This window comes from Canis lupus, chromosome 36 (genome assembly GCF_003254725.2).
Source record: "Canis lupus dingo isolate Sandy chromosome 36, ASM325472v2, whole genome shotgun sequence".
Classification (NCBI taxonomy): Eukaryota; Metazoa; Chordata; class Mammalia; order Carnivora; family Canidae; genus Canis; species Canis lupus.
Genome location: NC_064278.1, coordinates 20528394 through 20583839, shown reverse-complemented (window position 1 = coordinate 20583839; position 55446 = coordinate 20528394). Strand labels below are relative to the sequence as shown.

Sequence of the window (55446 nt, the reverse complement as noted above, 5' to 3'; positions counted from 1 at the left end):
GCATATAGCACTGCTTCTCAAATGATTGTGAAAGATCTAATTTTATAAAATTTCCAAGAGATTGGTAACTTTTGTAAAACCAGCAAAAATAAATTGTTAGTAAAAAAGAGATAAGAAACAAAGATATACAAAATACATACTCCCTTTTTAATATTTGGTTCAATAGACATTAAATTATATTTCAATAAATATCAAAACAAATACAAGATAGGAAAAATAGATTGAATTTTTAAAAGCTATACACATTGTTCACTGAAAACATCTATAGAGGTAAATAATGGAGAAAACTGCTGTTCTCATAATTTTTATAATTTTTCCATCACAACACAAAATTACTAGTGAAATACACTCCCATATTAAACACCTATATTCATGCTTTTACTGAACAATTTTTATATCAATATTTAATGTTAATGTAATGGGTGAATTTTGCCTCTTACTTGTTAACATACCTAATCTAAGTAAGATTGATGACAATGTTATTCACAGGAGAAAGTGTATATCAAAACTGTTTCTGTGTTTTCATAATACTTAAAATAGAGAAACCGGTCTTACAGAGATATATTCATGAGAACAAGGAAAAAATAGGATATTCATTTTTAACTTTCTCCAAAGTAAATTAGTGATACTCTATTTGCAAAATTTTTAAATTCTTTGTCAGTAACCATTTCCAACTATTCTATAAAGTTATCGTTGAATTTAAATTAACTTTTGATGAAAGATAGGGATTCTATCGCCACATAATTTTGGGTTATAATTGACAAATTAACCTTAAAATATCACGTCTTACACAGTCCTACTTCTTACTATATGTGATTTAACTCAAAAATTCAGCACTTTCTGATCTGGCCTGTGTGCTGATCAATGAAATGAGTCCATTGATCATGCATTTGAATGTCAAGCCAATGTCAAATTGCTCTCCAGGTGCTATACAGATTTGCTCTCCAGGTGCTGTACAAATTTGTACCCACTTATTCTCAATCTCTGGACATCTCTCATTGTGGACCCGTAACAGTTGATGGACCAGCACTGGCTCTTGGACCACACTTTGAGTAATACTACTTTGCAGATATAGTATTCCTTAATTTGTCAAGCAATTGGGGTCGTCTCTTGAGATGAACTCTAGCATAAGATGGGTGGTTGGGCTCTAAAAACAGATTTTAGAAAGGAGCTAGGATGGCAGGATAGTAGGAGGAGCCTAGATTTTCCTCATTTCTCAAACACAGCTAGATAAGTATCAAATTATTCTGAATACCCAGGAAATCGATCTGAGACTAACAACAAGCTGCACGACTAGAGGGAGAGAAGAGGCCACATTATGGAAGGTAAGAGGTGTGGAGAGGTGGTTTGGGGGAGAAATAGATTGTGGGTGCTGAAGAGGATAGGGAGCCTAGTCATGGAGATAGACGAGAGAGAAGGTGAGAGAGAAGTACATAAGGCATGGCACAAAGAAAACACTTCCCCAAAGCCTTTGACTATGAAAATGAGAGGGGTTGATTTACATGAGTTTTTAAAACCAATGGGGCTCAAAGACAGAGTTTTAGAGGTTTATAGAGTGGCCAGTGTGGAGCCCTGAGGGGGCTCAGTGTGCCTGTGGAGGAGGGCAGAGGCCTGGAGTAAATAGTGGGATGTGAGGATTCCCTGGGATGCACTGGGAGAGACAGTTCCCCCTTCTTGGAGTGCATCTGGGAGAGGTGACATTGCCTCCCTGGGGATGAGAGAGCTGATGGGTGCCATTGTGCTCCCTTACCCCTCAGCATAGGAACAGAGACACATGCTAAGGGAGCTAACCTGGACACTGATCTTTGCTGCACTTTACTCCAAACTCCATGCCCCTGCACTTTGGTAAGACTGTCCTCTGGGACAAACTGGCACAGTTTCAAACTGTGGTGAAATCCTCCCCTGGAGGACCAGTGTGGGTCCCTGCCATACCAGGTCCCTAAAGTTTGGAGTTTTATTTTTAAAAATACTTTATTTATTTATTTGACACACACACACAGAAAGAGAGAGAGAGAGTGAGAGAGAGAGAGAGAAAGAGAGAGAGAGACAAGCAGGGGAGCAAGAGAGGGAGAATCAGGTGCCTTGCTGAGTAGGGAGCCTGACTCGGGGCTCGATCCCAGCACCTTGGGATCATTACCTGAGCCAAAGGCAGATATTTAACCTACTGAACCACATAAGTGCCCAAGTTTGGAATTTTAAATCTCAGTCAGCCTTCCTGGTATAGAACATAGGTGCACTGTGCTGCCAGGCAGGCAAACAGCTTGGACACTGGCAGGGTGAAGGTAGCGATCTGAGGGATGCCTGGACACATGAGGGAAGACTGTTTGCTCTTCTGGGAGGACTTCCTGGACAGCCATGGGTATGAACTTCCTTTTGTGGGGATGAGGGAGAGGGATGGCACTATTTTTCTCCCCTACCCATCAGCACAGATGGACTTCAGTGAGCAGAACAGTGCTCACAGTGAAGGCTTAAACCACTTAGATGAAGCCCCATCCTCTTGTGCTCTCCAGGTGCTTTTCTCAGGCAAGTATGCCTGGGAGACAGAGCAGTGGGCCCCTCTCCCAGAAGACACCACAACCCCTCCTCATGCAGCTATTGACCATAAGACAAAAAAGACAAAAGACACCTATTGACCATAGACTGGTGCTGCAAAGCTTCAGCTCTAGTGGAAATAGCAGCAGGTCTCTTAATAAGCAGACCAGAGCACACTCAGTTAAATTCACCACACTCTGGCCAAGATCCAAACACTCTCCCTGCAGGCAAGGAGAAACTCTGCAGAGGACTGACCCGAGGGAAAGAGCAGCCAAAACACAGCAGCAGAGTGCGCACAGCATAGGCCAGAAACACTTCCTGATGCCCCAGGCCCTGGACAGTATATGACCTCTTCTTCATAAAACCAGGACTCTCAGGAGCAGGAAACATAACAGGCTTTCCTAACAGAGAGAAGAAGACAGGGACCTAGACAAAATTGCCAAAGCATAGGAATTCATCCCAAAAGGAAGGACGAGAATAGGTCACAGCCAGGATCTAATCAAAACAGATATAAGTAATATGCCTGATCCAGAATTTAAAGCAACAATTATAGGGATACTAGTTGGGCTTGAGAAAAGCATAGAGGATGCCAGGGAGTCTCTTACTGCATAGATAAAAGACCTAAAAACTAGTCAGGCCAAAATGAAAAATGCAATAACTAAGATTTGAAACTGAATGTAATGACCACAAGAATGGAAGAAGCAGAGAAATTAATAAAGATAAAGATAGATAAAGAAGATAAAATTATGGGAAATAATGAAGCTGAAAAGAAGAAAAGAAAAAAAAATAGATCTTGAATATAGGCTTAGGGAACTCAGTGACCCATAAAGTATAATAACACTTGTATCATAGGAGTCCCAGAATAGGAGGGGGGAAAGGGGCAGAGGGTTTATTTGAGGAAATTATAACTGAAAGCTTCCCTAATCTGGGGAAGGAAACAGACATCCAAACCCAGGAAGCACTGAGAGCTCCCATCAAAATCAACAAAAGCAGGCCAACACCAAGACATTGTACTTAAATTTGCAAAATTTAATTTAATTTAATTTGCAAGACAAAAGAAATCCTAATGTAACAGAAGACAAATAAGTTTAGCACCAGATCTCTCCGCAGAAACTTGGCAGGTAAGAAGAAAGTGGCATGATATATTCAATGTGTTGAATGGGGAAGATATGTAGCCAAGAATACTCTATCCAGCAAAGGTGTCATTCAGAATAGATGGAGAGAAAAAGAGTTACCCAGACAAACAAAAAATAAAGGAGTTCATGACCGCTAAACCACCTCTGCAAGAAATATTAAAGAGTGGGGAGGGTGCCTGCATGGCTCAGTCAGTTAAGCATCCAAATCTTGATTTTGGCTCAGGTCATGATCTCAGGGTCATGAGATTGAGCCCCATATGGGGCTCTGTGCTTAATGGGGAGTCTGCTTGAGATTCTCTCTCCCTCTCTCCCCCAAATTGTGCTGTCTCTCAAAAAAATATTAAAGGGGACTCTTTGAGTGGGAAAGAAACATGAAAAGCAATAAAGACCAGAAAGGAACAGAGAAAATCTCGAGACAATGACAATATGAGTAATAAAATGGCACTAGATTCATATCTATCAATAATTACTCTGAACATAAGTGGATTAAATGCTCCAATCAAAAGATATAGGGTATCATAATGTATAAAAAAAAACAAGACCCATCTATATGCTGCCCACAAGAGACACATTTTAGACCTAAAGATACCTGCAGATTTCAGGTGATGGGATGGAGAACCATTTAACATGTCAATGGACAGCAAAAGAAAGCCAGAGTAATCATACTTATATTGGACAAACTAGATTTTAAATCGAAGACTGTAATAAGAGATGAAGAAGGGCATATATCATAATAAAGGGGTCTATAGAACAAGAAGATCTAACAATTGTAAATATTTATGTCCCCAATCTGGGAGCACCTCAAAATATGAATCAATTTTTTAAATCAATTAATAAACATAAAGAAACTCATTGAAAATAATACGATAATAATAGGGGACTTTAACACCCTTCTTACATCAATGGACAGATCATCTAAGCAGAAGATATCATCCCCACTTTCTAGACTTAAGTAACTTCTCTGAGGAAGTTACTACTTAGTGATGGAGTTGGGATTTGAGTTCAAGCCAGCTGACTCCACTTCCAAACCTCTCAAGCTGGCTGTGATTAGCACAACTGTAAGTAAAAGAAGCAGAATATTTAAAATATTCTCTAGGCAAAATTGCTAGGAAAAAATCAATACTATGAAATTTAAGAGGAATGAATGTCAATTTGTCTATTAGATTAACATGAGTCAATTATACAAAGGCTGGTTGAGGAAGGCCTGGCATGTCAGAGTCCCTTGGGATCACCTCAGATCCTGCTGGCCTCACCTCTGATATCTGCTCCTGGAACAGCACATATCCCTAGGGGCATTATAGGCCACTTTGGGTAACAGCACCTAACTTAGAGAGCTCACCTTTCTGCCCTGAGATGCCTAAGAATCACACTGGGAAAGAGACTGCTCAGGTTACCTGCAGTAGCAGCTGTCAGTAGTTTCATTGTGAGCAATTCTGATGAACATTCTATAGCCTCAGATGGTTTGGTAAGATGCAGTCCCTGATGTCCACAGCATGAACCATTCCAAAGGGCACCTTTGATTGGCTTTTCCTTTCTCTCCATTTCATGCTCCTAGGTTCTCACCCTTGGTCCCTGGAATTATCTCCAGAGACACCCTCTGCACACAAGTTCTTGTCTCAGACTCTACTTTTAGAGAAACCCAAGTGTTTTGTTTTGAACTGCTATAACAAGAATACCGTAGACTAGGTGACTTAAACAACACTTATCTCTCACAGTCCTGGAAGCTCAGAAGCCCAAGATTGAGCCATCGCAGATTCAGTGTCTGGTGAGAACCCCCCTACTGGTTCACAGAGAACTGTCTTCTCACTGTATCCTCACATGGTGGAAGGGATGAGGGAGTTCTCTGAAGTCTTTTTCAATAAGGGCTCCAATCCCATTTATGAGGATGCTACCTTTATGGCCTAATCACATCCCAAAGATCCCATCTCCAAATACCATCACACTGGGCACGAGGTTTCAACATAGTAGTTTCAGGGAGGCCCTGACCCTCAGTCTATTGTACCAGGCGAAGACACTGGCCTGGCAGTAAATCATGTAAAAATTCTATTTTAATAGATGATAAATTCCACGGAAGAAAGGAATGGGATATGGTAGAAATAAATAAGGAGAGAGGAAAAGAAGGGAGAGGAAAAGAGAGAAGAAAAGAGGGTGGGAGTGAGGAAGGAAAGAAGGGAGGCAGGAATGGGCATAAAGCATTACCATCCGAAGCCCTGGAACAGATCAGTTGGCAGTGCCACCTACAATTCTCATCATCCACAGAGGCTCAGTCTTCCTTATGTTAGGGCTCTTTGAATCATTCTGTGGGTACTGGCAGGGTTTGATTGACACCCCCCTCCTGGAAACACACACACATAACTTCCCGGACCCAGTGATTTGGTACCCTGACAATGCCACTCTTCAGCTCTGTGCCCAGCCCTGTGCAGCATTCACAGGCCAGAACTCCCACCCCTATCAAAGGATGCTTGGCTGGGCACTCCTGGATTGACTCAAGATATTTTCCATTTACTTTGTTTGCTTGTTTTGGTTTATTTATTTTTACTTCTGGGGTGTTTTACAAAAGGATCCTATGTTGCATCCATTTGGATGGATCCTTTATGAGATCCTTTATGGATAGAATAATCTATGGGAATAAAGCTAAGCATATCTTGGGTATATATGGCACCTCTCTTTCTAAATGCTTGATGTGCCTTCACTCTGTGATCTGTTTTACCCTCATGACAACCCTGTGGAGTGAGCCAAAGCAGACAGCACACACATCAGAATCTAGCCCATCCGGTTTCCAATGCTTCTAGTAGAAAGCTTAAGAGACATTTCAACTGCATCATAGGCACTTTCCAAGTCTTGCAACTTCTAGACTAACAGATCATTTGTCTGATTGTTTTCTTTGCTTTTGGGTTCTTTCCAAAGTTAATTACCAACCTTAATTAGTTCTAGTTATGAGATCTCCAAGACTACGTTCTTTGCAAATATACACTGCTTTATTAAGTAAGTCTAAATATTTACAAAATCTTCCAATCTATTACTTTGGCTTCTTTGATAATGGCTATTTTTATCTCTTTATAAAAGGAAACATTGACGGAGAGACATCCAGCCTTATTGCCCAAAGCTTGTAGGGAACAGAAGAACCTCTTACCTGCCCTTATTTTGTCTTCTGTGATTTATTTTTCATTGGAGCCTGTGTGGGCAGGAGAGGTTGGAGCAGAGTGAGACAGGCAAATTGCCATGGTGATAGAGGTGGTGGGTGTATCAAAGATAAGGAATGGGCTGAATTTGTAAGTATAAGTGAAGACCACATGACATTTTCCAACCCTGATGGCTTTGTAGTACCCAAAAATGAGAAAATGTTTTTAAGGTACCCCAAAATGACCTGTTCCTGCCCAGGTCTCTCAAGGGTGCCTTGACTGTGCCTACACACTACACCACTCAACCAAGACTCTGAGCCATTTGTCTGAATCTGAAATTATTTCCCCATAGATGTTTAGAGATGACTCATGGGTATGCTCACTTCAGTAAGAAAATTGGTCCATAGCTTAACTGCTGTGTTTCTTAGCTAAGGTCTTTGGATGAACTCCAAAGCAATAAATCATCACATGTGCCAGGAGAGAATTTTTTGTGATAGTTTGATCTGTCTATTTGACCCTTATATATGCTGGCACATAATAACAATAATAGTAATGGATACCTTGCATTTGTATACCATTGTACGGGTTACAAAGTACTTTGTACCTTGGACTGACCTATTAATGTAGAATGGTATAGGAAGCTTCTTTCTCAGGACTGGAAATGGAGATAAATAGGTCAAATGAGGGTTATCAGTAAATGCTAAAAAAATTGCAGAGCATATTATTTGGATGGAGGTCGAGAGCATGAAGAGTCATAGAGAACCAAGTGAAAGTTAAAAGATAGGAAAAAATTATGAATAAGCAGAAGGAAGTACAGACAATATATACAGGGTACAGTGGTCGCAAACTCAAATACCTTCATCTGAATGAAGTGAATGGGTGAATTTGCAACTATATGACAATCACACAGGCTTTGCCAAAAAATATTCATATTCAAAATTTGGTCTAAATGCCGAGCTAGCCAAATAAAGCACTTCTCCAGGCCACTTCTTGGCCTCCATCTTCTAAATCCTGGAGGATATGGAGGGAAGAAGCCAGTCAGCATGGAGAGAGCAGTGGGGGGTGCCAAGAGAAGAGCAAGGTCACAGAGAACAGGTACCATGACGTCAAGATCATGTCACTTGTGTGTGAGAGAAGAGCAATGAAGAAATGGCCAGAAGGGATTCTACAGTGCCCACTGTCCTTTGGGACTCTGCTTTCCCCCAGTCAGCCCACACATGACCCCTCAATAAATGCCTTTTCTGCCAAAGAGTGAGAGTTTCTCCTTTATAGTCTGAACAGCCTTACAGAGATGGCCCACGTGCCTTTTTGATTTTCACAAAACCCTCATAGTGGAGGATGGGAAATCGGGGCTCCTGAGTCTCGTCTAATGCTGCTTTCTTTTCTTTTTTTTTTTTTTTTAATGCTGCTTTCAATATCCCACACCACCTTTACCTTTGGCATGAGATGACTGAGAAGCAAGCGTAAATGTGTCCTCCTAGTGTGGGATTACATTCTAAACCTACTTGATTCACAGTGGCCCTGAGATCATCCCTTTTCAACCCCTCAGAAAAAATGTGCTCCATAAAGAGGAATTGGCGGTGGTCCTCCCCTTGCTGAGAGTTCCAGTCTGTCTCAAACTCACCCAGTTCAGTCTTCAAAAAGCCACAGAGAGAGGATCTGAACACCCAAATATGTCATCATGCGAAGAATATAAAGTAAATACGTGAAATAATACAGCCATACATTCACTTAAATAGTGCTAATAAATTGTTAGGCTTGGCAGGAAATGGGAAACAGCTAATAGAATAATGAAGAGTTTGTTTACTCCTGGAGCAGACTGAAGTGATGTGCCACGTAACCGCCCCCCCCCCCCGCCCCCGCCAGCCAAGAACCCCGGCTAACAGGCTTGCTTGGGGGTGAGGTGAGCCCCGGAAACTCCTGCTTTCTACATTTTAAAGCAAGTGCTGTTGAACGAGGCCACGTGATGTGATGAGCACTGGGTGTTACACACAACTGATAAATTATTGAACACTACCTCTGAAACTAACGATGTACTATATGTTGGCTAGTTGAATTTGAATGAAAAAAAAAAGCAAGAGCAAGAGCAATTGTTATGCTAGGACTGAGGGGAGCAACAGGGCGAATAATCCACACAATCAGAGGACCAGGGAGGGGAAGGGGATGTGACCTCTGGAGGTGGTCAGGTCTGGATTCAGGAACAGATCGGTGGAGCAGGAGTGGGCATCAGACCCAAAGGAAATTAGTCGAGAAGTTACCAACCAACCTATTGGGTGTGCAGCCTTGCAAGTCAACTCAGCCCTTCTAAGTCCCAATTTTTCTTTAGTAAAATGAGAAACAGCAATACCTAACTCAAAGGCCTAGCGCAAGCACCGTATGCGGTGTGAGAGCCCGCAGGTGAAGCATGGTGCCCGGGGCTCGGAACATTCCACGGCTGTCAGTTATTGCAAACAGGGTGCCAAAGGCACAGCTACGTAGCCCAGAGGCCAAGGATCCATGTTCTTTTTTTTTTTTTTAATTTTTTTTTTAATTTATTTATGATAGTCACACACAGAGAGAGAGAGAGAGAGGCAGAGACATAGGCAGAGGGAGAAGCAGGCTCCACGCACTGGGAGCCCGACGTGGGATTCGATCCTGGATCTCCAGGATCACGCCCTGGGCCAAAGGCAGGCGCCAAGCCGCTGTGCCACCCAGGGATCCCGGATCCATGTTCTTAAGGCCAAACTAGGAGGGCATATTTTTCCAAGCTCTAGTCACCATCGGAGTGAAAGAGAAGCCCACTAAGTCTATGTGGGCAGATCCCAGGACCAGCCACAATTCGCTTCTTCAGTCATTCGGGAAACAAAATTCACTCCTGCATTAAAGTAGAGAAAGAAACCTAATTACTGTGAAAAATGATAAAAACTTACATCCGTAGGATAATGTTTTATTTTGTAATGAAAATTAGAACAAGTAAATCATCTTTCTATTTGGTTAGGAAAAAAAAAAATCACAACCACATGTTGAGGATATAGGGCAAGATGCACAGTACACACCAACACCCCTGCACTGACCTGTAGGTCGTTAGAAGTTCATGCTGACGACGTGGCCGGTGCATCAGTGTGCCCCGGGAGAGACCTACCGGGCCCGCTGTGAGTGACATGCACCTGTTCCCCATGTTCCCCTCGCCTTGCGGCAGTATGACATAGGGGAGATTAGAGGCCGAGAGATTACTTACTTAGAGGGCTATGTTTTTTTGTTAGGATTTTCAATTTTAAGGTTCTCAAAGGCAGGAATCGTATCTTGTTCATGTTCTCTAGGGTATATTTATGGATATCAATTGCCAAATTAAAGAAATCTTGGAAATAAAAGATGTACAGTTATTCGTTGTAATAACCTTAGTTTTCAGGAGACATTTTCTTTCTTCGAAGTGCTATATGATCTTGAGCCAGGTGTTCATATAGCCCAAGGTCAATTTGAGGGCTAGGTTTTTTCAGCTTGCTTCTGGTGGTTCCAAGTAAGGCAAAGAAACTGGACTAGGAATGGGGGATTTGGCCACCTTGGCCCCCACGCTCTCTCTGCTCTGGCACAAGGCTAACCCGTCACTCCATGTGGTAATGGAGGCAGGCAAGCCTGGGAGGCTGGGCGAGGGGAGAGGCTGGGCATCTTCAGACCTCCCTGGAGGCCACTTTCTTTTCAGCCTATTTGTGTTCTTCAGATTCTTTAGAGCTGTGGCTCCAGACCCCCCAAGAAATAGCCTCATAAAGTGCTGGTTAGCACTGGGTATAAGGAGGACTGACGATATTTTCTCCCTTCTCCCTGACACAAACAGTAAATGGCTCTGTCAGGAGATAATATCTAATGCCACATTATTGTATCTTGGAACTCAGATACTATGATCGTTCTTATGTCTAACACACAGCAAGAACACATGGAAACGAAAATAAATGCTTCTAATTAGCAAACGAAAATACATCTGAGCCAAGTGAGTGCTGTCAGCTGTTTAAGAGGCCTCCTTGGCCTCTGGGGCTGCCCAGTGACAGATCAAACCACCTAAACACATTCTAACCACAAAAGGGATGAGATTTTTCAGACTCTTAGCCACAGAATGGCTTTTTAGTTCACTCTGCAGAAGATTTTTTTCCCTACTTGTAATAAATGAGTTTAAGACGAAATCAAATTTCGATACTTATAAAAAAAATCAGCCAGTACAATTGATAGCACAGTTTAAGGAATGAAACACTTTTGCATGGAAACAATGATTCATGAACTGCTCTTCCCTACAGGAGATGAAGCCATTTGGGCTTTCCTCAGAGATGCTTATATTACTGGCAATGTTTAAAAAAACTTCATTATATAGAGAAAATTCCAGCCTTCAATTTTTCTTCTTGAGAGGGTTCAGTGGTTGCTTTGGTGTATGTGTGTCTCTTGGTGAGTGTGTGTGTGTGTGTGCATGCACGCACACACACACACGCGAGTGTTTCATAAAATTAGATTCTAGCAAAGGGAAAGTGCATTTATGCAAAAGCAATTCATCAACCACTTCTGTGCTCAGAATTCACCGAGGTAATTTAGATACTTTAATGGCAAGGTAGTTTAGGTAGGTAGGAGGCGATGTCCCCTCCCCCATCTGACTGCTATGGTAATAGAAAACGTGTGCTCTAAATGAATCTTTTCAGAAAAGTAATTCTAGTTTTAATTATTTATCCACTACCAAATATAAAATATAATTACATAGCCAATGTCCATGGGAGCAAAATCCACAGCCCAGTATAGAATAGGAGAGCTTTCTGCTTTTAGAAATTTTCCATTTAAAAAAGAAGATATTACAAAAATAAGATTAGCCAAATGCAGCTTTTAGTGCTAATCTGATTTTCATGATGTTAGTGTTTAGCAAGAGTCCACTGCTTGCTCAAACACAATGGCTCCAGAATTTGCAGTGTTTTTACCATGGCCTTGACCTTTATGATGTCAGACATATATTACTTCTCTGCTATAATTTACTATTGACATCATGGATTAAATTTGTTGTTTCAGCTAATGTAACTGAGCAAGCAAGGTAGATTGTGAAACCAAAGCCAGCTACTGAAATACGAGGGTTGTCAAGTATAAATTTACAAAAGATATTCAGACTGGGTGTGGAAGACAAAAATAAATGGACAAAGAAGCTGTTTTTGACAGACTGCAAGGGGCTAGAGACTTCAACTTGAACATTGTAAATCCAAATGTCACGAAACACTGCTGCAGAGTGAGAGACACGTCTATTCCTCAGGAATATAAATGGTGATGGGAAACCAAACTTTCAAGACACTGTGCATTTGTGAAAAGTATATCCCTGCTGCCTGGTAACAAACTCACTGATCTCTTCTTCCTCCGCTCCTACCCAGCTTGGAAATCGTTGCAAGTCCCTACCCTAGAACTGGCAATGACCACAAAGCCAGCATTCCTTAGGACACCACTTGGATGAGAAACCCAGGCTATATTCCCTAACGTAAGCTATGACTGGTCTTCCCGTCTCTGACAAATAATGTTTTAACACCAAAATTTGAGTGGCTTGAGAGTGGATAGTGTAACCACTGAAACATTGTGAAGGTGCTCCATCATCAGCACTGCGACTCCAAGGGAAAATAACTGAGCCTCCTCCACGCCTGGTCTCAGAACAATGCCTGGCCTGCCAGGCTGTGTCTGTAGGAGACTGCTCTCGTAGTCAGGCTTTCCTTGTAACCTTCCTACTGTTGTATTTTCCCAGATACCCTGCAAGCTAACAGCATTTCAGAATAACTGAAATCAGAACACAAAAAATGTGGGCTACCAGGATAGATTGATGAGTAGAGAGCAAAAGAACAGAAGACTAGGAAGTAAAATGTTTTCCATATCACAGCTTGTTATTATGGAAAATGCCCATTTGGATTTCTTAATCTAGTCCAGAGTTAGACTAGATCTTATGGATGGTATTCAGTGGTCATGCATTTGGGGCATTTTTAAGAGGATAGAGAGCTTGGGGTTCCTTTTGTTCCTATAAAGTCACTTAATAACGTGTTATCCAGACTTTTCTATGGAACGTTGGAGAATACCATTCATGTCCATGAGTCGAAAATACAATGAGTATTTACTAAATAACACATAGTACTTATGCTGTACTGGGCCTTAAAATTACATAGTCACCATTACAAATAGATTTTGCCCTCAAGTTTCTAGTCCAATATCCATGTGTGTCTATGTGTAAGAGGGAAAAATGCAGATTCTAAGAGCAATTTCAATGTGGGAAAATGAGGACATGAATATATTCTTTGCTTCTGGTCCAAATTATGCCTTTAAATACGCTATTAAAAGCCTCAAATGGGGCCAGACAGTATTTTCAGGTAGATATGAAAAGAAATGACACAGAAAGCTCCTATCTACATCTATTTTGGTTAGCCATGGAGATGCCACGATTGAGAATGGGGTGAACTTCAGAGACCCATCACCATTTTGGGTGTGAGAATCCTGGAAGGAAGATGTGCTACAAACCTGATGCAAAAAAAAGGAACCAAGAGCCCCTTGATCTGACTCCAGATGCAACCTTAGAGACATTGACAACCCCCAAAGGAAGCTCTAACTTGCCTAGACCTCTCGACACCTCTTTACATTAATTTGCAGGTGACTGACCACAGGTTAAAGGGACACCCTCCAGAGCTCCTTCTCTTGGTGTAATTCAGAAGCCCATGGTCCCTTATCTCCTTGATTTTCAGGGCTACGTGGGTGGGAAATTTTATTGTAAAAAGTTGTTGGCTTAATTATTCTTGAAGAAAGTACTCTATTTCTTCATTTAGAAAAATACTTCCTTTGTTTAGGAAAATCAACTTTTACTTTGCCTGACCCTAGCACTTAGTTAACATCCCATGTCCTATTTTCATGAGCTATTTATGTTGGCTTCTAGCCATGTGTATTAATTTATCTCTGTTTTCCCCCAGGCCAGTGAATTTGTTGGGATGTGTTCAGCTACATTAAAAAAAATCAAATACAGTTTAGCCAATATTTTCTCATTTGTCTTAAAGTTCACAAGTAATAATGTTAACAGTTGGTGTGGTCACTTTAAATCATCAAGGGCCAGCCTCCTTCCAGCTCCTTGCTCTGCCGCCTTAACACATGGCTTTCACCCTCCTGGTTTCACAAAGGAAGGAGAAAAAGACAGAGAAGTAGGAAGAAGTGGGGTCTTTTTCAGAAAAGGAAGACTTTCCCAGGAATCCTCTGCAAAACTCTACTTGGTCAAAATTAGGTTACTCTTAACTGCAAACAGGAGTAGAAAACACAGGTGTTGTCTGGGTATGATGCCACCATGAACAAAGAGTAAGAGTCTGTGAGCAAGGAGAAAGGAAAGGATCGGAGATTAAGTACACAGCAGATTGTATGTATATGGAAGCTGCAGCAACACACCTAGTGACTCTGCTACATGTGTTTGTTGAAATGAATTCTAGATGATGCAAAGACTTTGAGATTGCTCTCAATTTTTCTAACACACACACACACACATAGGCATACACAGAAAAGCCCTCCATATGTGTTTTTCTGAAGACTGGGAAGATGATAGACTTTCCAGATGCTCCTGTATAAATAGTAAAGTCCTTTGGACATTTTCTTATTTGCAATATGACAAACACACTGGACCTTGAGGAGAAAACTTGGTTTTGGAACTGATTTTGCCATTTTTCCTCCCTGGGCTTCAGTTTTCCAAATGGTTTCCCTGCCATCTTCTACAGCTACAAGTCCATTCTCTACCCAGTAGATACACATATCTCCACTGCTCAAAATCCCTGGATTGAAATCCAAAGTTCTCAGGATCTATCCTCATCTATGTCTCCTACTTCATGGGGTACTACTCTCCCCTTTGCTCATTTCACTTGGTCGCACTGGCCTCCTTTGTTTCATTAACTATGTCAGGTTCTCTGTTGGCCTGTGCTCTTGCTGTTTCTCTGGAATGCTCTTCCCCAAGGTCTTCAGTGACTAACTCCCTCTTATTGTTCAAATCTCAGTTCAGATGTTGCCTCCTAGCAGTGATATCTAAACTACAATTTTCTACCTGAACCCTATTACATCATTTATTATAGAACTTTGTTTTCTCTTTAGAGAATGTACCTTGGCTCTTAACTTGATCATTTATCTGTTTATTGTTTGCCTCTCACTGAGCATGTAAATTTCTTGTGAATAGAGATCTCCTCTATCTTAACCATCATGGGTAATTATGGCATAGTTTCTGTCAAGTACACTTCCAACAAATAGTGTTCAGTGAATGAATGAAGCAAGAGAGTCTCAGACTTGATCTCACAGTTCCCTTCCAACTCTAAAACCCTATGACTTCCATCACCCAGGGCAACTACATGCATGAAATGAGCTTATGTTATGTGAGTGTTGAAGTCAGGAAGCAGTACACTAATGTTAAGGCTATTTTAAAAATAGTGTAATTTAGGGCGATTTGTAAACTGTTAAACAAAAATTGGCTCTTTGAACAGTGTTTACAAAACAAAGCTGGAAATGATAAAAATTAGATCCAGAGCAAATGAACCATTTTGAAAAAAAGTGTTTTCTGAAAAGGTGATATTCTGGAAAATAATACCAACTGAGCAATTTTTTTCCACAGTCACCTCTGTAGAAAGTAATATTCTTCCCCTATCCTATAATATTTGAGGAAGTTCTATTTGCAAGTCATTTCTAAAGGGCAGCAATTTATTTGGTATTAGTGACTCTATGACCTGCAGACCCCACTCGGTGAGATCATATATTTCTGTAATATCTGCCAGATATGATATTGCATTGATGTGAGTTCAAGATTACAGAAGACATACCCATTTGAAAACTTTCATTGGCCCAGTTGTGTTTCCAGATGGAGTAGAGCAAGAAATGGAACCCAAGAGTCTGCCTAGATGTTCTTTAGTTGTGTGCCAGAATCAGCTGGATCCAGCCAATACTTAGTTTTAATGATAGAACAAGCATGTATTCCCAAGCACTGATTTGAAGCAGTCACCTCACTTCACGTGGGCATTCGTGTCACCTTAGTTTAGGGAACTTTGTTAGGAATACCAGGACTCATGTCATGTCACTCTTCTATATCTAAATAGTCAATGGCTCCTCTATCCCCTATCTCCCTCACTCAGGGCCCCACAACATGGCCCAGTCTAATTCCTAAGCATGTAATCTCTCTGCTCCTATTTGCAACCACTATATTTCATCCAAACTGAATTGAATTTTTCAGAAAACGTCTGATACTTTCTTACCTGTCTGGCTTTGCCCCGCATACCCAATTCTTGAGGTTCCCCTTCCTCAACTCCCATCATCCCCACTATAAAAAAAAATTACCTGTTTCTTAAATCCTACAATCCCCTGCCTGGAAGTCATCTCGCCATCCTCTTTGTATTTAATTATAATAATTATGGTTTACATTTATTGATATCATGCACCAGACACTGTTCTAAATGTTTTTTTGTTTTTTTGTTTGTTTTTTGTTCTAAATGTTTTGTATAGTTTATCCTATAGCCCTCAGATATGAGATAAGTATACGAGATAAGTACTATTGTAATCCCACTTTCCAGATGAGGATGCTCCACCCAGGGGCACGTGGGTGGCTCAGTGGTTGACTGTCTGCCTTTGGCTCAGGTCGTGATCACGGGGTCCTGGGATCAAGTCCCAAGTTGGGCTCCCTATATGGAGCCTGCTTCTCCCTCTGCCTGTGTCTCTGCCTTTATCTCTGTGTCTCTCTGAATGAATGAATGAATGAATGAATAAATAAATAAATAAATAATAAATAAATAACATCTTTTTTTGAAAAAAAAGAAGATGCTGGACTAAAAAGGAGTTATGAACTATGAATACAATGAGTACATGTGTTGACTCAAGAATAGGCATATGATCTCTAGAGCCAGTGGTATGCATGTGCCAGTTCAAACCAGCTTGAGAGAACCCACGCTAATATCTCCTTCCAACTCTGCATTCAGTGATGTCATATTGGTGGCTTAAAATAGGCTGTAGCAAGAGTATCTACACCATGGAAACAGGCATGAGCTACAAAGCAGTACAGCCATCATTTTATTCCAGATCAATTGTTAGACATTTACCAGTATAGCACTGTCTGGAGCTCACCTTCTCAACCATTACATCAACCTACCTCACCTATTTGTGTGTTTAAGTATTATTCTTACTAGATTGTGAGTTCCTCCAGGCAAGGGACTATGTCATACTTATTTATATCTCATGCTTTCTGGGCACGCTGCCATCCTTCTCCTCAATAAGTATGTGATACAGTTATTGGAAGGATTCGTAATTCATTGCCAAAGTAGCTAATACCAGTATTTTATTTTGAGATGAAAAAAGTAGTAGTGGCTGTTCTTCTAGTTAAACCAAAAGTGTCCTCACTTTTAAAAATATTATATATTTTACATATTTACGTATTTATTATAAGGGACTGACTCGTGTGATTGAGAAGGCTGAGAAGTCCCAGGATCTTCTGCAGGCTGGAGATCCAGGAAAGTCAGTGGTGGAGTTCCAGCCAAGTCTAAAGGCCTGAGAACCAGGAGAACCTGCAGCATAAGTTCTAATCCAAATCTAAAGGCCTGAGAATGGAAAACTTATCAATAGTGTTTAAGTCCCAGTCTGAAAGCAGAAGATTGATAACTCCACTCAAACAGTCAAGCAGAGAGAGGAAAATGTCTCCTTTTCTCTCTTTTTGTTCTATTCAGCAGAGGCCTGGCCACATTCAGGCAGTCAATCTGCTTTACTCAGTTTAAGGATTCAAATACTAATCTCTTCTCTAAACACACACACACACACACACACACACACACACACACACACACACAGAAAGAGAGAGAGAAATAATCTTTAGCTGGATTACTGGACATGCTGTGGCCCATTCAAGTTGGCAAATAAAATTAACCATTACACTGACCAATAAATAAGAGGGATGCTGGGTAATGACTTGCTTTTCTCTGACCTCCTCGGACCTCTGGGATGGACCCTAAAGCATCTCATCTGATCCCAAGAACTGCACCCTTCAAGAGTCCTCACTGCCAAGCCCTGCTCCGCCCCCCGCAACACCCCTTAGCTCAAACCCCTTAGATAGTGACCCCACCTAGGTCATGTCTGAGATTACTGTGCCTCTAACATTGGGTAGATTAAACTACTGACTTCTCCCAGGAAGGGGCCTGTCTGTAGGCTTCCCATGGTCACTTAGTATCTGTCTACCCCACATGCCCAAACTTGCTCTCCTGCCCCTACTGGGGGCTCGCAGCACACTGCATGACAGGGACAGTGCTTTCTATTGTTTTGTTTTGCTTTCTGACCAATCTTAAGCTCCTTAAAGGCAAATATTGCATTTTTCAAATACTGTCCTGTTGCACTTAGCACAGTGCCCGCCCCAAAGCAAGGATTGTCTGAGAATAAAAGAAATGGCACCATATCAGAAGATAGCCGGTGTTCTGAAAGCCTCGAGAGGCACTTAAAACAATGGAGGAATTTGTGGCAGGAAAACGTCTACCTACAGCAGGAAATGGCATGATCCAGAGGGTTTTACCTTGTTTAATTAACACTCATAATATTTACTGCGTACCAGGCAAGATTCTTTGCACTTTTTAGGATAATAACTCATTTTTAATCTTGAGGAGACAAATAGGTTAAACTACTTGCCTGCAGTCAAACAGCTGAGTTGCACAATCAAGCTGTGTAGCAAAAGAGTCCTACTCTAGACAGGACCTGATGCTGCTTTTGTGAACCAGGCAGTTATGAGGGAAGCCAGCAGTCAGGCCAATGAGCCAGAATCAAGTTTGGGGAACAACTTCAAGACCAGGAGCCAGAGAGGCAGAGTGCTAGGGAGGCTTGGGAGACAGAGCTCTGATTGAGGCAAAGATGCCAGACTGTTCTCACCAAACACATCTTGATGCCAATCTCATTCTCCCTGGAGAATAGAAAGGCAACTGATCCATCCTTGGTATACTGCTTGGTGGCTAGGAACAGGCTCTGGGGGCGGATAGCCCTAGCTCTGGATCCCATTTCCACTGCTCAACAGCTGCTAGGCTTGGACAAATTATTTAGCCTCACTGAGCCTCAGTTTCTACCCTGAGGGATTGTTATAAAGACTGAACTTGGGAAGGACTTACTAAATGTTGGTTAATATTGTTATCACTGTTGTCACTCATCTCAAATCCTCTTTGACTTTATCTGAGCTGATGCAGCAAATATAAAATTTGTAATTGGCTCCTATATTATGTCCGGCCCTGGTTTTGGGCCAAGTATATCTTCATATAAGGAATTTATTAATTCTCAATTTTTGTGCGTGTGCTTACTGTGTGTATGCACCAAGAACTATCTTAGATGCTTAAGAGACAAAGATGAATAAAGCACTTTGTGCATTATGGTAAATAAAAATGTAAAAAGAAAAAAAAGACTTAGAGATCGCTGTAATAAATGGTATCCCAGTGATATAAATAAGAATAATGGGGAACAGAGTGCCAGCTGCTTGGGAGGGGCCTAGAATCTTCGTAGTTGAGCTGAGTCTCGAGGAGTGAGAAAGACCTTCTAGATGGTAGGGAAAGGGGGTGGCTAACATTCCCAAGGAACGTGCAGAGTGAACAAAAACATAGAGGGACAAATTATTTGGCTTGGTTGTGTGTAGGGTTGTAGCAGGAAATGAGTTTGGAAAAGGAGGCAGGCATCAGATCCTGTGGACAGTAGAACAGTGCTGAGGGATTTTAGGTAGAGGAAATGATGGGATTTAATTTGTATTTTAGAAAGATTATTCTGGCAATAGTTTTAAAAATTGATTAATAACATAATCTCACCTTCAGTAAAAGCTTTAGTGATTTGCATATGCCAATCACAACATTTTGCCCCAACCATGAATCTCCTGTACTCTAAATTCCTTAATATTTTTATGTTAGCTGCCTTTTTTTCCTCAAAATTATTATCACAAGCTTAAGTGGAAAGTCAGTGTTATTTGTCTTAAAAGTGAATAAAATGGAAGGAATATTAACAAAACAGTATTACAAAATTCAATCTAGGTATTTTCCAAAAGTATTGAGTTCTAAAGGCTTCTAATTTTGCTTTTAATGCTTTCAAAGTAGCTTTGCTAGGATGCTCCCCCAGAAAAGTTGTAGTGGGCAGAGAGATGGGTAAAGTAGAGTCAAGGGAGTTAAATAAGCTGCAAGTATAAAGTGGGAAAAGTAGAAATAAAGAAGGCAGAGGTAAAAAGACAGTTCAAGGCATGGGGGGTAAGGGATAGGAGATTTTCACATGGACTATATTTTCACACACCTCTGAACCTTTGCTTATGTTGAAATATCCATCCCAAACCCTCCAGTGCCCTCTTTCTCTCACCCAAATTACTGTTCTCTCCCACTTGTTTCCACAAAATTGTTTTTGTAGTTGGTACATCTCTGTAGTCCTTGACAGTGACGTTGTGTGCTGCAAAGCTTTGTATTTTGAAGGCTTTGGCAGTTGCCTACAGTGAGTGTGGAAAATGTTAAGTTGGAAAAAAAATAACAACAACAACAACAAAAAAGAAAAAAATAACAAGTGTCAGATGGATGTTAAGGATATACTAGCACCAACATAAGACTTTTTCTTGATCCAATTAGATAAACTGGGCAAAGAACAGAAAAGACAGTAACTGTCTAATCACATGATCCATGTTATGAGCCCAAATTGCTTGGAAGCATCTTACACTTTGGGAAAACATGAATTAGAGTAGAGGATTTATAACTTTTTTCATCAGGACCTATAGAAGAAATACATTTTATGTCTAGAACCAATAAGAATAGGAGCATGGGTGCTCACGCACATTCACACACACACACACACACCACTGGAGGAAAGAGCATCAGTAGTCACCCCTACTCTGTGCAGTGTGCTGCAGTATGCTTTATCCCATCCTGTTGTCTTTCCTTTTCTTCTTCTTTTTAAATGGTGATGGGGAGATGCTAAATTGATGTCACCATCCACTAGTGGCTTGTGAAAAATCTCATACTTTGAATATCTCTGAATTAAGGGAAGATGGGCTGGAGTTAAGAAAACCACAGATAAGGGACGCCTGGATGGCTCAGTGGTTAAGCGCCTGCCTTTGGCTCAGGGCATGATCCTGGAGTCCTGGGATCGAGGCCCACATCGGGCTCCCTGCATGGAGCCTGCTTCTCCCTCTGCCTATGTCTCTCCCTCTCTCTCTCTCTGTGACTATCATAAATAAATAAAAAAAAAAATAAAAAAAATAAATAAAATCTTAAAAAGAAAACACAGATAAGGCTATTGTAACCATTTATGCGAGAAATGGTGGGTCCTACTGGATGCTAGTGGCAATAGAAATGTATTAGAAGTGAAATTGATGGTGTGATTATACTCACCTTTAAAAAGCTGTAACAGGGCAGCCTGGGTGGCTCAGCGGTTTAGCGCCTGCCCCTGGCCCAGGGCCTGATCCTGGAGTCCCAGGATCAAGTCCCACATCGGGCTCCCTGCATGGAGCCTGCTTCTCCCTCTGCCTGCGTCTCTGCCTCTCTCTCTCTCTCTCCCTGTGTCTCTCATGAATAAATAAATAAATTTTAAATAAATAAATAAATAAAATAAAAAGCTGTAACATTTAACATAGAGGGTGGAATTTATAAGTCCATTTATTATGTGTTAGTTTAATGTGAATCACATTCCCTAGCAATTGGACAACTTTGGGTGACTTTTGAGGGGAAAGTAGAACTTCTGGAAAATGGCTAGTGGCATCAACCTTCCAAAGCAACTCATTTAATATGCAGCAAATCTGACCATGTTGGGCTTTTCTTTCTCTTTTTCTTTTCTTATGTTGGAAAGCATTCTATTTGCAAATTCCATTCACATCATGCTCTTCAAGAAATCTTCAACCGTGGATGCACTTGGGTCTTTAAGTCAATGCAGCGATTGTTGTCTTGGATGATAGCTTATTTTGTAACCCTCTCTCTGGTAGCCAAATGAGTGTGACAGTGATGAAATTAAAATTGTAATTACATTGTGCTCATAGTGTTTGTTCGAGTGAGACTTAATGACTGGGTTCCCTTGAGCAAATTGCAAAATATGAAAACGTTTCAAGGTTTAAAACAAGGAAAAATACATTTTCTTGAATGGCTCCGGAACGGCCACCTCTATTTTTACAAGTGTGGCTATAAAATAAACAATCTTCATCTTTAATTTACGTTGGCTACCACACCAAGATGCTTAGGTGTTAAGAAAGGACTGTACGACGATGCATTTGCCAGACAAAAAGCTTTCCCTGTTATTAATGACTGGTGGTGCCCCAGTGTAATCAAAGGCCACAGCTGCGGTGATATACAGCAGTGACAAACCTCAGGATCTTTCCTTCTCAATGCTAACCTAACAGCCAGCAGCCGAGAACTTCCAGTGCTGTATATCTACAAGATAAATAGCACAAGATATGAATATACGTATTGCTTACAGTCTTGAAAAGTATTGTTATATCCCCCTCCGCAATCATTCTAAATATGACGCAAGTGCATTTTTCACCATTTCAGTACAATGCTTGTTGTTTGTAAATGGCAATAGTTTTCCAGTGGAGATTTAAAACCCTCCAACTCTACCAGTTACTGCAGTCTGATTTGAAAACCGGTGCCTATGCTGCTGATGGTGTCAGTAGAACAGGTTTCCAGAGATTCATTACCCCTTTTACGTTGACAGGCAGCATCAAAAAAGGAATCACTTCAAGAATATACTAGAAATCATTTTTATTTTTACTCCTCGATCATGCCAAGATGATCTAAAGGGAAAACTGAGAGTCACTCATGATATGAATTTGACATGAAGGAATCTGTAAGAAGAATTCACTGGTGTTTTTATTTCCAGCTATTAAGCCATTTTTCCCCTCTCTCTCTCCTGCTTTGAACCTGTGACCAGTAAGTGCCATATTTTGCTTGTTAGGAGTTCAAGAAATACATTTAATTGGGAGTTATGGCCAAGGTAAAACACAGACTAAATAACCAGCTTGAAAAGAGGTTAGCTTTCTGCACTTACTCAGGTGTGAATTCCTGTGGAAAAATTCTATAATCACTAATCAGGTTTCCATTAAAAATAAAGTGAACAAAACCACTGAATGGACAAAGCAAGGTCTTTTCCCAGATCAATAGCAAAGACACGTCCATGCACACACAGAGGAAGTCGGTGCAGCTCCATGACCTTTTCATGAACTTTCTGGGAGACGGAAAGATCATTCAAAGGGCAGAGGTCAGCATTCATGCTGGTCACAAACAAAAATCAGATTTAACTTCATATGAAGGATTCAGTGCTCTCACCTACTGATGCAAATTAAATACTATTATTGTACATTTTCTTACATTACCTATTGCAGAAGAAACTGCTTTTGTATTTGAAGCACGGATTAACATTTACTTACTAACTCCTATTATTTTGCTATTATTATCAAGCATCACCACATTAAAGTGGAGGTTTAAAAACTGGAAGACCTCAGTTAAGATGGGAATCTTCAGCTCATCAAGAAGAACAGATGCTCAAGATGCCCTCTCTGGGTGCTCCCCACACCAGCCTCAGGACACACAGCACAGAGAGAAGAGCAGGATTCCAGAACCACACTATGACATGAGTTAAGAAGAGAGCTTTAGTTAGAAATAGACTGCAGGGGCGTCTGGGTGGCTCAGACAGTTAAGTGTCTGCCTTTGGCTCAGGTCATGATCTTAGGATCCTGGGATGGAGCCCTGCATCAGGCTCCTTGCTTCCCCCTTCCTCCTGCCCCCCTACCTCTCCTCTTCACTCATGCATTCTCTCTCTCTCTCTCACAAATAAATAAATAAAATCTTTTTTTTTTTTTTTAAGAAAGAGATTGCATAGGCCAAGAGGGGAAACCTGAGTACTGCTTTTCTGTGGACACAGACTCACCACACAGAGAAAGAGACCAGCTCTTAATTTTTGCTCCAAATAGTTCTGTGCAGAAGATGTAACAGTGGGAATAATCAGGAATCAAGAGCATTTTACAAAAGAGTCATGTTTCAAGTAGCCGAGACTCAGATCAGCATCATTGTGAAACCCCAAAACTACACGGATTCCTGGGTGGAAGTTGTCCACACAGAAGTGCCAACTGGTAACATTTCTTGCCAGTGTTCTTCAACAAAGGGGAACCCAAATAGACCAAACTCCTTTAGAATCAGTTAGTGTTAAGGCCCTTTGGGGGGGCTTTGAGAAATCAAGCAAGTATCAGAATATAGGAATTCTACTATTCAGAAAAATTCAGTATCTTAGCTATCAATTAAGAAGGAAAGGCATTTTCAGGGGATCCCTGGGTGTCTCAGTGGTTTAGTGCCTGCCTTTGGCCCAGGGCATGATCCTGGAGTCCCGGGATCGAGTCCCACGTTGGGCTTCCTACATGGAGCCTGCTTCTCCCTCTGCCTGTGTCTCTGCTTCTCTTGCTCTCTGTATCTCTCATGAATAAATAAAAAAAATCTTTAAAAAAAAAAAAAGAAGGAAAGGCATTTTCAGAGAAACTGATGCAACCACTAAAAGTCACAAATGGCTTTGTATCCCGCTATGGATGGTACATGGTAGTTCAAGGTTAGACAGTTCTGGAGCTTTTAATAAATGCACCTGTAACATATAAAGAAATCTGGATACTAATTCTCTTGTGCTCCAACATGTGTCCTAAAGACACTCATTATTCCTACCTGTCTGTGTTCTATTTTCCTGGGTACAGCATTTAATTTTCTTAGTTGACCTATGACGGAAGCAAATTTCAATACATCTTAAATCCATTTCTACCAGTAGTTATGATCTGTGAAACTTTAAATCTCAATATTTTGTGTTAAATTGGAAATTAGCTCTTGGGGAAAAAAGTTTATCTATGTGGGCATGTGGGAAGTAAGCTGGGCCTGGGAGGGTGGATGCATCCTAAAACCTGTAGAACTTGACATTTAGGGAAAAAAATTGGTAGAGGATTCCAGCTTATGCTCTTTGTTTTCCAGAAAAGAGATCAATGCTTGGTGATACAGTTTGTGACGGGGTAGGGGAGACCAATGAGAACAGAGGCAGTCCCTGACCATCAGAAGGGACTGTGGGTCTAGTGCTGGGGCAGGAGCCTAAAACTCCTCTGGAGATACAAGCTAAACTCTGGCTGCTGAACTGTGGGAAGGTAGAAGATAGACTGGGGCGGGCCCGTTAGCTCAGGTATAGATAACACAGTATCAGACATGGAGTAGCCACTTAGGCCTGGGAGAAAGAAGGTGTTTGGTTAAATACCCAGCTGCCTGGATTAGAATCCTGACTCTAACACCTGCAATATAAATATCCTTGGACAAACTAATTAACTTCTGTAGGGATTTGTTTATTCATCCATATAATGGGCATAATAATAGTAACTTCATAGGACCATATAATCATATGTAATATTACACTGAATGCTTTAAGCGCACTCTTCATCTACCCTCCATGACCCTCTGAGGTAGACACCTTTTATTTTGCATTTTAAAGCTGAAGAAATGAAAAAAAAAATAAAGTTGAGGAAATGGAGGCTCCGGTAGGGTGACAAACTTGCCACCATCTCACATTTGATAAGAGGCAGAGAAGGGACTCGATCCAGGAGGTCCTGCATGGAACCCTGTGGCAACCTCACAGTCTGACCCCAGGAACTATTCTATATTGGTCTTAATGGCTCTGCTTAAATGGCCTCCCACTGAGAGCCATAGTATTTATTTAAAATAAATAAGCTGCTTATAAAAGGACTTAACATAATGGATTTCTGCCTAGCTTTTTTCCAGAAAGGCTGACTTGTCCAAGCTTATGCAACTAATTAGTGGCAAAATTGCATTAAAGGTTCATCTCCTGGCCCTTAGTGCGCATGCTTTCCACCGCACACACGGCCACGATTACAGCTTTCAAGATGGATTGTAAGACTGCTCTGTGAAGCATGGCATAGTGGATAAAAATGTGGACTCTTGAATTAGAGTGCCTCAACTAGCACCCTGATGCTACTGATGTGTCCTGCGACCTTATAAAAGTTCAATGACTTCTCTGTGCTCATCTGGAAAATGGGGCTGATAATAATAATATGACCTATTTCCTCCAGGCCATGGTGAAGACTAAGGGAGGAATACATGTAGAACAGTTAAAACAATGCCTGGGACACTAAAACCACTCAGTAAATGGTAGCTGCTACTATTTTTCATTCAAGCACGTAGCCCCCGTGTAATCAGATCAAGAACTGAATTTCACAAATTTTGCCTTGTACTTTCCAGAAAAATGCTGGGTCAAGAGGACTACAGTTGGTACATGGTGGACTGAAGTACTAAATTAGAAGGATAGAGGGTTATATAAAGTCTCCTGAAGAGGAATGGTTAAGCCTTAGTTCTGAAATCAGATAATACTTCAAAGAATCTTGGTAACTTTATAGAGAAGGAGGTCTGAGAAAGCATTATAGTTGAAAAAGGAAAAAAATTAGAGGGGAGCCTTGAAAGCATACCATACCCCGGTGATAGTAAATTTTACTGAGGGAAGGTTTGGGATTGCAAGAATCATGATATTATTCAGATCAGAAATAGAGAGCAAACTCAGCTAAATATAATTTGTGTGAAACATTTTAAATGTCAATTTTTAAGAGGAAATATAATATGGAACATAATATAAATGTGTATTGGAATGAATGGAGAATTATAATTAACCTGAAATAAATATTAAGCCCAATTCTGGGGGAAGAAGGCATAAAGATTTAAAAAATCTATTTCCCTTTCATCGACTTCCATAAAATTTTTTTTTTAATTCTTCACAGAGCACAGCGAGTACATTTCTGCCTCTTCTCCCTTTTAATGTGTTCAACTTGGTTTTAAGCACGCATCAGAAAGCAGCTTACAATGAAAGCCTTTTGTCGTCTGTAGACAGAAATGTCAGAAGCTGAGCCCTGGCCAATACAAGGTATAAAAGAATTCCCCTTGATGCCATCTGTCCTTCAAGGTCAAGCCCTGCACAGCTGCATGCTCAGGATGGCCTAGGATCACCTGGGCAACCTCTGGGTGATGCTCATATTTGAGATGTGACCTAACATGGGGAAGAAAGTGGAGAAACGGCAACATGATATTTAACAGATTCTGGTCTGAGTGATCACACATTTGGCTTCCTGCAAGGCATAAATCCATTATCTTCAAAACTGGCCTACTTACATTGCTGGCATTCCTCCTAAACAGCTGCGAATGATAAGCCTTACTCTACATAATTTTCTTTAAAGTACCTTAGAGATATGATTAACCATATATATATATGATGGACCCTTATTTTCCTTGTTTCCATGTGAAAGCTCCAGAGATTTCAGTGACCTCCTCCATTTTTTTAACTGACTCTGAGTCCTTCAAAGCTGCCTCATTCTACAGAGATTCAGATTCCAATAATGAGACCATATCTTAAAGAATAAACTTTTTAAAAAATTACAGGACTAGATCACACATTATAATCCACCATTCTATTGTAACTCACGTAGAGAATTTTTCCCCCCTACAACATTCTATTAAACAAAGTGACATTAACCAAGAGCTTCTAGAATAAGAAATGCATTGGCACTGGTTTCTTGCAGTGCTTGAATAAGGTCAGCAAATATTGAGACCTTGGACCTTAGATAAAATTGTTTTCAGAGCTTTTGGGTAAAAAAAAAATCCATCCATCCATCCATCCATCCATCCATCCATCCATCAAATGGAGCTCTCCTTTTCCAATCTACTAAATAATCCTAGAGTCATAATCATGCAATTTGGAGGGGTCTATGGTAGTGTGCTGAAGCCAAGTTATGACTGGTTGGCAGAGTCAACTGTGTATATCTCTTCCCACCTCGGGTTTGGTAGCTTCAGATTAGGGATGGTGGAAGTATTTACACTTTGGACAGTGGCAAAATCTTCTCTCTTCTACCATTCCAGGAGCTTGTTGCTTAGTATTTACCAAGCACCACAGGCCATGGATTCAACCCAGGACTGTAAAGCTGGGGAAGGTTATTTCTGCGGACACCAGGCATTGAGATACATTAGGTACTCGAATAGTGTCTATTATGCTCATGCCTTAAAATGGTTGTGAATGGATGATGTGATCCTGCGAAGAAAAACTACAAAAGATTATGCTTGTTAGTTGAGTTTGTTTTAAACTAACTTCTATGAAATATAAAAACTACTATTAGGGAAGATAAAATGAACCTCACATGGCCATGGCTGACAATAGGATTTTGTAGAAATGTGGAAAAGTTGAGAGTGATGAATCTTCTGAAAATAGCCTTTTTTAAAAATAAAAAAAAAAATCTCTCTATATATGTGTTTGTTCCTTTTTTTCCTCTAAAGAAAAAAAGTACCTCATACATTAAAAAAACAATGACGACAAGAATCTTTCCATATGTTTTACATTAATGAAGCAACTTCCTCTCTGGAAAAAGATTGTTAAATAAAGTGGATTTAACTTTGACTCATCATTAGCCCTATCTCCTTCCCTGTTCTGGGATTCTTGACTCTCAGTACTACACATCCTTCCAGGAGAGTCTAGTAGTAAAATCATGGTCAGAGTTTAGCTTTTATTGATTCTGAAAGAACAATATAACAAGATACTGACAATAATAAACAGATACGAAGTTGTTTCAGCCTGGAAACAATTGCAGCCATATAACCCTTGGTGGCCTCTTTTGTATGAACTGTTATTTTTCTCTTCACAATGACTAACATGGGAACGATCATCCATCCAATCCACCAGGTTCTACTTTGCTCAGGAAATGGTTAAACTACTGCAGGTCAGCCCTCCAACCTCATGGAAATGCTTTGATTTGTCTCCCACACAAAACCAATTTGAGTCATTTATTTTACTAACAACTCCCAACAGAATCAAGGCACTGCACAAAGTCTCCTTTTAAGAAAAATTTACCCGCACACATATGTGACTTTGCCAAGAAAGTTTCCTCTGGAAAAGACACAGATTTCAGGCACTTCAACAAAGTGTCTATGGAGCTTTTATTTAATATCGAGGAATTGCACCATTTTGGCTTTTTTTTTTTTTAAAGCAGCCTCACAATTCCAATCTAGTTTAATTTGATGCTGTTTCTGACATAGAAAATAAAAGTTTGACTCAGGAATTCTCTGGGGCAAACAATTCAAATGTAATATTACTCCAAGGACTCGTAGCCACAGAATTGGAGGATGTGGGACCCTGACTCTTGAGTCTTGTGGTATCCAGTCAGTCAACAAATACATATCCGGTGTCCTCTGGATACGTGATTTTGTAATTAGTGTTTGTATAAGTGATTCTTGTTTAAACATCGCATATATTTCTATATCCCATCTTCCAAAACAGACTTTCCAAGGGAAAGAAAATCAAACAGTTAAAAATATACTTCTCAAATAACAGCTCCTGTTCCAAAATGGGTGATTCATAATTGAGTCAGCTTCTCCCTCTCAAAGGTCACCATTGGAACAGCCAGGAGGGAGGGTGACATTCTCCTGTGACACCACGGCCCCTCCAGGGTCATCCTGCAGCTACCAAGCCACTGGCTTCATACCACATACACCTGAGTGAGCAAGATCTTGGGTGACGATTGAGTAAAGGAGAAGAAAAGGAAAAGAGAAAGAGGACCGAGAAGTTGCTTTGATGAAAATAGAATCTCTCCTTTGTGTTCCAGTTTCAAAGTGAACCAAGTTCTGCACATGCCACTCTCAAACTGTAAGCCTTAGGAACACCAGCCTGCATCAAGTCGTTAACCTTTTAGGACCTACTCAAAGCAGTGTAGTGTGACTTTATTAATGAATGCTTTAATGTGGTCTATAAAAGCTAACAAACACAGACACTTATTATGATTCATCAAATTTAATATTCCATCAAACCTTTCTGTTTAAAAACCAATGATTTTTTTTAAATACTAAAATCTCAAAATGGAAGTCCCTCACTCCAATGAAATTTAATGCATCAAAAAATAAAAACCATAAGAATTTAATACTGGTTGAAATTTTGAATAAACAATCAAAGTAATAAATGCTGTGCAACATTAATTAATAACTTCAGAAAATATTTTATTAAAACCATAGACAACCAAGAGATGTGGTCCTCAAAAACAGACTTGCTGTTTAAGGCACACATTGTCTGCTGTGTTGCTAGGAGGCAAAAGACCCTATTGTAAAACAGCTGGGTCTCTTGCTTCAGGCAAAGACAAATTCTACAGTCAAAACACTTAATGAGAAACTTCTAGAATTTTTGCACTATTGTACTCAATGACCTTTATATTTTGGAAACCCATACTTATGTGCTTGACTTTCTCTGTAAGATCCCTTTTGGTGTAATCTTGGTATATAGTTTCTCATTGATATTTTATAAACTGGAAGAGCTCACCTTGCTTGCATTCAGTATTCATCTACAAAAATTCTTGGGCAAAGTTTTCAAAATGTTAGTTTGCTTTACAGATACCTTCTTCATGTTTTTCTTTTTTCAATGTTTGTGTACTGTGGCATTTATCAGAAGGAAAATGAAAAGGAGAACTTTGGTGGTCTGATCTGGTCCCACTTGATTTTTGTATTTAAAATCTAGTTCACGAAAAATAAATAAATAAATAAATAAAATAAAATAAAATCTAGTTCACGGTCAATGCCTGGTATGAGCCAAAAATTAGTAGTTTCAGGGAAACGCTGTTCCAGGTCCTGAGAACCCTTTGTGGACAAAGAAAGGGGCCTATAAATTATGCCACCAGGACAATCTGCCATGTCATCAAAGAAAAATCCAAGTTGGATTATTATCTTTTTCTCTTCAAATCATCCTGTAGATGGCTTAAGTGCTTTGCAAACTTTATTCCTCTTTATCTGGTTGTCAGATAGGTTATCTCTCATTTTACTAATGAAAGATCAGACTCAGTGAAGTTAAGTGATGAGCTAAGGCTCCAATAGAACTAAATCAAGAGGCTGACATCAGGATCTTTCCATCATTAAGAATGCCATCCATTTCCTTAGTGAAAGGAACTACAGGGAAAGAAGGGAAACTGAGTAGGGAAAAATTAGAGAGGAAGACAAATAATGAGAGTCCTAACTCTGGGAACCAGAGTTGCAGAAGGAGAGGAGGGAGGGGATATGGGGTTACTGGGTGATGGGCACTAAGGAGGGTACTTAATGGGATGAGCACTGGGTGTTATACTATATGTTGGTAAATTGGATTTAAATTTTTTTTTTTAAAAAAAGAATGCCATTTCTTATCTCCTAGGACAGAGAATGCCAAGTTATGTGAATTTTACCCAGTTCAGTTAATTTCTCTCACACTGTACATAGTACACAGTTCTCAAGCACACTCCAAAACAGAAAAAAAAAAAGTGCATGTTCATAAGATTTTTTAGAATGATAGAATCTAGGAGATATTTTAAATGACGTGGGAAGTGAAAAGCTACTATGTTTCTACTATGAAGTGTGAATAATTCACTCACATTGTCTGAGATTTCTGTGGCAAACTGACTCATGGATAATAGGGTAATTATAAAAAAATAGTGCCCATGTGACAAAAAGTAGGTGAGTTTTTAACTTTCAGCTCTATGTCAATCCACCTTTGAAATAAATGAGAAGAATACATTTTTAGTAAGAATCAGACTCATGTACAGGGAGAGAATTTTGATGATTCAAAATCACAGAAGTTATTTAGCCAAGACTTTCAACCATTCATCTTAGAAATGAAGATGCTAAGTTCCAAGAGGTTAGACAACTTAACTTCTACAACCTTAATCAGGGCCACAGTTGACATGATCAAGTTCATCTGTATCACTGCAACTATAACTTGGGCCTCAGTGAGGAGAAAGAGTTGTACTAGTTATATTCTGAGTTCCCTTCCAGCTATAGAGTCCGGCTAGTCATTACCTCTTTTCAGGAAATATCCAGGTCCTGTGTTTCCCATTTGATGCTCTATTCATCCTTATTGCATTTTTGAGCATTAGGAGACAGATGTAGAATAATGTGTAAGGTACATCACAAGCCACATTATTGTGAACTCTTGGGTTTGCTGGTGGGACTTGTTGGTGGAGGGGTCAAGGTCATCCTAGAAATTTAGATGGTAGCTTTGATATCTTTATAGGGAATAAGAGGACCAAGGGCTGGTCCAAGGGAGCAGCCATTGGAAGGCACTGTAAGAGCCTGGGTGATAGAGTGAGGTGAGAGCCTGGATGTGTGGCGGCCCTGACTATGGAGCAAATGTTCACCCTCAGTTTCCCACTTATCCTGTATGAGCCCTTGCTACTCTGGCCCCATCCGCATCTACAGCTGTGACGGTTGGCTAGGAACATGGTAGTGGAGAAGGATGAGAGTTGTAGACGACTCTGCTTCAGGGGCTGACAGAGCGTGTTCTCAGGGCACTGGGGGCCCTCACAGAATGTCCTGTAACATGCTGCTTTAGGAATCAGCAACCCAAAGGCCTGGAGTTTAATTTCGCCCTCATTTAATACAGCACTGTGCTGAGTCCTGCAGATTCTACAGTGAGCAAAAACCCAACAAGGTCACTATAGTCTGGTCACATGTCTCTACTGGGCAAAGTTGCCTCATATAATAAACTCATTCAGAGTGGATTTCAGCACAGCGTCAGACTCTTTTAGGAGTGTTTTGTCATGAGCTCATCTCTATCCAGTTCCCCAGAACTGTCTACCCCCTTTGACCTCTATGTTCCAGAAATAGTGAATTAGTAACTATTCTCCAAAACCCCCATAATCTCTCTCATCTATACATCTTCGCACTTACTTTTCTTTCTCACTAGAATTGTCTTCCCACTACCTCTTTCCTTGTTAATCACTTTGATTCTCTTCTTAGATAGCCAGGAATCTTTTTTTTTTTTTTTCCTCCAACCCCATCCCAGGTTGAACTGGGTGTGTTCCCATGGCACCTTATACCTCTCCTATCAGAGCTTTAAATTGAACTGTGTGTGTTCCCATGGCACCTTATACCTCTCCTATCAGAGCTTTAAATTGCCTTTTGCTTGGCTGTCACCTCCACTGGGCTCTAAACTCCATGAACATAATGTCCCTGGTGGGTTTTATATACCAGCACTAGCTGGCTATTATTTTATATTATTTTATATTATTTATATATTTTATAATTATAAATATTTTATATGCCAGCACTAGCACAGACTCTGGCCACAGGGTCCACAGGTATACTGCATTTCAATTTAATTGTTTTCCTTTGTAATTCTGTCTTCTTTTTGGAATGATTTTTAAAACATTACTCTGAGAAGGCATCTGTAGGCTTCATCTGGCTGCTGAAGGAGCCTGTGGCATAAAAAATTTTAAGAACATCTGCTGAATGCTCAATAAGTATATGATGAATGATGAGTTAGACAAATAATGGGTGAAATAAAGTAAATTAAATGAGAGAAAATTCCCTACGATCCAGCAAGGAAAGAAGGTGTGACACCAGGTCTGGGAGTTGTGAGAACCTGCTGCCCATGAATATGATTTTATTCCACATGATAGAGGTATGAAATTATAGAAAAGGCTCAAAGTTTCTTGAATACCCAATATGTCTGTGGCCTGTGAAAACCTCTTGGTTGCCTTAACTACCACCAATCCCTTCCCCTTTCTTCCATGCTAGCAAAGCTTATCTCCTATAAGAGTGCTAAACCAGCCCAATATTTCTTTGTGGTTCATCATGGCTATGGCCCAATTCTGAACAATAATATGTACTGGGAAGTCTGCCAGGAACTCATGGGAAATATGTCCTTCTTTGACAAAGAGTGATCTTGGAGAGAAGCTTTCGTACCACCCCGCCTTTGAGCACAGCTCTGCTAAGGTGTGCAGTCTAGAAGTATGGTGACCATCTTATGTCCAAGACGCAATCCATTTGAGGATGAAGAGAAAATACACTAAGGATTGCAGATAGAAGTGGTGGAGGATCCTGGGTCCTCAATAATATGATTATCATTAAATCATTCATGGCATCACCCTATTCTAAACATCTTTATATGTGAGATCATTAAATATCATTATTATTTAGCCCATTCTTTGGTGGGTATTCTATGACTCAATGCCTTCCTATCTCAAACAGCAACACAACCCACTGACAAGTTTGGCTGCCATGAGGATCAGAGCTGTACTCAGGAACTAGCTAAGGACACCACTCCTTGTTTTCAGTCATCAGTTAATATTTCCCCCTGCAAAATTCAGATTTGTTCAATAATTATTTTTGCCCTCAAATACACCAGACAGAAAAGATGAGCATTGGCTTCCTAGTAGGGAAATGACTTCATGATCCTATAATCACACATCAGCAGCAGACCTTGCTGAAACATTACTATATATCTAACTCTCCTGTGCCCTGACCTAACATGCCAGGCCTGAATTAAAAACAGAATACAGAAAAGGTTAAGTTCTGCTTTTAGATTGAAGGTTGCTATGATTCACACCAGTCCCAGGCATCACTTCTCCCAATTCCAGCCCATCCCCTAGGGTGCCTCCTGTCATCTTGCACTTTCTAATTCTCTCAGGGGATTGACATACTTTTCCAATGGACTATAAGCTCTTTATAGAAGTTAGGGACAATATCCAGGGATTACTGTATCCTTCTTCAGTATCCAGGCAGAGAGTCAATAAGTGTTATTTGATAATACTTTATAAAAGATTTAGGACCACAGGCAATCCTCAGATATATTGGGGGTTCAGTTCCAGACCACCACAATAAGGTAAATATTGCAATAAAGTGAGTCAAATGAATTTTTTGGTTTCCCAGTGCATATAGAAGTTATGTTTACACTATACTACTGTAGTCTTATCAAGTGAGCAATAGCATTATAACTAAAAAAGAAACAATGTACATACTATAATTTAAGAATATTACTGAAAGGGCTATCTTTGTTTTCAGCAACTTCTAATCTTTCTTGGTGGTGGAGGGTCTCGCCTGGATGTTGAAGGCTGCTCACTGATCAGGGTGATGGCTGCTGAAGGTGAGGGTGGCTGTGGCAATTTCTCAAACGAAGACAACAGTGAAGTTTGCCACCACAACTGACTCTTCATTTCACTTGAACACTCAGAAGCAATTGTAGGATTGGCCTAATTTCATGTTGTTGTATCTCAAGGAGGCCCAAAGAGAAGAAAAAGAGATGGGAGTGGTTGGTTGATAGAGCAATCAGAACACTCACAACATTTACCTAGTAAGTACACTACCTTATCCTGATCACAGATCACCCCAACAAACATAATAATAGTGAAAGGAATCTGAAATGTTGTGGGAATTACCAACATGTGACACAGAGACATGAAGTGAGCAAATGCTGTTGGAAAAATGGCACCCGTGGACTTGCTCAATGCAGGGTCCTCACAAACTTTCAATTTATTAAAAACATGCAATGTCTGGGAAGCACAATAAAATGAGGTATGTCTATATTCATGAGAGTTGAGAGTACATAACATAGTCCCTGCAGAGAAAGCACCTGTATAAAAAGATATTTATGATTCCAAGCAGCATGCACTCTAACAACTGTATGAAGGAGAAAGTCAAGGTCACTTGGGTCTGAGATGAGAGAAGACAGCCCCATAGAAGAGCTGTGCCTCAAAACTAGTCCTGAAAGTGGAAAAGACTTAGAGAAGAAGAGAAATGGAAGGACATATCTGGTGGGATACCCAGGGTAAGCAATGATGGAGGCAAAAGGACTTTCAGGGGAGTGAAGGATCGATGTTAGTTCCATATTTTTCTTTAAAAACAGGAGAGGTAGTTTGATTTTACACGCTAGAGGGTCTTTATTGTAAACTTAGGCCTTTAGACTTCCTGTTATACAGAGAACCATTAAAAGTTGTAGGAGCGAGTTACAAGTACGTACCTTGCAAATGCCACTTACTATACCTCTTGCTGTAAAATCTAAGTCGCTCATTGATGACAATGCCAGAGGCTCCACTGTCAGTCAGGAGATTATTAGGTGGTGGAGTTATCCAGACCAAGGTTTCCATCACCATGGTGAACAGATTATATAGGACAGACTCAAAAGCCTTCCTGTCTCTTAACTGTTGCTTTCTGCTAACAATCATTCCTGCTAACAGTCACTTGATTTGAAGGACATTCCCAGAGACAAATTAAAATTATGGTCTTATTCTTCATTCTTGACCTGAAGGGCAGAGGCCTATAAAATCCTACACCTCACTTGATAACACATTGTCTGTTGCATTAATCCCACAAGACCCTTCTCTTATTTCATTATTTTCTCTTCCTTACCCCAGAATCCTAATCACCATTCCTTTCGCCTCCACATAGGCATTCTGATGTTGTTGATATGTGTATCTTTGTACATTCGGCATTATTTTGTATTTAACAAATTTGAATTTGTTTTTTAAATTTGGACAGATGGCATTATACTTCAAATCTCATTTTCCTACTTTTTCACTCATAATTTTGCTTTTAAAATGTATCTATATTGCATTTCAAAATATTACATATCTAAACACTGATCATATTGCCTCTATTTGTTGCATAGTTTTCCACAGAGTACAACCACCCCACTTACTTATTTACTGTCCTATGAAGGGCACCCATGAGAATTCCAACTCCCAATTGCCACAAGCAGTGCTAAAAAGACATTTTTGTGCATGATCCCTTTGCGATAATATCTCGGGGATTTGTTCAGAAGTGGGTTTGCAGAAGTAGGATGATTATATAATTTATTGTCTTCCCTAAGAGGAACATTTTGGGAAGTGAAGGGGGCACTATTGGTAAATTATGGCCAAACCTCAGGTGTTCCCTGCCTTCCTGGCTAACTTGTCATCTTCACTTTAATTTCATTAAGATTGTCAGATTGCTTTCTGAAATGATCATACTCTTTACACTTCTTCCAATAATCAAAGAGTTCCCATCACCCCCATATCCTTGTAAACACCTGGCATTACCCAGCTTTCCAGTCGTGACATTCTAATATGTCTGAAGTGGTCTCTGTTGTTCCAATTGCCCCTTCTGATACCAATTCACCATTTGAACTTCCTCTCCAGTGATTTGCTTCTTCATATCCTTTGTACATTTTTCTTTGAGTTTTCCTGCCTCTTTCTGGTCAATTTGCAAGAGTTCTTTGTATATTTTATGTAATAATCCAATGTCACTTTTTTTAGAGGCAGTTTTAAGCATTGCAAATTCTTATCCTAGTCTGTCATCCGTCTATTAAGGTTGTTTATGAAGCTTGTCATTTATGGTTGACAAGGTCACCATTTTCTCTTTAAAAATGAAAAGACACTATTATTTTCTTCTCCAAGCTCTCGCTGGTTCTCTAGTTCTTTGCATATTCTTTACAAAACAACAGTAAGATCAATAGTAACTGCAATGTGGCCTAAGATATAAGACATCTTGGCCTGTGGAATAGGATACTAAAGCTGAAAAGGACTTTGGATATCACCTGGTTCAAACCCCCGCTTGACAGATACAACATTCCAAGTCCCCAAACAACAAGTGCCTTGACCAAGGGCCAAAAGCACAGGTCTCCTGACTGATTCCAGGCTGGGGTCTTGTTAGCACACCAGGCACAATGTCAAAGTGTCTCTGTTACTCCAGCCAGTCCTAATCAGGACTGACTCACTCTCCTATTGCCCAGGCTACAGAGTGAGTCTAGTTTTTGTTGCACAGTTGACTTCTTACCCAAGGTTTGGGGTGCTAAAAGGCTAAAATGCTTTCATTTACGATGTCATTATTATCAGCACATGTTTATTTGCTGCATTTTCGACATTTCAGAGTAATGCCAGAGACAGGTGACCTCACCTTGCTGTGGATAGCATCTCTGAAAAGAGCCCACCTAACCTCTTGAACCTAATGTCAACAAAACTCGGCTCCGTGGCTTCCTCTGTTTCACTCTCTCGATGCAAAACACATGGGCCAAATTTATGTCACTGCAATTTGCCTGGCAGCCTGCATTTAAATCACCAAGGTTTGCAGCTCCACGTTTTAGGGTGTTGTTTGCAGTCCTGTAGCCAAGAGCTCTAAAGGAACAAGAGCCCATGACGTCTTGTTAGCCAGCCGGATGTGATGGGGCCCTCCTGGCAGACTAATTAGTATGCTGCAGCATATCTGCATATCTCTCAAGTAGACATTGTTTGTGTCTTTCCTCAGTGACAGGGGAGACTGTTCAGTAGGACATCTTACCTTTTAATATGCAGGGTTTGTTAGAAGAACAGCTCAATTCATATTTCCCTGGTTTGATGGTAAGTGAACAGCAGTGGCAATATTAATCTGTAGTAACCTGTCAGTGAACTCTACAGCTAATATGATGTAGTTATGATTTTACCATCAATCAGGACTGAACAGGCTCTGGGCAATCCTTACAGCACAGCCTCAAAAAATCTAATTGTGCAAAAGCTTCTTTGGTTTCCAACATTTCTTTTTTATCTGTCACAGGCTTTAGGCCTAGTACACAACCTTTTATTATTGGCCTTATTGCATTAGCTTGTTGGACAAAGGAGAAAAGGCTAAAGCAGAGGGTTCCCCTGCATTCCATCATTTGTTTGCATGCAGGATTTTATTTGACAGTCCTGTATTGTTTTAGATGTAGATAAAAATTATCAGGACATATGGCATCGCATGAACTTTTGAACTGCCAATTGCCAATGTGCTCTTAAGGACTAGCGGCATCTAACAATTCTGATCTACCTACAGAGGCAGAGATGCCACATGGACAACCAAATATGGTCTCTCCAGGGAACTGCATTTTAGAGTCAACATAACCTTGCATGTTCTCCTTGACCAGTTTTTATGCAGGGGAGGAGTAAAATCACTTAGAGATGGAACATTAGCAACTGAGATGATCTTTAGCTAAAATTAAGGTTGAATATTTGTGATATGATGATAAGAAGCAGTTTACTTTCTCCAAGAACCTGCACACACAGTGTGAAGTAGCATGGGGCCGCATGGCCTCCGTTCATATGCAGAACATTTCTCCCCTATGTCTGGACACAGTCAGACTCTATTCCAATAAAAGCATGTGCATAAAACACAAATCCACATCAAAGTAGCTCCAGCCCTTGAGTCTATAGGGTTGGAAGGGACTATGAGACTTATAACATATAAAAACAGTTAGGAAGATGAACTATTAAGTTTATCCATTTAGGCAGTTTTAATCTTTTGCATCTTAAATGCGATTGGGCCTTTTGGAACTGGGAAATTGCTAATCAGCATGTTGGGTAAATGTTTCTATTTTAAAATGTGCACATTTAGAAATAACAGCTGGCCATAAAGTGTATATTTATGTTTGTGATTTAATGTATCACAAACTTTATATTTTATTTCATTTAGCTTCACAAAGAGACCACACTCTTTTTTTTTTTGCAAGCCTTATATAACTTCTACAACAGCTTTATGACTCAAGATGCACATATGATGATAAATCAGATATGCCTAAGTTTTTCAAATCTGAAACTCCTTCTAATCAAAAAAATTAAGGATTATATTCACTTCTTACCCTGTTACACTTATTTAAAGATTCAGTCGAAAATTTCTATTCATTAATCAGGAAAAATCTGCATAGAATTACAGTGATTGTCTTTTGAAACACTGCACCCTTGCATCAAAGGAAACAGATTGTGAATAAGGGCACATCAACAGCACAGCTGAGTGTTAACTCTTCACAAGCCAGCATGCACATTGTCCACAACCTAATAAAAACATCTACACAAAATGAGGAAATGGCTGTGACATCCTGCAATAAGCGTGCAGGAACGCGCCTTGGAACTACCGAGACGGCTTGCTGGAGCAGAAAGACAAAAACAGGATGTGAAAATTATTGCAGGAGTGGTGGTGGTTTTGAGAGTTCTCTGGCTACCTCTCCATCATTTGTGAGATTTGTTTTTTTTATTTAATTGTCTCTAGAAGATTCTTTTCAAATACATAAATCTAAATGATCATGAGGAAGCCCACCTGAAAACATCTCAGCTTTGACAGACCTCTTGGCAATTTACAGCTCCTTGTGTAACTATGCCTGACAATGTGGTTGGCATACCCCTAACACGGGCTTTTGTCAATACAGGAAAATGTTTGCATTTGTCAGAGCAGGTTTATTCCCAAAGCATCACAGCTAAAATGTGACGAAGAGTACTAGATCCTACTGTGTTGTTATTAACAAGAAAAACATGACATAGAACATTCCTGTGAGCGGTTTCAAAGTCTGAAAACTAGGAAAGAATCCAAAACTGAATGATTACCCCCAAATAAGAAATCTAGGCAGTCTAACCTAGATGTTGCTGAATATTCAATTTTTTAAATGAAAAAGCATGTACAGAGAATAGCAACTATATGCATGCAATATCCATAACAATCAAAAAAGTTCTCTCCAAAAGTAAAAAGTAAAAAGTACTAAGCAAATGAACAACATCACTTCACCAACATTCTTCTTGGGTGGGCTGGAAAAAAGATAACTGGATTCATCTTATCAATGTCTCAATAACTGTAAATCAAGAAAATACACCTTTCAAGAGAGTTCACTGAAAACAAGGGCAAAAGGTTTATAGAGGAGAACAGGAGATAGAGACCTGGGGGCAGACGGATGGTGAATTTCCTTTAAAAAAATATCTATCTGGTTATAGTGATAGAGAAAGATATAGAGTTATGGGGAGAGGAAGAGGGAAAAGCTGACGAAACCCACATATTAATTAACTGTAAATTTAAAACAAATAAACATTACTATGCAAATTGTTTATATTTTCAAACATTCGTCCCTACATGTGTATGTGTAGATGTAAAATATACCTTCTCATGTTATCACCAATGGTTTTTTAAATAAAATGTCTATTAAAGTGCATCTTGGGTACATATAATTCTAGCCAGGTTTGTACTCATTGAGAATATTTCCTAGACCCCAGATAAATTAATATAGTTTCATATAATTTATGTTTTTTTTTAAATTATACTCTTGTTTGGAAGGAAAAGAGCAACAATTATTCTGGTAGTCTACTAAGCATGGAAAGAACTGAAAAATGTAAAAGTCATGATGGCAAAATGTGTGAAGTTCAGCAGGCAACGAGAGGGAAACAATTATAAGCTCAGTTGGTCAGAATACAATAAAGCTGGTAAAAAAAAATACAATGATTAATTTCAAAATCATTAGAAAAACATCAAGTAATGCATGAATCATTGGATTAGTCAGCTCCTCTTATATTTTGTAGCAGAAAAATGAGAATTGTAATTCAAATCCAATCACATTTACTCTCATTCCTTTTTGGATAACATTATGGTATCAATACAAAAATTTAGATCAAGGCTGTAGGTCAAATGAAATATATGCTATGGGTCAAATGAAGTATTTGGTTGAACTATATGAAACTGTCATTTTGTGGGACACCTGGGTGGCTCAGTAGTTGAGCGTCTGCCTTTGGCTCAGGGCCTGATCCCAGATTCCCGGGCTCCTGGCCTGCTTCTCCTCCCTCTGCCTGTGTCTCTGCCTCTCTTTCTGTGTCTCTCATAAATAAATAAATAAAAATCTTAAAAAAAAAGAAAAGAAATTGTCATTTTGTAGGTCAAAATCAGTTGAGCTTTAGCAAGTCCAGGTGATCCATGGATCTTCATATATGTTGTAATGGAGGCAATTTAAGATAGTTTTTGAGGTCAAATGGGCATGTATGGATTCCACCTCATTTCTACACTTTGTTAGCTATGAACCCTCAGGTAAGTTACATGCTTTTACCTCTCCGACAGTGTCCCCACCTAGATAAAGGCGTTGTGGTATCCACTCTTGGAGTGTCATGTGGATTAGGTGAGTCGTCTGTGTATAGTGCCTCATACAGGGATTTGCCCCACCTAATGAAAGAGTAATTCCCCAAAGGTATATTTTAAAGTCAGCAGTTTAGAACTGAGAAAAGAGGGACCCTGAGATTCTACTGAATCTTCTAAGATGCCCCACAATTTTAAGTGTTCTGGGCTTCTGGTCACCTTCCAGAAAAGCCACACCTAACACAAGCCAGCTGTCCATATAGGTGAGGGCATCCCACCAGAACATCTGCTTTGAATCAATGTCAGCTTCATCTTCGAAAGATATCCTAAATCTTGTTTCCACACCTCACTCTGCCAGGGACAGTAGAATTTAAAATAACCAGGAAGACACAGAGAATAATTCTTTGAAATTCAATAGCCATGAAATTGCAAAGTGGAGTAGGTGGGGAGCTTATGTCAAGCCCCTCACACTTCATAAGCAATTTGATAACTTCTCAATGTCTCATGATATTAATCCCACTGGCCTTACATATTTGGGTTAATTTCCTTTGGGGTAAGCTTTTTCACACCCCACCCAGCCAGAGAAGTAAGTGCTTATCAAACTCCGGCGGATGCTGATGGGTGGTTTCTTTTCAGTGAGTCCAGGTCTCCAACACCCAATCTGCTCTCCCCACAGAAGCCTTCCGAGTGAATTCCATTACCGACAAGCTTTCTGGCCGAAGGACACAGAGCCCTGAAAATACATCTAACAATAAGCTTGTGGCTGTGATGAGTGATTTCCATGTAATATTTCACTTTGTTCTCACAAGTCTACAGAAGTTATCACAGCCACTTAGAAATGAGGAAACAACTTCAGCCTTACCAAAATCACACTACCAGGTGCCAGAGGATCCCAGCGTTGGACTTCTCTGTTATTACACCTTGGCGCTTCTGAAAGTCAGGAATAGCCTAAGAATCGACAAGCTATAAAGGATTCTTTTTTTTTTTCCTTATGGGTAGAATTTCTACATCAAATAATCAGCTAAAGATGACTATCCGCCCTCAATACCTCCTCCAGCTCATTCCCATTATTCTTCAAAGTGGGTCAACATCACTCTGTCTTCCATTAGTGATTAAAGGGTGGTTTTCTCCTCTGTGATTCCCAGTGTTTTACCTTTAAAGGGAACTCTTTCAGTGAACTGATACATTGTTTTCCATCTTAGCTCCATCCTTCCAATCCTTGGAAGTTGGGTATCCTTCCAATCCTTGGAAGTTGGATATCTTTCAACTCCGGCAACAGTTACTCGTATCACAGGTTTTCCTGGTGTTAAAAATACCAGATTTTGCCCACTTGCACCTTTAGAATCCGTGCAGGCCCAGGATCTCTGGCACAAATCAATATTCTCTGTTAGAGAAGTGCAGGAATGAGCCAATAGAATTAGCAGAGTAATTTACTGTGCCTCTGCTGCAGCTGGTAGGGACGGCAGAGGGAAGCCAGCAGATGTTTGTTGGATAATGGCGGCTTCCCCCAGTGGTCAGAGCCCAATGCCCATACTCCATTAGCAGTCTGTCGAGCTTAATAAAAAAAAGGATAAAGAAGATTTGGGTTTTGTCCATTTGTAATGCCAATTGAGTTCGCCTCCTACTATTTCATTACAATGTTCCGTGCTTTTTATGGTTATAATATGGAATAATATCATATGAAGTTTTAGATTTGTTGTGATGACAAAAGGCAAAGGTTTGGACGCAGACAGGTCAGAAACTGTTACTGGGGTCACAGTTTCCTATAATTATAGAAACTTCCTATAATGAAAGTGTTCAGGAAATCATGGCCATTGGTAACCCACTACCAGCTTGTTGGAAACTAAAATGGCAGCAGGAAGCATGTGGAAGAACATGTGGGGTCTCCTGTGTCCTTGCAATGGAGTAATTTACAGAAGTTTTGTTTTCTTTTTCCAAAATATTAATGAATAAATTTGTATCAATAAAACACACAGTCAAGCAAAACCCTGTTTCCTTAGGATTAACTTCTGTCCTTGCCGTTGTGCCCAACCACCTGGGAGAGAAACCAAGATGTTGAGGGCAGCAGTACTCTCTCCTACAAGGCTGCTGAGGGGGCAACAGTACATATACTATGAACCCACAGCAAATCTTGGTATGCACTTTGGTTTTGTTTATTTTTTTGCATCTTATTAATACCCTGAAATGTTTATCGAGGCATATTCAGTCAAGATATATTTTCTGAGGCTTACTATGGCAAGGTCCTGAGTCAGGTTCACTGGAGAGATGATTTATAAATGAGTGTGTAATAAATGTACGAATATTAACATGTATAGGAAGATTGACACAAACTTTGGGGGGCAAGGCCAGGGGAGGGTGTTTACAAGAGGAAAAGATGAGACAACATTATTTTTTTAAGAGCCACTTCAGCTTGAAGTCTTGGTGGAACTTGCACAACCAGAGGGGTGGCGAGAGAAAGGGGAAGGAGATGGCCAGGTCAGAGGCACAGACTTGGTCAGAGAACAGAGAGGAGCTGCGTGGGCTGGACATGAGTTGGTGGCAAAGTAGTCCCATATAAGCCTACAAAAGAAAAGAGCCTAAAGCTTAGAACACTTTGAATGCCAAGCTCTGCCATGTAGATTTTATGTGGTGGACTAATGGGCACTATTGAGGGGCTCTGAGCACCATCTGTCTGTTCTGTGATTCATGAAGGTCATTGGTCACTGAAGTGCAGGCTGAATTTGTGGGTATGGAGTAGCAGGAAGTTGAAGGATAATGAAGGCATGAACTTTAGGAAAATGAAATGGAAGCTAAACTGAGGATTTGATGTTAAGGGACTAGAAAATGCAGTACCTACCAGATAACTGGGTGATGTGATGGGAGGTTAGTAGTTCAAGAGGAAGAAAGGGCCAGTGGCAACTGAGGTTTCAAATCTTGGGAACTGGGTGCCATTAAAAAGCCAGACCGCTGAGAAAAGAAACTGATTCGGAGACACTGCTGAGTATCTCAGCTTGTCAAGTGCTTTTCACGCAGCGTTTCATCTCATGTTCACAATTTTTATTAGAAGCCATATTATTCCCACTTTACTTCTGAGGAAACTAGGACTCTGATAATAACCAATTTGCCCAATGTCGCACAGACAGCATGTGGAAGAGTGAGGATTTGAACTCATTTCTGTCTGGCTTCAAGTCTATACTGTATTCCAAAGGTTTTCCATCTGTGCTGTCAAGAATTCTAGAAATCCTCAGAGGCTCCTTGGGATCTCCTGAAGGGACATGATGGACATTGCACCTCTGGGGTCCCATCAGACTGGCTTAAGATTTCCTTCAGTGAAAGAGCTTTCCTATTAGCAAAACCAGCATGTCCTATTTCATCTTAAAAGAAGAAAAGAAGGAAAACAGTGTGGCTTGTTTTTGGACACACTGAATTTGAGAAGCACACGGGACAGGTGAAAGTGTCCAAATGTCAAATATGAAGAACTGATCTTAGAACTGAAGGTACAGGTTCAGGAGAATGTGGAGGGGAATCAGTGCAAGGGGCTGCCTAGTTCCTTGCTGGTATTAGCTTTCTAGTATAAATAACCACATTCTTGCATTTCTAATATTAGTAATCACATTTAACAGTCATGTGCTAGAAAGGGTAAAAGTTCCTACTTGCCCTGTGATGCTGGATGTTGCTCTCTTGAATGTCTACACACCTCTGCTCCCAACAGTTGGGTATCTAATTTATCAAGAGCACTTGGGCTTATTCCCAAACCAGTTTTTTCTAGTTGCATTTGTTTTTATAATTCATAATTTAATTAAATAATATGTAAACTGGGGATCCCTGGGTGGCGCAGCGGTTTGGCACCTGCCTTTGGCCCAGGGCGTGATCCTGGAGACCTGGATCAAATCCCACATCGGGCTCCTGGTGCATGGAGCCTGCTTCTCCCTCTGCCTGTGTCTCTGCCTCTCTCTCTCTCTCTCTCTGTGACTATCATAAATAAATTTAAAAAATAAAAAAAATTAAAAAAATAAATAATATGTAAACCAATGCAATATGAATGCAAAGGAAATAAAGTTTTTCTTTGAAAAATAGGTTGAATTATTTGGAAAGAATAGACAAGTTACTTTGCCTTCAAATGAGATGAGAATGAGATTATTATATAATACTGGAGGAAACCATAAAAACCTAGACAGGTTATTATTATTATTATTATAGCTTCTACTACAAGAAAGTTGAGTTGGCCTTCAAGCATCAGACCTTGGACCCTACATCAAAAAAGTGGGAAATTAATGTATATTGGTAAGTTTGAGATAAAAATAAATTGCTACATGGGTTTATATGTATTAATTTTTATGATGCTTGTTTAAAATGACTTATTTACTAACCTACAACTACTAACTGACCAAGTAGGATGAGAACCCATTTACCATGTATTTCTAGCCCTTGAACAGAAAGGGGATTTTTACCACTTGAACCAGGTCAGTTACTTGACTCTTCCGATCCTTAGGTCAAACCAACTAGAAAACTTGGCAAGGAACAAAAAAATTGTTGAACTGGGTTGGAACTTCTAGAACCAATCAATATGAGAGGGGGCAGGGGCGAAAGTTTAGACTTTAAATGACTTAATTATGATTTCCACTTGGAAAATTATGTGGAAAGAAATTTTTTCTTATTTTAAATATATGTAGGCTCACTTATTACTGATCAGCACAATCCTGTCAATCTCCATGGTCACATAAAATAGGGTTCCAGGCCAGGCTAGCAGGGAATGGACCGCTGTGAAGACATTTTTAACTGTGTACGCAAGGTCAGATTTTACTTTGCTGCCCTGGAGAAATACGAGGAGCTGGAGCAAACAGAAGGAGAGGCCACACTGCTCCCCAACAGCTGCTGCATCGTGACCCGGAAGCCCTGAGCGTTCAGCACCAGCCATGAGGCCTGTGTCTCTAATTGGCACTGCAGCCAGTTAAGACTCTTCCCTTTGTGTGCCCTAGACTGCCAGAGCCAGAGAGAGAGAGAGAGAGAGAGAGAATAATATGTGTGTGTGGTGTGTGATCACCTGCTTCCCTTCCCTTGTTGCCATGGGTTACAGAGCCCAGAGCCAGAGAGTGGGGCCAAGCACTCGGGGTGGAAATAACTGCGTCAGCCTCTGAGAAAAAGAAATTAGAAATAGGGAGCAGGGAAACAATGGGCAAAAGAACAAAAATCAACATCCCAAGGCAGCCCAACTGTGAGCAAGGAAGCCAGGCCGCCGAAAGGAGAGCAGCCCTTCATAAATCTAGCTCCCCCCAGACACGTTGGTCTAAACACGGAGGAAGAGAACAGAACAAATGCAAATGTCTACAGCAACCCTATGCCTCCAGCCCCTTGGGCCTTTTGCACAGGTCTAGGATCCACCTTGCATAAAAACAAAGTCTGTTAAGAGTTAAGTCAACAGCTGTCAGGGAGTCCACCCTATGCATAGCATTGCGGAGTACCAGGCACTGAGCGGAGAGACGTACCAACAGGCAACAGGAAGGAGGCTGTGACCTTGGAGAGGCCACTGTTTAATTAGACATCTGAAGTCTGTAAGTCAGGCTTGTTGTGAACCCTGCACCCAAATACTCATTACTCTTCTTATTTGATGGCCCATCAGGGAAAAGAATGTCTTCCCCCCTCTTTCCTTTAGCTTCTGAATATTTTATATGAAATGTCATAGCTTGTAGAAGTAGAGGGGACTTTTCAACAAGGTCCAATCCCCTGATTTTATGGCTGGGAACACAGGCTCAGAGAGGTTAACTGCCTTGATCAAGATAACCCAGCCTGTTTGGGGCTTTTTTTTGTTTGGTTTTGGTTTTATGTGTTTGTTTGCTTGCTTGCTTGCTTGCTTGCTTTCTGCAGAGAAAGAAAAGGGGGGGAAAAGAGTCTTAAATGAGCCAGCTAATGTTTACTTATATCAGTCTCAGATGGGCTAGCCAGGAGGTGAGAATCCCACATCTCTCAGAACGAACTATCAAGAGAAGAGATAACTAAGATCCCTGCTTTTCCGAGAGGGCCACCCACTGCCTCTGGATAGGAGGCCAAGGGCCTCTTGCCAACAATGTTGCTCAGTCCAAGTCTCATGGATGGCAGGACATTTGGAGGATCGTTAGGACAGACATGCTAGTGAAGGTGTGATCTACAGGCCTTTCTGATTCAGCCCATGGTACCACCGGGAGCTTCCAGGAGCAATTTCTTCCTCCTCTGACCCCTGTCCTCACTTACTACAGTGCCTGCTGACTTTTGCCATCCTCTCCTTCCTCAGGTCTGTGGTGAGCCTGTGTACTTCCCCGGTTACCATCGGCTATTGGCAGGAAGCTAATTCAACAAGAGGTTGTGACTAATCTGTGTGCCTGAAGGGAACTAGTTTTTTGATGCTATATTGCTGACTAGCCACTTGCCAACTCTCTTTCCTGCTCTATCTCCACTTGTTAAATACGGTGAGGTGGCCATTCTCTTTTTTGGCTTCTAGTGTGTCTTGCTACCTCAAGAATTTAGGCTCTTGCATTAAAACATGTGAGGAGTGGTGTCAACTGTAGGCTTCTGGCAGCCACTGTAAAAACGTGATCGCCACCTGATGCCAGTAGGTGGAGATAACTATGGCCACTTGACTCCATGAGCCTCCAGAGAAGGCTAACGTCAGAGAGAGAGGAGCATGACCCCTCATAGAAGTGTGGCGAGGTGACCCAGCTCTTCCGTCTCCCCTGAGCTCCCCGTGGGAGTAGGGTGGGGAGAGCACAGGTTTCTTAAAGGGCAAATCAATGATTCCAAAGCTTCTGTGAATGTTCGTCAGGAAGCCCTAGGGAGCTCTGGCGCTGGGAACACACAGGAGCTGTAGGCCTCACCTGGGAACGCAGACTGTCCCCGGGAACCGCAGGAGACAGGTGTGCCCAGGTTCACGTCCCACCCACAGTACCACAGCTATTCCAAAGGAATAGAAGGGAGTTCAACTTCTCTCTGCTAAACAGATTAATCCAGATCCTAAATCCTGCTTGTTGCTAATGGCTAGATATCCCTGAGATGGATTCCTCAGGCAAGTCCTTTGATCTTGCAGGCTCTCTGGGGGCTGCAGATTTCTCTCAGTAATCAAAGCCCATAGATCTTTTTTCTTTAGAGCTTTATCTATACTCCGCGAGTTTTGCAAAATCCTTAGGCCATGTCCTTCTCTATTTCACTTCACTCTTGTTCTTCCTCTATCCAAATCACTTATTTACCTCTCGCTTTTGATCTCCACGCAGAAATAACCTCTCAGAGGTCTGGCATCAACGACACACCAAGAAGAAATGTTTACAGAGCACCTACTGGGTGCCCCCGCAGGGCCAGGGCCAGGGTATAACTGCACACGTGGCAGATGTGCTCTGTCCTCACCACACTCATCTAGGGAGTCAAAAAGCCAGAGGTGGAAGTTTCTGTTGAGAAGTAGGAGGTTGGAGATGGAGAAAGGGAAACACAGCTACAAAGGCCCCCAAGTCAAGAGAGCGTATGGCATGTGAGAGAAACTGAAAGGAGCCCAGTAAGTCGGGGTGTAGACAGCAAAGGAGGGACGGTGAGAGACGGTGTGGCAGGAGGCTGGCAGAGAGCAGGTCGCAGAAACCTGCAGACCTTCTAAACCACATCAAGGAATTAAACTTATCCTGTGGGAAATGGGAGACATTGAATGTTATAAGCAGGGGGTGGTGCGATCAGATTTGAATTGTAGAAAGATGGACGCAAGACTGAAGGGGCCTGGGAGCATCGACAGGGAGACCAGTTAGGAGGAAAGTGAGTGGGGGTAATGACAAGAGTAGCGGCAGTGAGGATGAAAAATCTGAACAGAGACTTAGTTAAAAGTGGAGATGCCATCTGACAGCTGTGTGGGCTGGTGTGTGAGAAGAGCATGGGCTGCTGTGAGAGGCCTCATTAATTACCAAATAGGAAGACATAGATGACCCCAGACGTCAGTCGCTGGTACTTGCCCAATCACAGCCCCAGCTAAAGGGACGGGTCTAGAGGAGCCTGTGTTAAACAAGGCCACCCTACTCCACCTGGTCCCAGTTGATGAGACCAGGGGTAAGCTCCTGACCCAAAGGCAGGCTGTCCAGAGGCTGGCCAGCAACCTGTGATGTGGGCCTGTCCTATCACTAGAAGCTGGACCAGCTAAATTGGCTCTCTTGAGAATATAAACTATGAAAATGCCAAGAGAATGAGTCAGTTAGTAATAAGAGCTGAAGTTTGAAAAGGATGGAGCAAAAGGAAACATGAGCAACCTGGCGCTATAGGGAAAAGGAAGACATGAGAAAGCAACAGTGGCCAGTCCACAGAGAGGATAGAATGCAACAGACGGCAGAAGTAAACAGATAAACCAATAGAGGGTATCCCTACAGTTCCTGAGAGCCACAGAGAGCATAGGTACTTTCTAGAACTATCTCAAGCCCTGAGCATATTCTATTTCAAATGCTGTTCCACAAGGATCCTTGCAATAAATCACCTCCGTAACTTGAGAGTCTTTGTTCATTGCAACAAAAGAGAATTGCCAAAACACTCACCTAATATTTTGCCCAGTGTCATGTGCTTGACTCTGCCCATCTTGCTGCTTATCTCCAGGGTGGTCCAGAGATGCTTGTTTGCCCTAGATCCCTGGAGGAAGGAATTGTCATCCTTGATGACTTTACAAAAGCCGCCGTTGGCCATACTCAGTAGGTACATCACAATCAGAAAGAATGTAAAGCTTCATTCCAGAGATTCTGCTCTATGGCAAAATTTTAAACCCATGATGTGTTTCAGTGGGTTGAAAATGTCTTTGAACATGTGCTCCCGTATCCAGAGCTATGATTAATTACTGGTTGTTGCTGCTGGTTATGCCTGCAGCTCTCAGCAAGAAAATGAGTAAAAAGTATTTGAGCTTTTACATTCTCTATCTGACAAAGAGCCTCTTTAAAAGAAAGAAAGAACAAAAGAACAGGAAAGGAGAGGACAGGCAAAGAAAGAAAGGAAAGGAAAGGAAAGGAAAGGAAAGGAAAAAAAAAAAACAGAGCTGGATATAATTTATACCAAGGTTCCCATATTTTCTGGGCAGCCTGGGCCCAGCCAGCATCTGTCCTGAGATGAGCTATGACGGAGGCAGGTGAGTGGTGCTGCTTCTTCCCCACACACGAAGTTATCCTCATCATGCTCTGTGCACATTTCTGAATTAGTTCCAGCTAGTTAGTGTCACTGCAGGACAATTTAGACTGCCATTGTTTGAGTATTCAACATACTCTTCGATGATGGATTCCCAGAAAAGGCAAAATCCATTATTTACACACAGTAGGAAAATAAACCTTCTCCCCAGCCTACAACATGAAGATCGGAGGCTTTTCATTTTAGACAGTTGGAAATTTTGCATTCAAGTGGCTTTGTCAACTCTTTTAATCAATGTCTTTTGGAAAAACAAATTTAGCAATTCGGCTCCTTTATTCAGTGGGGGGTGAGGTGTAACTAAGGGTATTAGCTATCATGAATGGTTCATGGTATATTAGCCGGCACTGGCTTGTAATAAAGTGCCACTAACTGACAGCTATGCCTTGAGGTAGTGTCACGGTAAAACAATAACAACAACGCCCCCGCACCCCCTAATTGAAAAGTACAGGTAGGGGAGTTCAGTTCAAAGAGCATTTCTCTCCAGCTAGAAGAAAAATACCCTTCCCCATGGATCAAAGGTGTTCCCATGGTCTAGACACAATAGTTTTCAAGTCAATACAGCAGGTCATTGATGTTCTCTGAGTTCCCTTCTGACAGATGCCCAGATGCTCTCAGCACAGGGGCCAGGTCGGAGAGAAGGTGTGAATGGTGTCCCATGGACCTCAGGACAGGAGGTGAGGAGATCTCTGCTTATTAGCAAAGGCTTTGCAGGCGACCACTTCAGTGGTCAGGGAGACTTTGGGTGGTTGGTCAATGCAACTGGATTGGAGCGAAGAACTATAGAAGAGTATTTCCCAAAGTGTGTTCCCAGGGATGGATTAGGTATAACATAGGGAAAGGAGTCCAAGATCAGATAAGTTGGGAAAATTATGGAATAAAGAAAGCTACACAGGTTGCAGGATTTCTTGAATCTTTTAATAGGCTAATTAATCTGTAAAAAAAGAGTATGGTTTGTGATCTTCCCAATTTCTTTTTAGCAGGAGGACCATGGGAGCCTTTTCATGGAGCAGCTCACCTCACTGGACTAGTATGCTGTAAAAATTCTTTGGGAGAGATTCCACTACTTACTCTCTGACTCTTCAGAAGAGCCTATTATGTTGTCTCTTGTAACCAACTTAGTTCTGATCTCTTGCCCAGGTTCTTTCTTGCCCCTGCTCCAACCTGTTTTCAGCCTCACCCTTTGACACTGAAGGTCCTGTCGATTGTTCCAGGGACAACACTGACTCTGTCTCATCCTGACTAGGTCCTCCTAGATTATACTCCTGGGGGCCTTCTTCATGCTTGAACAATCATCTCTCCCGGTGCTCCCCCCACAGGTTCACTGTGTGAGGCCCTGCTCAGCCCCCTTATGGCCCCTTCAGCAGGCAAACTTGCACTGATTATCCAGTGGCCGCACTAAAGAGCCAGCGTCCCCCACCTCACTTCAGGGTTCCTGATGGAGACACGGCCTGCGCAACCTCCATCCTCTATGGGTTCTGAGGTGCTATGAGGGGCTTACAGACTCCACGAGGCCTTTGGGGGAAGAAGCGGTGGTTCTCTGCCCCCTGTATATTCCTTTCCAAAATCTGTCACTTTCCCTTTCTAACTAGAGTCCCTTCCTGCCTTGCATAAACAGCTGGCTGGGGGCGAAACCATGAGGAAGGCAACGCTGTTCTTCCAAGCACCACTGTTTCTTATGCCCCATCCCCGCAGGTATCCCCTTTGGAGCCACTTCCCTCCCACCCTCATCTAGCCTTTTTTTTCCTGTACAACCTGCTCCATCTTGATATCAGTCATTTACACATAAGTATAATTTTAAGTCAGTTTTTACCTCTCTAGGGACATTTAAAAAATATTAGATAATTAGGAATGGAATGAGTGGCCTCAGGAAGTAGGTTAGGGAGCTCTATTCCCTGCACGCTAAAAACCACAAGATTGCCTCTGCAGAATGCTAGTCCTGGCAATGACATTACATAGGAGAGCAAATCCAGGAGACTAAATAATTCCGTGCCACTGGCTAAGCTCCCAGGTGGTAAAGGTGGATAAGCAGATCCCATATTTCAAAAAAGTTATACCTGGAGCCAACCATTTAGTGCTGTGATTACAGCTCTCACCAGCTGAACTTTCATGCCATTTTTTATATTTTTATGTCTTATACTGCACAATGGCAGTATTATTGGGCTGTGCAATATGAGAAAGAAGACAAGAGAGTGACCCAGAGTTGTAATAATGCATCGATGGGTTGGTCACCATTCAGAGATTGGAACCCAACACTTGCTGAAATGAGGAGAGGTGCCTGATGGGAGCAACAGAAGGCACATGGGCCCTGCCTGACTGGACAGAGAACCACGGAGCCACATATTGAGAGTGGTGGAGATGTACAAACGAGCAAGCAAGCAAACTGGCTAGCCAAGAGAATATGAATTGCCTTTTTAGTGAGTAGTCCATTTCCCCTCATATTAAAAAAAAAAAAAAAAGGCAAACAGAAAAGAAAACCCATGCTAATAAGTTACAGCCATTTTGGATTCCACAGATGTCTGGTGTCCATCAGAGCTGCCCACAAGAGAAACCCATTTTAGCAGCCTGCCTTGGCTGGCCAACATTGGCAGGGTATGAAAAAGAACACTTAGATTTAGTACTAGCTTCTTTCTGAGTCCAATTTTAGGGACTTTCCAAGTATGAAACTTTCTTTGTACAGAAATTGGTATTTCTTGCTATGGTGGCTAATGAGGTCACTAGGACCCATCAGCCATCTCCATGTTTCAGACTCTTGCATATGTCTTCTTCACAGAGGCCCCCTGAGCCACTCCATTTAGCTTCCATAAACACATACCCCTGTCTTCCTCCAACACTTGATTCTTTCAATATTATCTTCTATGAATTAAATACTCTGTGCTTTTACTTTGTCTACTTCCCATCTTCTCCAGTCATTCCCCATAATGTAAGGGCATGAAGCCAGAATTTTTTTTTACAGGTTTTGTTCATTACCTGCTTTTTCCCCAGTGCCCAGAACAGTGTCTGGCACATAGTATATGCTCATCAAAAATATATTGACTAACTGACTGAACCAATTAAAACTGTCAACCCTCTGGAAAAGAACATTCCTCTCCCTTAAAATATGTAATCTATTGTCCTACTCTAACACACTTAAATTTCATGCATGTTCTTAGAAATGTACCATGCCCAGAAGCAGGGTACTGCCAGTACTAATAAAGTAAGTGCTAAATTTTGGTGGATAGAAATAAATATAGCAAAGTCCATTAAAAGTTACTTTTCTGTTGCATATGTAATAAATTATACATCTGAGTTATACTTTCTTAATAGAAAGTATTGGAGTAGTACGCTACTTGCCCTCAGTTACAAAATGCTTCCCTGTATTTTCAGCTTTTTAAAAATTTTATTTATTTATTTATTTGACAGAGAGAAAGAGCACAAGCAGGCAGAGTGAGAGGGAGAAGCAGGCTCCTTGCTGAGCAGAGAGCCCAACATGGGGCTCAATCCCAGAACCCTGGGATCATGACCTGAGCCGAAGGCAGATGCTTAACTGACTGAGCCACCCAGGTATCCCTGAATTTTCAGCTTCATCTAGTAAGTTTCCTGAAAGATTCCTAAGAAAATTTCAGTATATAGACAGAAAACTGAGAAGGAGAACTGAAACCCAGGCAAGTCAGGAGAATTGCTGGAAGACCATGGAGTTGGAAAAAGACATATTTAAGTTAGGAATTCAGCTTCACAATTCCCTCACCAGTGAGATATCTGCTTGCCACAAATGTTGTATTAGAATGGTGCTATGCATTTGCACATTATTTACTAGTAAATAAATTTCATTAAATTTCCAACATTGAAAGTTGAGTAAAGACTGAGTCAAGACCCTAAAAGGCATATATACCAAGAATCCACAGCTTCTCAAGCATCTATCATATGGAACATTTCTAATTAACTTTTATCACCTACCTGGTAATTAGAAGGTTGTACCATCCAGAAACCCTTTTAACATTTATTTTATAAAGATAGCACTGAAAGGGACCTTGGTCATTGTCCATGCAGGCTGCTTTAACAAGAATACCAGATGGAGTGGCTTAAAGAGCAAACATTTATTTCTCACAGTCCTGGAGGCTAGAAAGTCCATGATCAACATGCGGCAGATTCAGGGCCTGGTGAGGGCCTGCTTCCTGGTTCTTAGAGGGCTATCTTCTCATTGTTCTCACAAGTTGGGAGGGGTGAAAGAGAGCTTTGGGGTTTCTTTTGTAACAGCACTCTTCTCACAGTTCATGAGAGCTCCACTCTTGTGACCTAATCGTTTCCCAAAGGCCCACCTCAAAACACTATCACACTGAGGATTAAGTTTCAACATATGGATCTGGGAGGACACAAACATTCAATCCATATTAGCCATAATCTGCAGAATTCCTGCATTTTTACTTGAGAACTCTAAGATCCTCGAGTTTACATGTCACAAGCGAGTTAGTGGTAAAGCCAAAAGTAGGGCACACTTCTAACTCCAGTCTATGTTCCTCTCGGTACCCTCTTCTCTCAGATAGCTTACTTGGACAGATGAAGACAATCATTAAGTTCCCTTTGAGCATTTCATGATATTTCCCAGCATGTTGTGGCTTTATAGGTACTCAAGTATTTGAGGATGTAAAATGACAAAAACAAAACTGAATAGGAGGAATTGAGAAGACTGACTCCAGTTTTTCTTCCATTCCCATCAGAAGTGACTCTGTGCAAAGCAGGGGAAACTAGCCTTGTCCTTGGGGCTGTTGGGAGCTGAGGCTGGCCTTGGCAATAGGGGGATCTCAGAAGACCAATAGGGGGAACTGAGGACTCACCTTGAACAATGTACTTTGTCAACACCTGTAATCCCTTCAACACCGAGCTCAGTGCTCATATTTATTGAACTGAATCTGTACCAAATTTAAAACTGAGCTTGGAGCAAAC

At 41.0% G+C, this 55446-nt stretch overlaps 1 long non-coding RNA gene across 3 annotated transcripts; it reads right to left on the bottom strand.

Annotated features, from left to right (window-relative positions):
* Positions 1-9343: 9343 nt before the first annotated feature.
* LOC112668155 (uncharacterized) lies at positions 9344-50048 on the bottom strand. 3 transcript variants are annotated; one of them, XR_003141518.3, is made up of 3 exons: positions 49893-50048; positions 34539-34789; positions 9344-9644 (listed from the first exon to the last, which is right to left on the bottom strand). It is a non-coding gene; the product is annotated as an uncharacterized LOC112668155 (long non-coding RNA). The 3 variants fall into 3 exon arrangements; XR_003141517.3 differs by lacking the exon at positions 9344-9644 and adding an exon at positions 21376-22158 and having other exon boundaries at positions 49893-50047; XR_003141519.3 differs by lacking the exon at positions 9344-9644 and adding an exon at positions 32882-32993.
* Between the last annotated feature and the right edge of the window lie 5398 nt (positions 50049-55446).